Genomic DNA, 71018 nt, shown 5'->3' with positions numbered 1-71018 from the left:
GTCTCATAATTCTTCTATCTCATCTCGGAAGTAACTTTCTAGAATGGCTTCTTGTTCTGGACGTGGGAAGCCTGCGAATTCTAGATTTCTGTGAATTCAGATCCGAGACTGACTTGGTGAATTCGTTTCCATCTTGAGAGGTACAAATTAAAACAAAGTTTAAATATCGAGGCCCGAGTTTATAGTGTAGCAATAGGAATGTTGTCTCAGACGGGGAATGAGAATAGGAGAATGTTCCATTACTTTGGCCCACATAACTAACTGTTCCTCTTTCTATTTGGCTATCAGCACGGGTTGGGCAGGTCTCCATAATCATAAGACAAGCATGGCTTAAGAGGCCTGGCATTCCCAGCCCAGGCCTGCTTGCTCATGTAGAGTATGAAGAGGAGCCCAAAGACCTCAAATACTATTGAAATTGGCAAGGGATAAAGAAAGTAGAGCTGGGGGACAGTGTGGCCTAAGGGGACATCTCCATTCAGCAGTAATTTTCCCTGCCATTCAGAAGCCTGGATACTATGACATATCTTCTGATTTTGCCTGAGAAAGTCAATATCTAAGTTTTCAGGTAGTTTCCCAATGATCACATGTATCCAGCAAATTGATTTAAAACCAGTGGCACTCAGCTGCACCTGCTGTCACCTGCACGGGCCACGTCTGCCCTGGAAACCAGAGTATCACAGACAAGTACCTTAGAAACCAAACACTCAGGATTTCAAGTCACTCTACCCTTTCAAAGGTGTCCTCTGTTGTGGGGTTTAAAAATTATAGTTAAGCCCAGACTCCACCCCAGGTAGAACCTCTTTGGGAGTATAAATTAGACATGTGTCTTATTTGTTTAAATTATTTTTATTTTAATTAAATAGCAACAAAAACTTATCATCTTTTTTAAAAATTGCTTTGCTTTATTAATTCTATTTCTCAATGAGATTTTGGGTTGCTGTTTTTAAAATATAAGATGGCAAAGAGTTTGCAAAATAAGGTCTTGTATAGAAAACTACAGAAAATATTTTTTCTTTTAGGTATTTTCTTTAGCATGGTTGATTAATACTATTATCAATTTGGAGAAATTCAGCAGCTAAACTATTAGTAATGCTCTATACATTTTTAGAGCTCTCTAATAGGGGAAATTTCTTGATGCACCTTTTTCTTACGTGCAAAAAGATTTCTTAGTAATCTTTGTACAGTGATTACTCTTAAATTTTAATTATTTTTATAGTCATTTTTTATTTTTTCAAAAACCATACTTGGTGTGAATAGAATTTAAATATGAAATAGCACTGTAATCAAATGCTTTGGTATAGTCTGCAAAAGGGAAAATTTCAAGGTTACAAAACCCCTCCCCAGAATAAAGTTTTTCTAAAATCCCTCCTTTTTCAAATGAGTCACTGTGACAAACATGGTCAGTGACTGGTCACGGCTGACTCCTATTGCACTGGTAGCCAATGGATTTACAAAGGAGTCCCAACTTTCATAATCACTGCCTCAAAGGAACCACATCTTAGGTTCATTTGGAATGAAGAAACAATTCTTACTGCTTTGGTTCAAACTGGTTTATTGTGAATTTTGCAGAAATTTAGTATTGTCACTGTTATCTGATGGACGGCTGATGGCACTGAGGAGACACACACCTCGGAGTACCTGTCACCACTGTCGGCCTTAGTATTTTCTCATCTCACAGCACTGGAGGTATGCTCAGGAAGCAGCGCCTTGCTTCCTCACCCCCAGCTCCCAGCAAGCACTGTTCTCACTGTCTCTAGATCTGTCTGCGGAGGCTCTCTCAGACAAACAGAAAGACACAATGTTTGTCTGTTAGTGTCTTTCCCTGTCTCATTCAGGGTCCATAAGGCACTTCTCTATTGTAGCATGGAGCAAAATTCTCTTCAGTTTTAAGGCTGAACGACACTCCATTATAATCACATACAGCATTGTGTTTACCCACTCTTGCATGGAAGGACACTCGGGTTGTCCTAGCTCTGACCTGTTGGGAGCAGAGCTACCACGGATTCTGATCTCCACATATGTGAGTCCCTGTTTGTGATTTCGGCAGTCCCTGTTTTTAAGGATCTGCAGTTGGTCTCTTCTTTGACAGCTATTCTCAGCTGCAGGGGCTCGGTGGGGTGGCCCTGTACATGCTTGTGTTTCAGCTACATCACCTGATGGTTACAGGTAAACATTTAGTGTGGTCCTTCACTCTCATTCAGCTAGCAGAAAAGAAATTGATGGAGGGAGGTTGACCAGCTCATCAGATCTGAAACCGTAGAATTGGCTTCAGAGGGAACAGAGACAAATAAGCTCCTGCCTCTGGGAAAGCCTGCTTTGGACACCGCCAGGATGCCATCACCACTGGACACCCGCTGCTGCCCCAGCTGGAGTCTGTCACTGGGCTGCGGTTCAGACAATGGCCACCTCCACCTCAGTGAACACTTGAGTCTGCTGTGGCCACAGCGAAGACCGATAACCAGCTCTACCTATTAAAGTCCCTGAGACAGAAACTCGGGCTTTAGATGTCAGGAGGGACATATGTGACCCTCAAAGTGAGAATGAGAGCCATGATTCTCGTGTGGCCAGGAATCAGCACAAAGAGGAAAAGCATTTACATTCCCTGCTGTGCAGGCCAGCGTGCCAGCTTTGGGGACAGGACACTGGCTTCCATAACTGGCCATAGTAGGAATGTTTACATTACAAACTGGAGCTTTGTTTTTCCCTTAGAAAGCATTTTCCTGGTATACCGCTGGTTGATGTACTGAAGAGCCCAAGGGGCAGGTATCTAATATAGCAAGGAAATAACAGATCGCCAAAGCAGATTGACTGAATGGAGCTGAAGGAAGGAAAGAAGGAGAGAAGACAGAGAGAGAGAGAGAGAGAGAGAGAGAGAGAGAGAGAGAGAGAGAGAGAGAACACACATACAAAGAAAATACATTTCTACACAGGCATAGCCAGCTTAGAGCAGAGCTGGCCTGTGGGGATACTCCAAGCCAATTGTGTAATTCTAAATTTTTATTGTGGACATACTAAAAGTCAAAAGAAATGGGTAAAATTAATTTTAGTAATACATTGTATCTAGTTACTATGTCTTAAGAATTATTAATATGAAATTATTAATGAATTTGCTTGTATTTTTTTCTTTGCTCAATGTCTTCAAAGTCCAGTGTGTATTTCATACCTACAACACACTCTGGGTGGATGGGCTGTATTCCAAGTGCTCAGTAGCTCCATGTGTTTGTGGTACCACACTGGACAATAGATGATTATAATATTTGAAGAATGCTTAGGACAAGCTTTAGACCATGTCCCTGTTGTGGGCTGTGAAGAGCATTTTGCTTTCCTCTCCTGTTGGCATGGGAAATCAGAAATCCAAATTTCAAATAAAATTGAGCCAAGTCAGCTAAGATCCTATCTTTTAGGATGAACAGTGGTAAAGATGTCAACTATGCCTCTGAGAATGTGAACAGGAGTTTCCAGGGGAAGAAGGGGAGAGGAGGGCTGGAGAGATGGCTCCGTGGGTAAGAGCACTCACTGGCTGCTCTTATAGAGGACCTGGGTTCCATTCCTATGGTCCATATGGTAGCTCATAACTGTCTGTAACTCCAGCTCTAGGAGATTTGATGCCCTCTTCTGACCTCTGTGAGCACAGGCACACAGGTGGTACACACATATATACATTCCACCGTCACATAAAGTAGAAACGAATATATCTAAAAGGATACTCAAATTCTGCTGAGAGATAGAGAGAAAAGCCATCTAAAGGACCCGCAGACCATCAGCCTGGTCCTCCGGTCTATATAGAAAGTGCAACTGCAACTTATAACTGCCAAGTGAACATCATGGTCCTGCTAGGTACCTTGCTGAAATGGGTGTCCTCAGGGCTTGGGATGCAACTCAGCTGGTAGAGTGCTGGTCTAGCATATATCAGTCCTAGGTTTGACTTCCAGCTCCACATAAACCTGATGTCATGGAACAGATCTACAATCCCAGAACTTGGGGCAACTGAAGCGGCATGAGAAGTTCAACATCATCCTCAACTACATAGTACATTGGAGGCCAGCCTGAGACACACAAGAGCCTGTGTCTGCGTGCACTGATGCTGAGCTTGCTAGGAGCTAGCTAGGATTTTTAAATCTGGGAATCATTGTTTTGAAAGGACCAAACTTAATGTGACTCTTAATACAAAAATGGCTTTACCCGTGTCTTAAGCCTTTCCTTGAGTCTTAGCTGTGTAGAAAGTACAGTGTCTGCCTTGTAATAAGAAATGAAAGAGGGAAGCCACCCTCCTACAGAGGACTGTTTGGAACCAGCCCTGCAAGCACCCTGCACAGGACCTTGGGTGTCCAGACACTTGTTTCACTCAAACTTATATAAATTTGAACCCCTGGTGAATTGGGGAGGAGAGGGTAGTGTCTTATTGCCCACTGTCTATGGACATTTGTAGTTGGTATTCATGGGGCATCGACACCCTCCCTAGTGGATATCAAAGATGCTTGAGTTCCTCTCTAAAATGGTTTGTTCTCGCACAACCCTACACAATTTTTGTGTAGTATGAATCACCTCTAGACTACTTACAATACCTGACATGTACATGTAAAGCTTTGTTATTCCAATCATTTTTTATCCCACATTTTCATGGAATAATGACAGGAAGAAAAATTCCTGCAAATGTTCCCTGTAGATATAGTTCTTTTCCTCTAATTATTTTCTGCTCTAGCTGGTGGGAACATGAAGATACTCTCTTCACAAGGAGAGTTCACTCTCAAGGACAGTTTGGCTGTGGCTGTTGATTTCTGAGTTAGGCCATCTGTGGAATGTGCTAGACACAACCATGGGAAAGTTCAACGCATGTAAAGATGTATAGAAATAAGGATGTTCACTGTTCACACAAATATTGAAAAAAAAAAAAAAAACCCTAAGGATTGACGCAGTGAGTTACAGTGTATCTACCTGTAGGATGCAACAGACATTTAAAAACTATGACTTATTTATAATTGGCATGGGTTGAAGATCACAGTCTGTGCAGAACCAGAAAGCAAAACAAAGCAAAATCAAATTTAGCATTCTTGGGACTGCTGTACCATTTCTGTAGGAAAGCCAAAAAAAAAAAAAAAAAGTTTTGGTATAGACATTGAAAGAACACTTAAGAAAATATAATGGGGGACTGGAGAGATGACTCAGGAGCTGAAGCGCTTCCACACAACCATAAAACCTGAGTTTGGATCCCCAAAACCTACACAAAACTGGACTCCAGGGTGTGCATCTGAAGGCCAGTGCTTTCATAGCCAGACGGAGACAGGGACTAAAGAATTCCTGAATGCCCGCAGGCCAGCTACCCTGGCAGATGCAGCAGAGAACAGTGAAAGATCCTGTCTCAAACAAGGTGTGCAACAAGGACTAACATGAACACACACACACACACACACACACACACACACACACACACACACACACAGGAAGACAAAAACAACCACAGTCAGGTTGTATATTTCTGAGAATGGAAAAAGCAGCTTTCTTGAGGAAATTTTGATTTGTTTAAAATGTTGATAAAGCTTTTACCAATGATCTTGGAGAGTTTATACGGTGATAAAAAGTTCAGGTAACAAGTGCACATCATGTTTTAACAGCATCTCTTGTATTCTTGAGGCTACATGGGGACATGTCCTCAGGCCCTACTGGTGTGGCAGAATCAAAGCCTTATCAACGGATAACCTTCAAGGGAACGATTCTACCTCTAGGGATTTGCCTTAGCATAAGTGTATGGGGGGAGGCATGTAGATATATGCACAGGGATGTTTTTAAATGTATGATATAAAGGGAATTAATAAATCACAGGATAACAACAGTGGCATCCTAGGTTAAAGAGGTAATGCCAGAGCATCATTGTTGGTAGAGGAAGCTGGTCACAGTGTATCGATGAGCAAATGAGATGGGTGATGCTAGCCTTCATAGTTTGATTCTGACCTGCCACGCAGCTGTCATGTAGTGTCCTGGGCATGGTTCTAGGACTCACTGATACCCAGACCCCAAGGTGCTCTAGTTCCTCATACTTGATGCTCAGTGTTTACATGTAACCTAGAAACATTCTTTGCATAGTTTGAATCATCTCAGGGTGAGTAGAAGACCCAACACAATGTAAACACCATGGGTCTAGAAGTGATGCTGTGCTGTGTCCGTAATCATGATCTGAAAAGAGTGTATGTTTAACACAGATTCAATCCAGGGTCTTTCCTATCAGGTTTTGAAGAGCCTGTGAGTGTGGAACCAATAGGGATGGAGGGCTGATTGTTCTTAACTACATATACGCAAAGACAAGGAAGAAACTGTACAATGATGCACATCAGCATAGTGTTTGCCGAGGCCTTCTCAGTACCAAAGTTATACACCATTTTTGGGCCCCACCCCCGTGTTTGTTTTAAAATGGTCTAATTTGGGCTGGAGAAATGGCTCAGCGGTTAAGATCACTAGCTGCTCTTCCAGAGGACCCCGGTTCAGTTCCCAGCACCCACATGGCGGCTCACAACGGTCTGTAATTGAAATTCCAGGGAATCCAGCTCCCTCACAGATTCATGCAGGTCAAACGCCAGTGCATATAAGAATAAAAAAGTAAACTAAAAAAGATCTAATGTGGTGATATTGTGTTCCCCAATATCTTGTGAACACTAATAAACTTATCTGGGGTCAGAGAACAGAACAGCCACTAGATATAGAGGCCAGAAAATGGTGGCACACATACCTTTAATCCTCTCACTTAGGAGGCCGAGATCCATTTGGATCTCTGTGAGTTCAAAACCACGCTGGAAACAGCCAGGCATGGTAACAAGAGACTTTAATCCCAGGAAGTGATGGTAGAAAGCAGGAAGATATATAAGGTGTGAAAACCAGGAACTAGAGCCTGGTTAAGCTTTTAGGCTTCTAGCAGCAGTTCAGCTGAGAACCACCGTTCAGATGAGGACACAGAGGCTTCTAGTCTGAGGAAACAGGATCAGCTGAGGAATTGGCAAGGTGAGGTGGCTGTGGCTTGTTCTGCTTCTCTGATCTTCCAGCATTCACCCCAATAACTGGCTTCAGGTTTGATTTTATTAATAAGACCTTTCAAGATTCGTGCTACAATCTAATTTATGTATAGTGAGTAAAAAATAATCCTTTTAAATTTTCAAAAAAATAAATGAAGATGTTTCTTTCTTTGTTATTTTAATACCCACTACAAGTGCCTGGGGCTGTAGCTCAATTGGTACAGTGCTTGCTTAACATGGGTTCAACCTGCAACTCTGCACCAACCAGGCATGCTACTGTGTGCTAGGAGGTAGAGGCAGGAGATTTAGTTCCAAAACATCCTCTGCTACCTAAAGAGTTAAAGGCCAGCCTGGGCTACATGAGACCCTGTCTCAAAAAGAGAAAAAGGCCAGCTTCAGAACTTCCCACTGTTTCCTTCAGAGACAGAACCAGGTTAGAAAGAGCAGCCAGTCTTAAACTGTAGAGAAACTGCCTGGGAAGCCGATGGAGGCTGGGCCAGGACCCAGAGTGTGAAAAACACTTTCCAATTGCTGAGACTCCTACAATGTCGAGGTACAATTTATGTTTTCTTTTTTTTTCCTTTTTTTTTTTCTGTTTTTCGAGGCATGGTTTCTCTGTGTAGCCCTGGCTGTCCTGGATCTCGCTCTATAAACCAGGCTGGCCTCGAACTCAGAGATCCTCCTGTCTCTGCCTCCCAAGTGCTGAGAAAACAAAACTCTTTATTTCACCCAGTGCAGGTGATGCAGGGCCAGGTTCCAACATTCATGACATTTAATCTTCAAGTGTTCTGTACAACCACCCAGACTCACACTGGCTTCCCATCACGGCTTTCAGGCCCAGGAACCACTGTCTAGGAATGGAGGAAAGGGGGTGAGTTTAAATGGCAGGACAACCCTGGTGTGGTAGGAGGAGGCGTGCCCACCGCCACGGGGGTGGGGGGTGGGGGTGGGGTTCAGATATCTGCTCCGTGGGACTGACACAGGATGGCAGCCTATCCTAACCTTGATACCTACTTGTTGGGCTCAACTGTGTCCTCTGTGATTTTTGGTTGACCCACAAGCCTTTGCTTGGGACTGGAGCTAAATGACACCTCCAACAAATAATACCTGGTGTTAAACCGCGGTTCCAATGAAATGCTCGATGGCAGAGGGAGCCTCAGTTGCTACTAGATTCTCGGTTATGTAAAGAAAACAATGGACCCCATATTCCTCAAGAGGACTTTCCAGATGGATCTCCAAAAGAGATAGCTGAATGTAAGGGGCATGGCTGTCTTGACAGAGAACTCTGGAGCCTGTGCTGTGTGTATGAGGGGAAGGGTTTCCTCACAGCTTACTCTGCAGTAATGTGGTTCTGGACTCCCTAATCCTGCTAGCTAAATGCCATTACCACCCCTCTCTACAGATGAGAAAGCTAAGGCTTAAGCATGGAGCTATGTCTTGGTAGCAAGGGTTGGGCAGGGCTTTGAAATGAGACTTCCACGTGCCACACTGTTTGGCCACCACACAGCAAAGACTGTATTTGCTGGCATCTGAACTTGACCACTGCCTCATTTTTATATCATTGAGCTACTTTCAGCCTCCAGAAATCCAGCCCCACATGGCCAAGTTGGATGGCACCTGTGGGAAGGCTGTGGCCTCGTCGGTGACTTGGCAATGGCCCAGGCAAACTGGGAAGGCAGGCTGGAGGCTTGCATTCAGTTTAGTCATGGAGGAGCCTTGAAAAAAATCATCCTGTCTGTATGTGAACTTCTGATGTTTTGCTTATTACATCTTTTTGTATCAATTTTGATTTAAAACACCTTAAGACATTATCACAAGTGATTTTTGGGAGAGGTCCCTTCAACTTTGTATCCAAAGGTGTGCTACACTTACTTGACCCATGTCCTGGTTTCTGGCTAAGACCCAAGGAATACAAGCAGGTCCTGTCTAGATGTCGGGGGACATTTACTTCTCGAAATGTTTTTCTGACTCTGTTCTGTTTGCCAGAATGAAATGGTCACTTTATTCATGAGTTTGAACCAAAATGTAACAACCATTTAAAACTCAAGAGAAACAGGGATTTGGGAGTTAGCTCAGAGACAGAGCGATTCCAGCAAGAACAGACCTTGGGTTGGCCCTCAGCTCCCAGGAGGGCCAGAGGGCCAGCAAACCAGAGACTGGCCACCTTGTTCCTTCCAGCAATTTCTCTGATTATAAGTTTTGTGGCATAATTCTTTGCTTCCCTTATTACATTTCCTCCACTAGATTTTGGTGTTTTGAATAAATTATAAAATAAAATATATAATAAAACCGCTTTATTTGTGGCATGTATGTGGTATGCCTATGTACATGTGGTACATGTATGTGTATTGCAGGCTACATGGACACATATCCACAAGCTGGAGGATTAAATGTCTCTTTCTGTTACACTCTATCTTATTTCCTTGTGCTAGGGGTTCACTTAATGTGAAGCTTGCTGTTGGGCTCAGCTTGGTGGGCAGTGACATCTCAGGGTCTGCCTATCCCCCCCACCCCAACCAATGCTGGAGTTACAAAGACACCTGGGCCGGCCTTGCTCTCTGGTGGGTGCTGGGGATCCAAATTCAGATGCCGTGTTTGCATAACTCTTACCCATTGAGCCATCTTCCCAACCCCCGTTACTCAATATTTCTGTGTTGAGGTTCTCTCTTCTTCCCTGTCCCTTCAGCCTTCCACCCCTCTCTCCACCTCATTGTCCTTCCCTCCTTTGTTCTGTGGTGGCAACTCCGGCTCTTGAGTGGGGTTGCCCATGCTCCCGGGCAGGGGTGAGCCCCTGCTCCCTTGGCCAGCGCTCTCCTGGGCTCACTGCACCCCATTCATCCCCCATGTGCAGATGACTCAGCCAATGATTTCAGCCACCCGCCTGGTGTTTGTACCACTTGCCACAAACCGGTGGAGACTGTTTGGTGCTGTCCTGAGCTGACGCTCTGCTGGTGGAGAATGACATTGAGTCAGCTTGTAGCCAAACAGATGAAATGCTGTGGCTTCTGAAGAACCTATTGTTTGAGGGCCCACCAGGAGGAGGAGGAGAGGGGACTGCCATCATGGGGAGGGGTATCCTACAGTCTTTCTACAGCTACCTCAGAGCAACATTTGGCTTCGGGTAGAGTCGGCAGCATAACAGGAATCCAGGAGAAGGAGGGCAGAACCTCACATGGGCTTTCCTAAGAGAACCCTCAAGCAACCCAGCTGGACTCGATACCCTGTTTGCTTGTTCTGAATGGAATTTTGCTTGGCGCCATTGCGTTCTGCCATGGGCCCTGATCATGCGCAAGGAAGGCTGCAAATGCTGAGTACACACTGTCCCTTAGTGATCGTCACAGCACACAGAGCCACGCAGTTAGTCCAGTTCTAACGGGAAAAGCTCCGGGTGGGCGACCAGTCAAATATCCACAGCTGTGACAAGCACGGGGCTGGGTCCTGCTGTGATTCCCACCCGAGAGACCAGATGAGTCCCCAGAGTTCAAGTAACCTGTCTGAGGTCACCCAGCAGAGGGAAGTAACAGCTCCCAGGTCAGCCACAAAGGGCAAAGCCTAGCAAGGCTGCAGAGGGAGAGGAGTGGGGAGAGAGCAGGAAGCCATGTGGCGGTGGATATGGCATCCCATGGTGCTGGGAAATGACAGAGGGTCTCGGGACAGAGAAAGTGAGGGGCCTGGAAGCCCAGGGAGCTCCCTACCTCTGTTTCTCGAGTACCGCTTGGCCCTCCCGTCGGGCAAAACTTTCCTCCAATCCTCCATGGGGGTGAGTTGTGATTAACCCCTGGCATGTCTGTTTCACTGTAGGTCATCATGAGGATCAAGCACAGAAGGCATGCCCAAACAATCCCTCGGACCCAGGTACCATCCCTGTCACTGGCAAGTTCATGCTGCTTATGAAGAGGGCACTGAGAGGCATGGCTTTATGTTCCTTCCTGTGATGACATGTGCAGCCAGAGGGTTGCTAACTGGTCCTTCTGCCCAGGCTGTGCTCAATAATGCAACTCCCAGGACTGCAGAGGGATCACGCCACTAACACCACCAGAAGCCAGCAGACAAAACAATGAAATAGCCCTTTGATCGGTAACCCAGGTAAAGAAAGTATCACCCAATCGACACTTTCTTTACTGATGCTTTATCTGCTTGGTGTGATTTTTAAGGACTTGAATTGTCCACATGTAACCACTCCTGCCTGAGAATTCTTTATTTTTATGTTTGGCTCTTCACTTGAGAGGTCTTTGTAGGGGCAGGAATACATATGAATCGAAAGGAGCAGGGAAATGTATGTCCACCTTCCATTCCATTTGCATCCCTGATATCTTGGAACTGCATAGTCTGATGGCACCCATTCTCCTCCTCCCACACTGGGACATGTGAGGACTAAAACTCAAAATGTGGAGCAACTTTCTACCACTCAAAAATGCTGAAAATGAAACGTCTTGAAATACCCACCATGTGACCTCTGGACAGAGAAGGGTGAATCTGCTGTCACTGCTGGGCCATGTGGGAATCTTAGGGTCCCACTGATCAGTCAGGCCTGGCACCTATGAGGGATGCTACCACCTTGTCCCAAAAGCTGAGGAAAAGGAAGGAAAAGGACATCTCTCTCCACTCCTGCAACAGCAGGGAAGACAACCCTCAGGGCTCCCCCTCCCAGGCTTCTAGAAATCCCTTGATGAGCCTTGGCTCCCTTTCTCTCTGTCCTGCTCACCTCTCACCTGTAAGGTGAGGATAATATAAGCATCTACAAGTGAGATGAAGCATGTCAACAATTAGAAGGCTCTTGGCACCCAATAAACACAGTGTTGGCTCACATGGGTACTGCTATCTTTGTTGGTAGCAGGTGCCAACCAGCCATTCCAACTGAGAGCACGTCCTCTTCATGTCTGCTCATCTCCAGGTGAGCTGGGTCTCCCCTCCCTCCCTCCCTCCCTCCCTCCCTCTCTTCTTTATCCTTTCTTCCATCTCTCTCTTTCTGAACTCACGGATGAGTCTTTTCCATCTTGTCATTTTGAAGTCTCTTGGTTGTAGCATTTAAAGTTACCCACATTACCTAGCAACTATGGGAATACACTAACCTAGGTCCCTTTCTTGGACCCACCGTTTACCGGTAACTCACGTGCCAGGTCCAGGGTCCAGGTGTAGCATCAGGCATATCCAGCTTCTGCTCCTGGCTGGCTGGCTGCAGTCATGGCTTCCTGTTATGGAGGAGCCTCTTGGAGAATTCCTCTTGTCTATGAGAAACGCATGGCATGCCCGTCTTGTTGAGAAAATGGTCCCCATCAGGGTCAGCACAATGAAGACATGGAAAGGAAGCCACTAAAGAGAAGTCCCCACATTGTGTCCCAAGCTGCTCCCCTCCCTTGCTGCTGCTGTGGCTGCCAGCTGCCTCCTTCTTTGCTTCCTAAAGTTGCTTTCTGAAACCTCGATGACAAACGTGTCACTATCAGAGCATCTCTCCCAGGGCTTGCCTCTGCCTCTGCCTCTCCCTGTCACTAATCTGGGCCTCCCTGGGGACCAAGAGCAGGGCTGCCACAGAAAGTCTGGGTGACTCAATTGCAGCCAGGTTGGCAGGCAAGGGATTGGCCCCAAGTCTGTCTCATGGATACCACTTCCAAAGTCAGACTGAGGGCTGTGTGGAGAGGCTGGGAAAGGTCAGAGGTCAGAGACATTCCAGGGGATCAAGAACAATGTGCTTGGGGTGGGAGCCTCACTTGGATCCCCGTTTTATCTCTCACTGGGAGGAAGCAAGAGGGTAACTTTTGTCCCACCAGCACTACCTGTGACTTCAGCTGAGAAGAGGGAATGGGTGGCTTGGGGGCCCTTATGCCCTGAGGTGTTCTGTAGGATCCAGAGAAAAGAGTGCTTGCTGATTGTACCCTTTAGCCTGGGACACAGCCCATCTTCCTGCTCTGTCCTCTGTGGTCATTGTGGAATGCTGAGTGTGAAGGAGAAGGGCCCCCCTTCTGCTTTTAAGCTAAGCACACCCCAAAGACTTCCACTGCCAGGAGTGTTTAAGGACTTGGAATACGTGAGCTGGTGATCCTGAGATGGCCTGACACAGCAGCGGAAGGCGAAGGAGAAGTTTCCAGATGGAGCAGTTCATCTCACAGGAACAGAAAGCCTGGCTTAACTTCCACTCGGGCATTTCCATTGTCTTGGGTTTGGTTAAGGTGCCGGACAGGGGCGGCTTTAAAAATGAACTCCGGGCTGGAGAGATGGCTCAGAGGTTAAGAGCACCGACTGCTCTTCCAGAGGTCCTGAGTTCAATTCCCAGCACCCACATGGTGGCTCACAACCATCTACAATACATAATAAATAAATAACTTTTTTAAAAAATGAACGTGTCTGTCCTTGTTAGCGTCTCTGACTGTGATGAAATGCTGGCTAAGAACAAAGAGGGAGGAAATGGGTTATTTGGCTTCCAGGTCAAGTCCCTCATGGAGGGAAGCCAGGGCAGGAGCCAAAGGCAGGAACCTGGATGCAGACACTGAAACAGTAACCATGGAGGAACACCGCTGGCTGGCTTGGTTCCCTGACTTGCTCAGCTGCCTTTCTTACACAGCCCAGGCTCACCTGCTCATGATGGAATGGCTCTTCCTAAGTCAGTCAGCAATCAACACCCCCACAAGCCAGTCTGAGGGAGACATGGAAACAGTCCCTTACTTGAGATTCCCTCTTTCCTGATATGTCTAGCTGTGTGTGTCACGTTGACAAAAGCCAACCAGCAATCTCCATACATGTAATAATAGTAATGTCTATAACGTTAAGGAATACTTTCCTATTCTATTTTTAAGCCTTGTATCTTGTAAAATAAACCCTATTTTCCTCCTTTCGTGCTGTGCTGGGAATTGAACTCATGGCATTGCCCATGCTAGGCAAGCATTCTACTACTGAGCTACACTCCCAGCCCTGGAATCTTTTTGAAAACAATAATTTCAAATGGACTCCCTATTACTAAATCTGCTTATTGAAAATCAATTCCTGTTTAAGGAAAAAATGACATTTTCCAAGCTGTTGTACTGGTGAAAGTATTAAGGCCACTCCACATAGTTAAAAGGGAGGTTTATTTTGTGGGGTAACTTCCAAGTGAAGGGAAAGGTAACAGGGTCTGGGGAAGCTATGGCACAGTCCAGCAGTGTTCTCTGGAGAGCTCTGCTTGGTCTACCTCCAGCGTCCAGGGTCCAGGAACCAAGAGAGCCAGCGCATCTGGTCCCGGGTCTTCAGGGTCCTCCCTTTGCCCCCCCCCTCCCTTGTAAGCGTGACAGTTATCGAAGCCTCAATGGGGGTTGGGACCTCCAGATCAAAGCTGGAATGGCTACCCACTACACTGTTGCTTCATGGGCTACTTCAATTAATGTGGGTAAATCAGTGGACAAGCAAGAAAATGCCCTTTGAAGGGTATGTCCTATCCCAGACAGTGCTCTGTATGCCATAGCAGGTCAGAGCACCCACTTAGCAACTCATCCCAACTGTCACCTTGTTCTGTTCATGAAATAACTGAGTGTGCATGAAGGAAAGCCCTCCTATCAGCTGGCTTCTGTTACCAACCCCACAGCGTTCTAGAACCGTCAGCTAGCAGACTGCACAGTGTTCTAGGACCGTCAGCTAGCAGACTGCACAGCGTTCTAGGACCGTCAGCTAGCAGACTGCACAGTGTTCTAGAACCGTCAGCTAGCAGACTGCACAGTGTTCTAGAACCGTCAGCTAGCAGACTGCACAGTGTTCTAGGACCGTCAGCTAGCAGACTGCACAGTGTTCTAGGACAGTCAGCTAGCAGACTGCACAGTGTTCTAGAACCGTCAGCTAGCAGACTGCACAGTGTTCTAGAACCGTCAGCGAGCAGACTGCACAGTGTTCTAGGACAGTCAGCTAGCAGACTGCACAGTGTTCTAGGACCGTCAGCTAGCAGACTGCACAGTGTTCTAGGACAGTCAGCTAGCAGACTGCACAGTGTTCTAGAACCGTCAGCTAGCAGACTGCACAGTGTTCTAGGACCGTCAGCGAGCAGACTGCACAGTGTTCTAGGACCGTCAGCTAGCAGACTGCACAGTGTTCTAGAACCGTCAGCTAGCAGACTGCACAGTGTTCTAGGACCGTCAGCTAGCAGACTGCACAGTGTTCTAGGACCGTCAGCTAGCAGACTGCACAGTGTTCTAGAACCGTCAGCTAGCAGACTGCACAGTGTTCTAGAACCGTCAGCGAGCAGACTGCACAGTGTTCTAGGACAGTCAGCTAGCAGACTGCACAGTGTTCTAGAACCGTCAGCTAGCAGACTGCACAGTGTTCTAGAACCGTCAGCTAGCAGACTGCACAGTGTTCTAGGACCGTCGGCTAGCAGACTGCACAGTGTTCTAGAACCGTCAGCTAGCAGACTGCACAGTGTTCTAGGACCGTCAGCTAGCAGACTAAAGTTCTAAGCACTAGTTTCCAGCCTCACCTGCACACGTGAGCAACCAGTGAAGATTGAAAGGGAAAAAAGAGTCAACCTACCAGGGCCGGAGAGATGGCTCAGAGGTTAAGAATGTGTACTGTGCTATTACAGAGCACCCACTTTGGGTGGCTGATAGCCACCTGTTACTCCAGCTTCAGGAAAATCCAGCACCTCTCACCTTCGTGGGCATCTAAATGCAGGTGCACATAACCCTAAATAGCCACACACATATATACACTATTTTTAAAAATCTAGGGCTGGAGAGATGTCTTAGAGGATAAGAGCACTGGCTACTCTTCCAAAGGACTCAGGTTCAATTCCCAGCACCCACATGGAGGCTCACAGCTATTTGTAACTCCAGTTTCAGGGAATCTGACACCCTTTTCTGATTCTCAAGGGCACCGTGTACATGTGATATATAGACATACATGCAAACAAACACACATACACATAAAATAAAAATAAAGGTTAAACAAATTTTTTAAAAATCCAAACAAAAAAGACCCCATTAAACTTGGGGCTGGTAAAATGACTCAGTGGATGAAGTACTTAGTGCAAATGTGTGAGGGCCCTAGTCTGTAGATTCAGCATAAAAGCTACCTAAAAGCCAGGCATGGTAACTCGCCTGTAACCCCAGCACTCATTCAGGAGGCAAAGACAGGGGGTCCCCAGGGAAAGATTGCCAGCTAAACTAGCTGGATTGGTGAGCTGTGAGAGACTCTACTTCAATATTTAAGATGGAGAATGATTGATGAAGACACCTGATACCAGCCTCTGTCTGCCCTTCATACACAGCCCTCCTCCCCAACTCGAAAAACCCTAAATAAAACCCTAAATCACGTGGGCAACATGGAAGAGCTGTTGCTGATATTCTGAACCCGAGGGAAGTGCAGTATTTTGCATGTTTGAGGTAGAGTCTCTTTGCTGGTGGAACTACTAGGTTAAATATTTTGTACAGCAGTATTTCCATACCTGGTACAGTTGCTTTTCCTTGGGAGAGATCACCTGTCAGTAGATGTCACTATGCTAGGGAAATCCCATGATGCTTTTCTGCTTCATCTGCTCAGTTACTGACTGCTACTGACCTTCAACACATAAGCCAACTTTCTCAGCCTGTGTGCTGTCCACTTTGATTCTGCTCTCTAGGACTGCTGGGCTTGCACTCTGATGGGTGACTGAACACAGAGGCTTTTTTCTAGGCACCACGCCACATGTTCCTTTTTTGTCCAAAAGACCCCATCTAAACCCACTCTCTTTTGTTACTCACTTCAGAGATTAAGCTGTTGCTTAGCCTACTCCGTCTGAAATCAAGAGAGGTGGGGCTTCGGCACCTTTCCTTGCAAACACAGTGGAGCACCTCAGAGTTCAGAAGCCACTCTGCTCTACAATGTATGCATCTAAGCCAACCTTGTGCCTGAAGAATCTACTGTCACAGGGATGCTAGGAGAGTCGCCTTTGCTCTTGACACTGTATGGCGATCTCTAACTTATCTAACAGGGCTCCTGGATGCTTGCTGTGGCAATTTACTTAGAACATGAACTCCTTATGGAGGAGTCCTACCAACCTTGCTCAGCATATGGCTGAGAAGATGCTACACACAGGCAGATGGTATAAAGATTTTTATAGTACCCTGTCCTGGTTGTTATTGTTATTGTTATTGTTGTTGTTGTTGTTATTATTATTATTATTATTATTATTTTGTCAGTTTGATACAAGTTAGCATCATTTGGGAAAAGGGAACCTCAATGAAGAAAATGCCCCCATAAGACTGGCCTGTGAGCAAACCCACATACATTTTCTTGATTAAAGACTGAGGAAGGAGGAATCAGCCTCACTGTGGGTGGGGCTACCACTGGGCAGGTGGTCCTGGATAGTATAAGAAAGTAGACTGAGCAAGTCATGGGGAGCAAGCTAGTAAGTGGCGTTCCTCCATGGTCTTTGCTTCGGTTCCTACCTGGAGTTCCTGCCCTAACTTCCCTCAGTGATGCAGTATGACCTGAGTTGTAATTTGTAAGCTGCTTTTGGTCATGGTGTTCACAGAAATAGAAACTCTAAGACATAACCCAAACCAACCCTGTACACCCTTACAGAATTCACTCATGATCTTCAGCAGTTCAAGGGTATTATTTTCTCAGTTTAGAAATCACACACACTGAGTTTTCCAGTAAGGGATGGGTGCTTGCCCCATTTACAGCTGCAGGGTGAGATAGTATTCATTGACTTTCTACTCTGTAAGCATCTGCTCTTACAGACAGCTTCTGGGATGACAGGAGCGAGTCCATGCTGGCAGTGGGACTGGAAGGAACTGTTTCTAATCTAGCAATGTGGTTCTGTGGGGTTTTTTTGTTTGTTTGTTTTGTTTTGTTTTTGTTTTTGTTTTTGTTTTTGTTTTTTTCACAGAGAGCCTGGTTTGTCTTTAGCAGTGGATTGTTTCCTTTTCTGACTCCTCATCAGGGTGTGAGGTAAGCAAGGATAGGCAGAGAAAGAGAGAGTTGAGAGAGGAGGCTGAAATATAAATAAATACCCAGTGGCAGAATCTGGGAGGGATAAGCCTCCTTGCACCGGCTGGCCTGGCGGCTGGCTTGCAGAACCCTCTCTCTTGAGAGTCTGGGTTCCCTCAGGACAAGGGCAGCATTGGGATCTCTCCACCCCCTTCTTGGTGTGTTCTTAAAGAGAAAGTTCCTCCTCTGTCTGCACGCCCCAGGCAAGCCCATGTGCATAAAATTAAATCACTCAGCTAAAGGGCACTAACAGACATTTAGACAGAGTTTGCATGTGAAAAAGTCAGCATTCCAAATATCTTATTTTCTTTCTTCTCTTGAGGCAGGTTCTTATGTATCCCAGGCTAGCCTTGAACTTGATCAAGGGTAACCTCTTGCCTCCATCTCTCGAGTGCTACACCACCAATCTTGATTTGTAGCACCCCAAATTCCTACAACCAGTTCAGTGGACCCCAAAGTGGACTCACTTGTAATCAAATTATGTCCAATGTCCCATTTTTAAAAACTCCTGTACATAGGGAACATTCATACATCTGCTTATGATTCTGTTTACTATAAGACAAAAAGACTGCAGAGAAAGATGTTGAGATAAAAAGTATAATAATGTATGGCTTAATTCATTTCTCCCCACCAGGAGGAAGCTGTTTTAAAGTAGTCCTAACTCCTAAGTTTGGCCGGGCAGCTCTGGGATTTCCCCTCCCCCTCTAATCACCCCAGCTCTTCCATTCCCAGCTGATGTCTGATTTTGAATTACAGTTGCTTGTTCCTTGGGTTATTTTACGATCCAGGAACTCAAGTTCTGAAATGTGGAAACCCAGTCACGAAACTACTAACCTTCACCCCTACTTTGAGACTCAACTATGGTACAAGGGCATTTGTATTTAGCAAACAGGCAAGAAATGTAAAAATTCGACTGTTGACATTTTATTTTGTGTTTTCGGTACAGTTCGTTGCTGCGGGGGAAGGGGTGAGGACAAGGTTAGAGGTCAAATAAAACGCCAGTTAAATTGGGCTATTGTCAACAACCCAAAACTTCCAACATAAAAATCAAAGCAAGCTGGTGAAGATTATGAGATAATTTGGGCAATTTCCTAACACTAAACACAAACCAGGACGTGGCGTCCACGCGTGCACGCATCCACGGAGTTCTTCAGCAGCAAAGCCTTGGTTAAAGACCAGCGCGCTGTGGCTAAAGGGCCAGCGCCTTCCCGGCTGCGGCGCAGCTGGGTTTGTCCAGCCGGCGGTTTGGGATCCTCGCCCACCTCCACATACTTTAATGAGAACGTTAATTACCGAGTTTCACAAGACTGCGCTACGAAATGCCTTGTTACCTATTTTAGTAAGTCCGGAACACAGATGGCGTGAAAGGTGATTGGTGTTTTGTTTTCAAGCAAGCTCAAATGCTGGTTAAACTACCGTGGGGGAGCAGGGGGTGGGACGGGCGGGGGAGGCTAAGTAGATTTCCAGGATTTAAAGAGTGGACACTCCGCAGCAAACCAGCTGGGTCTTCCAGCCTGAAAACCTAAACTGTGAGACCAGACGAACTTCCCCACTCCGCACGCACATGGCGCCCCCACCACCCGCACCTGCACGACACCCTACTCGAATACTCTGGGCCTTCCAGGGCAGTCCTTCTGCCAACACCCTTGATATTTGTACCCATGGCCTGGGCTTCCTAGACTTCCTAGGTCCACATGGGTTTAGCTGGTGGAAGCAAGAGAGCCTGTGAGCTCAGGCCGGGAATAAGGAAAGAAGGCCCCTCTGGGTAGACGCTGTTGGGGAGCAATCCCTAGGCCTGGGAGCTGGCGGATCCCAGGGCACCGAGGTCGCGGGCAGCCTTTCGCTGCACCCAGGGCAACCGACTGTACCGCACCGCTACCATCCTCCTGGCCTCGAGATGCCACAGCTACAAGGAGAGACCGCCACTGGGTGAGCTTAAGGTAAGGATGCGATGGCGTCTGACTCTAAAGAGGTGGGATCCATCTAGAACCCCAAGCAAACTGCGTCGCTCCTTGGAACACCCGCTTGGGTCACTTTAATTGCCAGGGAGTGGGGGCAGGGATGAAGGCGCCCTATAGTCTGTCGTCTGGGCGAGAAGTCTGGAAATGTCCTCCTTATTGGGGCCAGCTCTCCTTAGATTCAAGACGCGAGGGCGCGGGAAGATTGGCTGAGGTCGCGCCCCGCCCCGGGCCCAGCCAACCCTTACTTGGAGAACTGAGCTTGCACCGCTGCCAGGCCCAGGCCAGCGGGGACCAGATGCGGGAACTTGCACACGGCACAGGAGCAGAGGCCGGGACCACCTGCGCCACCAGTGGGGAGAGCGAACTGGCCGCACGGTGGCTCGTCGAGCGCTAGTGACAGGTACTTGGTGGGGCGCAGCGTTTCGGGGGGCCCCACGGCGCCGGGTGCCAGCAGCACAGAGCCGGGCGCGGCGGCCAGCAGAGGCAGGCCGGCCAGGAGCAGGCGCGGAGCTGCGGGCCCCGCACCCTCGCCGAGCGCGCGGCGCAGCTCCTGCAGCGAGCTCCCCAGCAGCAGGATGTAGTTGCGGGCGAGCAGCAGCGTGGCGATCTTGGAGAGCTTGCGGCCGGGCGCGCCCTGGCAGTGCGCCGCCGAGTAGGGCAGGATGACTTCGCGCAGTGCGTCCATGGCCAAGTTCAGATCCTGCATGCGCTTCCGCTCGCGGCTGTTGATCTTGCGCCGCAGCTGCTGCTGCTGCTGCTCCTCTTTGGCGTCGGCCCGGGAGCCCCGGGACTCCGGCGCGGTTCCCAGCGGTTCAGAGTGGGGCGCTTCTGGCTTCTCGCGCACAGCCTTGGGGAGGAGGGACGCGGTGGAAGAGGAGGAGGATGTGGAGGAAGAGGAGGACGACGAAATGGGCGGCTGTCTGTAAGCCACCAGCTCGTAGAGCGAGGTCCCAAGCTGCAGGTCTCCGGGCCGCTGTGGCCGCAGCATGGTCGCGGGAGCCGCGTTCACACGCGCCTGAGAAACCGCATAGTACATCTGGAGTGGGGGGAGGTGGGGGCGACCGAGGGCGCCCTTCACTAACGCCCGGGGGTGGGCCGGTCGGCAGATCGCCCTCCCCGCGGACCTGCGCGCGGGCGAACGAGTAAAGAAGCGCAGTGCGCGCCTGACACCTTTAAACCCGGCTTGGGAACCTGCAAGGACCTTGGTTGGTGGGGTGCAGCCAATGGAGGAGCGAGGCTGGCCACAGGCGAGTGTTCATTGGCCGCCTGCACGGCGGTGCAGCCAGAGGCGCTCGAGATGGTTATCTGGGCGCCTGCGCGGGTGTCACAGCACTCGCCCAGGGAGGAGAAGGGGGGTGCTTTAGAGCAAAAAGAACCCACCGTTCTTTTAGGGTTCTGGTTCCCCTGGTCTGGCTACAGTTGCTATTGACTCTCTCCATCTTCTCTCTAGCTCTACTCCACCCTCTTTTACGCTTGTCTTTATAAAATGTGGTCAACCAGTTATCCCAGCACTTGGGACTGCTATGTTGGGCAGGCAGGAGAACAGCACGGGGTTGCCTGACAAGTTCCATGCCAGTCTGGCTATAAAATGAGAGCCTATCTTAAAAAAAAGTAGTCAAATATTCATAACAGAACATACACCATCCCTAAGCGCACAGTTCAATTGTGTTAAGGCCTGTTTGTTCACAGGGTTTTGCAAACCGATCTGCAGGACCTATTTGTTTTTGTCAATTTAAAACCCATTAAACACACACACACACACACACACACACACACACACACACACACACTCTTGATAACCTCTTTTTCTTGTGTCAGTATGCTTCCTGACGCTGTGGTAAACAGCATGACCAAAAGCAACTTGGGGTGCATTGGGCTTCCACTTGCCAATCACAGCTCCTCATTGAGGGAAGTCAGGACAGGAACTCAAGTGGACACAGAGGCTAGAACCAAGAAGAGCCCTCCGAGGAGAGCTGCTTTCCTGGCTTGCTTCCCCAGGTCCTCTCTTACCTTTCTTACACAGCTCAGGACCACCTGCCTAGGAATGGTGCCGCTCGCAGTGGGCAATATCAATTAGCAATAAAGAAAATCCCTCACAGAGGTGCCCACCAGGACAATCTGATGGAGGCAATTTCCTCATTTGGGGTTCCCTCTTCCTATGTATGTTAAGTTGACAACCAAGATTAGCCACCACTTCTCCACCTTAGTAACTACCACCCCAATTGTGTTTGCATGATTGTTTTGCTCAAAGTATAGCATATAAACAGCATCATGTAGTATTTGTCCTCTAGTGATTGGTTCCTTTTGGTGACTTAGCATGTGTTCAAGCTTCATCCATGCTAAATATAGCATGAATCTAAATTCTTCTCCTCCCTCTTTTTTTTTTTTTTTTTGAGACAGAGTCTCTTGTACCCCAGGTTGGCCTATTAACTCAGTATTTATGAGAAGGCAACCTTAAACTTCTAACCCTCCTGTCTCCACTTCTCAGATGCTGGAATTAAAAGCATTCACTATCATACCCAGTCTATACATTGGTGGGGATCTGAAACCAGGGTTTTGTGCATAGTAGGCAAGCACTCTACCAACAGAGTGCAGCCCCAGCCTGAACTCTTCCTTGTGAAAGCCACATAATATACTGCACTTCCCAGTAATATTCTACATTTTCTGTAAACCATTGTGCCTTTCATTTATCTAGGAGTTCATGGAGGATGATTTCAATCGTATGGCAACTAATGCTCCCATGAATATGGGTATATTCTGGTCGTGTTTTTTAGGTACAAAATTTCCTATCAGGTTCTGAGAACGAAATGTCTGGCTACCTGACAGTGGGTTAGGATGGGTTACTTTCTCACTCTCACCCCATCTCTCTGATCCAAAGGCCTCTCGGGATGAAAGTCTTTGGGGTTAGAGTTGTCTCTTCCCCAAAGGATGTGAGATCATTTTATCAGTGACTTGACTCTTGCTTAAGCAAAACCCTGCTCTGGCCTCTTATCAGAAAGAAAACAACACCCCTACATTCCTAACTGTTGAGGTGGGGCCAAATCTTTATCTTCCCCAAGTACAATAGGATTACTTAGTGAAAGCTTTCATCTCTCAGCACAGCAGGGTATATATCTGCATCTTGTCAAGGGTCAAGAAATGCCCCCAGGAAGAGCCATTTGGTATCTAACCTTGCACTGTCTAGTCTAGTAGCCACAGGTGGTTATTTTTTTAAGTGTGAAGTAATTAATAAAATGAGGCTCAGAATTGCATCTCTGGTTGTACACGTGTTGCTTCAGGTGCACAATAGTGATAATTGTTACCTACTCAACAGCAGATATGGCACACTCCTCCCATGGCTGAAAGTTCAGGTCTAGGGTGTAACAAAAGATGTTACTTTTGGTGTAAGACAGTGGTTCTCAACCTCCCTAATGCTGTGACTGTTTAATACAGTTCCTCATATTGCAGTGACCCCCAACCATAAAATTATTTTTGTTATGAATTCATAACTGTAATCTTGATACTGTTATGAATTTTAACATAAATATATGTGTTTTCTGATGGTCTTAGGTGACCCCTGTAGAAGGGTCATTTGACTCCCAAAGGGGTCATGACCCACAGACTGAGAACTGCTGATATAAGACAAGGGGTCCACCGTGAAAACTGATGTTTGCTCTGGGTGCCCACTGGCTGTGCTTGCTGATTCCAAGACTGTTTTGGATCATGTTCTCCCATCAACATTCATCCCGTAGGCCCACTTGAGTCCCTGCTTCCAACCTCCAGCTGAACCTGTAACCTCAAGCAGCTTTCTTCTTTGCCTGGGATACTTTCCATTAGCCCTCTTCCATTGTGCTCGAAGAACCACTGACATCAGCTCTCTAGCCTGGACCGTCTTGTGTGGGTATCGTCTTGTCCAGCTGGGATGGTTTTCAGAGCAGAGGGTCACCCTGATCCTTTCTCTATCCTTCTGATGGGTTCCAAATCTCCACTAGCTCCCAGTAAGAAGCTCTGCCTTGAAATGTGTGAATGCCCAATGGCGCTCATTCAAGAGTGTGAGCAGGTTTGTGTGGTGGTATTGCTCTGCCTTTTCTCTCTGGACCACTTAGTCCAAAGTACTAGATTGATCAAGCCTTGGTGGCCCCTCTCTCTGGCTTTCTTCTCTGCCCACTTCCTAGGCAGGGGTCCTGGGCAATGAAACAGAGAGGCAGAACCCAGTCTTGAGTCACAGTGGCCTAGAGTGCCTCCTCTATGTTTCCCACAGGCAGGGGCACCAAGAATCTTCCCTCGCTTCATCAGCCTCTTCTTGGAGAAGAAACAAGTGCCCCCCCCCAATCAAGGATATATGATAGTCAGCATGCATTGAAGTGTTCCAGTGGAGGGCCCCAGAAGAAAGTTCCGGGTGGCCGTACGGTCCCAACATGGGCACAGGATTTGGCACTGTTTGGAGCTGGTGACTTGGATGGCCCCTTGTCCCGGGCCCAGAGCTCCAACAGCATGCAAAGCGTGACAGCTGGCAAAGGCCGGTGAGGCATTGTGGCCACTGGCAGGGACCCATGCAGTCTGTCTCAAGGGGAGGCAGCTGCTGTGGCCTCCCACATTCAGGACATGCTTGGGGAACAAGTTGCACTAGCCCTAACAACGCTCTTGTCTTTGCCCAAAGGGTGTGTGTGTGTGTGTGTGTGTGTGTGTGTGTGTGTGTGTGTGTGGTGTGATAGATCCTAGCTATAGAGATGTGTATCTTGGGCTTCCTTTTTGTTACATGGAAATCTATGCTCTCCTGCCCATCCTGACTTTGGGCTCAGAGGCAGGAACCTGTGAGATGGCAGGTAGTGGGTGATGTGGATACCGTAGTTCTAAGCACTAAGGGTGTGTCTCTAAAGCCTGCTGTGGCTTGAAGACTTTTGTTTTCCCTTAAGACATTTTTTTCCTTTCACAAGCAGCCAGCTAAGTGTTCAGAGGTTGTGCTGAAATGTGCTGTTTAAACTGCCTGGAGCTGAGACCTTTGATGGAATGATGGAGTTACCTTTCTAAAATATTAAGAAGGGAGAGCTTCTTTGAAAAGTTTAAATTATTCTATAGGTGTTGCGGTTCACACTCTCAGTAGCCATGTACAGTATCAAGGTCCCTCTCTTGCCTCCAGATGTAGCCTGGCTGGAATACAAGAGGCAGGAAGAGCCACTGAAAACAGCTTCATGCTAGATTTCTCCCTTTGGGAGAGAGGAGAATAAAAACAAAGAGAAAAAAATATTCTTTGCTAATTCTTCTTGGATGAGGAGAAACTCTCTGTGGACCATCTCATCAGAATTTAAATCCCTCTTAGAAACAGCTCTCTTTAAATAAAGATTCCAACTGGAACAGTGTCAAAGGCCATGAGTGGTGTCCGTTTTCAAAAGTCAGTGCAGTTAATTAAGTGCAATGTCTGCTAACTGAACCACGTTGTTTGGAAATCTATACAGTCACCTCCATTGTCTTGATTTCTGCTATGGCAGGGCACAGGCAGAAACCCGGTCTTCTTGTCTGTGCTAATAACACTGAAGATTATCAAATGAAATGCCTGGATGCATTTTGTGGATATATAGAATTTATTCTTAGTGTTGAATGTATGTGTTATGTGCATGTGCATACCTGCTTGTGCACATGTGGGGGCCAGCGGTTAATGTCAGGTGTCTTTCTCTGTCACTCTGAGTTCTTGAGACAGAGTCTCTTGCTGAACCTGGTTCTCATTGGTTGACTAGACTGGTTGGTTAGTGAGCTCTGGGGATCCACCTGTCTTTCCCCCACTCCCCACTTGTCTTCCCTATCCCAGAACTGGGGTTACAGATGGTGCTGTCATGCCTGGGTTTTACCTGGGTACTGGGGAGCAAAACTCACAGCACAAGATGCCCGCCCTTATTTTATTTTACGTAAAGCTGTTTGCACCTGGTTTTAATAAGTTTACTACTTTAAATGATTTCTGAGTCCAAAAATATCATATGACATATTTTTGGATAGTAGAAAAATAAATTAAGGGTCATCTGTGTGTTGGGGGGGGCATTCCTTAGTCTAACAAAAGCCTGATTCAGCTATTGGTGATATAATTCAAGCAGATGGGCACATTCCCTCCCCCATTTTTTTCTAGATTCAAAATGACCTACCGGAAGTGGAGTTTCTTTGCTCCTGTGAACACCAAACCCTGAAAGTCCCCATGTTAAAAGGGCTGTATAAAATGCCGTTGCTTAACTCTGCATTTCTGAGAAGAACTATTCAGAATGATTCAGAAAAAGTGAAACATTGTTTTTGCTTTAATGATGACAGGAGATGGTCTCTGTCACTTCCTAAGCAGAGCAGTGGGATGTTGTTGGATAGAGAACCTGGGTGTAACTAAGAAATACCCCCTGAATAAATGTGATAAGTATCGTGGTGAATGAGGAGCTGTTTGTGTTAGTACAATGCAATTTGGTGTCTGAAGCACTGGTTTAGGGCAGAGCAAAGCTATTTTTCTGAGCTTCTCTGAAAATTAGTAACCAAAGCCAAATGTTCCAAAGGCTTACACCAAGACAACGAAAAGACACAATTTGCTTGGAAGGCTGTGGCTAATTTATAACACAATGTCCAATGTCATGGTAAGTTTTGTTGCAAAAATTTGGCAGTTTAACCCAGAGACTCAGGCAGCCTGAAAAGATGCGGGAGCGATTCTGGCGGAGGCACCTCTCACTGCTGGGTGTTCCAAGTGGTTCAAACAAGCTCTTTCACAGAGACGCAGGGCCAAGTGTGCTCAAAGGAATGAGGGGAAACAAAGGTGGTTGTGAAGTCACTTCCCTGCACTGGGTCCAGCCATCCGGTTTCACTCTTTCCCCATTGAACAGGCAGAATGCGACAGGAAGAGCAGGGATGAAAGGGAACAAACCGGCCGATGTGTTTGGGGAGAGAATGGAGCGAGGCCTGGGCATTGGGCTGCTAAACTTTCATTCTAGGTTTTCAGACAGGAGTGAATGATGAATTATAGAAACCTGAAAGGTAATCAAATATGGGTCACTGAAGCGCCGAGGCCAAGTTGCTAAAACACCTGCAGAGGCAGAAGGTTTTGGAAGTCAGTGTGGGCCCCCACAGTTGCTGGGGCAAGACACCCTGCCGGAGGCACAGAAGGGGACTGTTCACATGCTCACCTGTTGTTTGCTGTTGGCTGCTCGCTCCCCCCTCTCCCCCTCCCCCCCCTCAGTCAGAGCCGGAGGCCGGATGGCTGGATCTGACTCCAGATGAGACCACCAGCAGGAAGAGGAAGGTAGTGAGTGAGAAGACTTCCCAGAGTGCAGCTGAGGGGACCAAAGCCGCTGCCTGCCTCTCCACAAGGCGCTGAACTGGAAATATTAACCTAGATGGTGAAGACATCTGAGAGACATGCAGACCTGCTCAACTGTAATATTCTGGGAACTTTTGCTTAAAGCTCAGCCTATTTGTGTCTTACAGAGTGGGGTCCTCAGCTCTGGGCAGGAGATAAAAGATGGCTATCCATCAATTCTTCTCCGTGAGCTAGGACTGATAGTATTTATAGCCGAGGGATATGATAAGGCCTAAAAAAATGTAACTAGCATTTCCTGCCTAGAGCCTGGCACACAGGAACTGTTTGGCAACATGACACTTAAGTACTAGGCAGAAGCCATAGCAAGACATTTCATCTGTTGCTTTGTTTTGTTTTTCCAGACAACTCTAGTGTCCTAGATTTACTTGCTTTACGAACATGCTTGCTCTGTGCCAAGCATTTGGAGTTTTCTGGCCCTTTGCTTGCTTGCTTCACACCCTGGGTGTCCCGTCCATGAGGATGTGTTTCAGGAATGCTGTCCTATTCTCACTGAACCAAATCAACAACAGTGTGCAAGGGAGGGTGTGACAGAGAGCACAGCTGTGGTGAGAACTCAGACAGATGCTGGCTTTGACTTCTGACTAGCTGTGTGACTTGGACTGAGAGGCTTACCATGTCAGTATCTGTGGTAAGGAGCATTGCCTTGAGCTCATTGATCCATAGGACCTTGGCAAAGATGGAGGGAGCACGGTGTGGAGAACTGAGCATGGGTAGCATTGCCTGTCGTTATCATGTTATTAACCTCTGTGATGGGTCGATGGTGCCCCTGAAGTGTATGTTGAAACCCTATCCTCGAATCTCAGAACGTACCAGAAAGTGGCCCCTAGAGATTCACTGCAGATGTGATTAGCTGGGATGAGTTCACTGAAGCAGGTCCCTAATCTATGCGACTGGATTCCTTATGAAAAGGGGAAATCTGAGTGTCTTTCTCTCTCTCCTTCTGTCTGTCTCTCTCTTTCTTTCTCTCTCTCTCTCTCTCTCTCACACACACACACACACACACACACGTGTACACACACACACACACACACACACACACACACGTGTGCACACACACATGCACATGCATCCTTAGAGAATGCCTTGTACATGTGAAGATGAAAACAAAGTTTCAGGCAGTTGTTCTATAAGACAAGAGGCATCGAAGACAACCAACAGATCACCACAAGTTAGGGGAGAGGTAGGGAACAGATTGTCCTCACAGCACTCAGAAGAAGCGAGTCCTGCCTCCTCCTTGTTCTTGGGCTTCTGCCCCCTTCCCCAAACAGCGAGATGATAGATTTCTACTAGGCATGCCCAGCCTGCTGCCTCAGGGCTGCATGTGCCCCAGGGTGAGTGTGAGCAGGCTACAACACAGAACTGTAAACTGACTTAAAACATTGAGATATTGTCTGACTTTTTTTTTTCTCAATTGTGTGGTTCTTGAATGCAAACTTTGTACATGGAGTCATATTACAATGTCCAAAGGCTGAACACTTCTGGAAGGCACCCAGGGGCATAGTCTTTTGGTAACCAGAGCTGACTGGACAAACTCTGATTCTGGCTCCTACATCAGGCAGTGACTGGGTGGGCAGACTCTGTGGTCAGAGTCTCAATGCTCAAATCCATCCCTGCCTAGTGTATGCAGATCTGCCATCAGAGGTTGGTGAACTTGGACAGGCTGCTTAGCCTCTGTGTCCAAGTTAATCCACGTGTACAGCGAAGCTCATAATTATACTTAAATCTGCTTATTAAGTGCCTTTGAAAGCAAAGGTTGGCTTTGAAGAGACTGACATCAGTGATTGGGTGGCTGCTGCTGAAGGTGGTGATTTGGAGGCCAGTTCTGAGGACAGAGAGATTTTAGCATAGCAGTTAAAGCAGCTGGAGTCTCTTGGTCTGTGACCAGGTCAGGGGTCAGGAGTGGAGGGGATAGCCCATGATGATTGGAAACAGGATAGGAGGACAGACAAGGAGGTTGCCAGAAAGGATAGGTAAGATAGGGGTAATTTCCCCACCATAGCCAACGGGACCTAGATTATTTTGTTAATCTTTTGTTTTTAACGGCAGTTCCTAGAAAGATTGAGACACAGGGACATAGCCTTCCTCTGGTCTGTCAGTCAGGCAAAACATGTTTTCAGAAGTGTTGTAAGCGTAGGTTGCCCAACAGCGCCTTAAGATGCAAGTCAAGTTCCTTGTAAGATGTGGCTCTAAGGCCTAGGGTTTGCAGTAGACAGTGGATGCTCTGCCTGGGCTGTGCTCACATCTGACCAGCTGTGATGGGGATGGGTTGTTCTTGTGGATGAATGGCCCATTTATTGTTTTACAAACCACTTTCACGTCTTCTTATCTCCCTGGAACCTTCTACAACCCCTGTGTGGTTGGGAGGCTAATGCCCAGAGAGCCTTAGGGAGCCAGCCCAGCAGCTCCCTGGTACAGAGCCTGGGTAAAACAGTAATGGGTTGTTCTTTATGCCGTCCGTATTCTGCCTTGCCCGATGCCCACCCATGTGCGTATGTGGTCAGGACTGGAAGGCTACAGTTCTCTTATCTGAACCCCCTCCTTCCTTCAGCATTTGTGCAGTGATGAGCTCCAGCATCAGCTTTTCCACTAGGATGGAACCTGGGATAGCCTAATGGCACTGGAATGCCAGAATAGTCTAGACTTTCTCAAGGGTGGCTATAGCTTCCCATTATTCCCCCCCATGGGAGGGGGGATGGGTGGGGGGGAGAGGGCAGCTGTAGCAACTGACACTGCTTCCCACATTGCCCAGAGAGGAGGGTCAGGCCAATTTCACGCTCTTTTGTCCCTTATGACGACCTCCGGGTACATGGCAGCTGCGTCTCTCCAGAGGGGGAGACAGGAAGTATTTATTATACTGTTGTTAGTAACACCCAAGCAGGGAATGACTCCATGATTAGCTCAATCTCTCCCTCCTGATTTTAATGGCGGACCCTTTGGAATGAATGCCGAGTGTGAAGGACGCGTTTTTTTATTTGCTTCTATCGAGACTTGCTTGTATGATGAGACCCTTGCCAAGGAAGCGGGGATCATGTCCTTCAACCAAACGGAAGAACTACAAAGCTGTCACTCTGCAAGTCTGTCCCTTGGGTGCACTGAGAGTAGTACTGGGAACTTGGATTCACGTGGATGGAAACCTCACCTCTGATGAGGACAGAACATGTCCCACCCCTCCACCCCGTGCCTGGGCTGATTCCAGCTAGCTGGGCCATTATCACTGATGTCTCCTTGGACTCCTCTGTTGCAGGCCCTGGCAGCTCTGAGCTGGGGTAGCCCAGTAAGGCCAGAGGTGGCTATTGCAGAGAGGCCTCTGGGAGGCTCTCTGGGGAATAGCTTGTCCTTGCCACCTTCCTTCTTCTGGCTGCTCAGAGGTAGGGAGTAGTCATGTGACCTCAGGGTGTGTTCCTAGGCACTGAAGGTCTGCATTATGCCTCCTGTGCCAAGTCAGGTGATCTCCAGTCTCCAGCTCTACCCTCCAGGGTTCTACAACCACTCAGTACAACCCAGTCAGCTCCAAACAAGTCTACTTGGCCTGTCTCTAAAAGTTCATGCATTAGAAAGAGTCCCCAAGGGCCTATGCTGATGGTGTTTGGAGGAGAGACCTTTGGAAAACACTGGGATTGAATGAGGACCCAGGGGTGGTTCCCTGTGGTGAGATTCATGGCTCAGGAAGAAGAGGAAGAGAGCCCTGAGCGTCTGTGCCTGCTCTGTCTGGTGATGTTGGTGGTGTGGTGCCTTTTTCCGTGTTAGATGCACCAAGAAAGCTCCTGCCGGTTGTTAGCTTCATGTGCTTTTGAACTTCCCAGTCTCCATGAGCCCCAAACTTCTATTCCTCCTAATTGTCCTGGTCTTGGGTATTCTGGCACAGATAGAAAATGGAATGACGCCCTCTAGTTAACAGAGCTCACTCACCACAGAAGACTTATTTGTTCATTGAGCATGCCTAGGAAATGTGATCTATCTTCTAGTTGAGTCCAGAGCTTTCCTCCCCAAAGCCCTTCGGGGGAATGGACCAGTCTGCATCTTATCATGCTAATCATAGATGCCAGCCAGTCCAAAGCAGAGACATCCTTCTCTGGGCTCTTCTTCTGACCATGCCAGCACCTTTCAGTGTTCACTTTTCCCTGTCCCCACACCTATCTACCCACCCCCTGTGAGGCAACATGCTCTCTTTGCCCATCTTCTACCTGTCAGTAGACAGCATGGCCTTGGAGACGTGGGAGGAGCCACATGAATAGCCAGTTAATCTCAGGCTGGGAGCCTCTTCTTAAAGCACCACAGGAAGATTGAAGATTGCAGTGTGAACAGGTGGAGTAAGCTGCTCCTGGGTGGACTTCTGAGCACCCCTGTCTCATGTACTGCTCTTTGTTTTACTCTTTCTGACCCAGTATCAGGGTGCTGTAGATGTTCCTATTATCATCCGGGTTCAGGCCACGGCATGGCTGCACATCTATGGATACTCTACCCTAAATGGGAGAGTCGGTGTGTGTGTGTGTGTGTGTGTGTGTGTGTGTGTGTGTGTGTGTGTGTGTTGGGAAGTTAATTGATCATTCTGATGGTAGCCTGATAGTCGAAGCTTGATGGTCCCAGTTCTCTGGCCATTGCCCTGCCGCTGACCCTGTAGAGAGCCCACTGGAGTGTTGGCTGGCTTATGTCTGTCTCTAGGAGTAAGGGGTGTGTCTACCAAGCTCTTCCTTCTGTGTGTGCCACTCAAGCTGGGAGGGGAGGGCAAGGGGTCAGACACGGCCATATTCCAACTCTTCTTTCCACACCCCAGGATGATGCATAGCTCAGTTCTTAAGTTCTACTTTCTCCTGGGTAAATGGCCAATATCCAAGCTTCCTCCAATATACATTGGAGACTGCTCCAGCTGCAATTTTTGGGGTGTGTGTGAAAATTATTTTTTATTGTGTGAAATGTTATTATTCATGGTGAAGAAGAATGAAAATGTATAATATAACAAAATAGCATTGAAGTGTTAAAATTGGACAGGATTTACAAACATCTGTTAAAGGATTTTTGCAGTGCTTTAAGAAAACATACTAATTTTTGAAAGTGGTGTAGAAAACATCAATTCCAGTTTATGTTAAATTCAGTCTCAAAATCACTTTTATGAAATAGAGTTGGTAATTACTATATTCTACAGTGTTTGCTGGTAGGAAGCAGATTTTTTTTTTATTCCCAAACTAGATGAATGTTAAAAGATATCAATTTTTTTTTAAAATTCTCAAACCAGTTGAATGTTAAAAGATAGCAAAAGTGTGAGTTTAGTTTTAAAGGGGAATTTAAATATTACAAAATGAACCAATAAGATGAGCACATTTTCTCTAAAATCCAGTTCAGATTTTGCATCCTATGTTCTTGTGACTCTCTTCATATCTGAGCCACCTCCCAATTCTGCATATGGGTTTTTATAGAAATTAAAATGCTTTTTCCTCAGTGTGTGTGAGGTAGGTAGGTACCATGCACAGACTCACAGAAACTCCACCAATGCTGACTAGAATAACGTGACCTGACTGAGCCAGGCCCAGTGAGCTAAAATGTGAACACAATGTACTGTAAATATTTAAAAGGTGAATAATCATATCAACCTAGATGGTTTTACATTCAGAAACCAGGATATGTCTATTGCCATATAGGTGCCAATCTTAACAAGGTGATAGGGGAATTCTTTGTTATCTTCACCGTGACTTAAAGGCATCACACAGCCAGGGGAGGCAGTGGCTTCCCACAGAAATCAGGAGTGCAAGGTGTGCGGGGCGATGGGACTCTTAGGAGCAGATTTATCTGTATTGACGGGTTATACCTGATGACTCTTTTTCATTCTCAGTTTTTTTTCCCTGTTACCTGATTCTGACACTTGCTGGTCTAGCTCATCTCCTTGCTGTGACAGGGCCTCCTTGTGACTCTCTGCCCTCCATTGTTTCTGTGGCGGCTTCTAGCCTGGCTCTGTGACTCTACTTGCCCTTGTTCCAGTTACTTTCTGGGAGGCAAATATACTCTGCTTCTTTTTCTCTTTTTCTTGATTTCCCCCCCCATCCCGTTCTCAGTGATTGCAGCTGCCTCGGGCTGGAAAGGATTAGCCCCTTCCTCCCCTTCCGCCCGCCCCTGGTCCTCGGTCCATCTCAGCCGGACCGTTGTCCGCCTGCCTCTCGTCATTCTTTCTTCCTGTATTTTTCACGCTCGCTCAGCCCTCTCTCGCTTCTCCTGTTCCTCAAGAGCTCCCTGCTCAGTTGTGTCTTTTCGGATGCCTTCACTTAAGGCGTCCGTCCATCTTTCACGATGATGTGCAGCAGCCAATCAAGGCCCTTTTTTAATGAGCTTGTCAGCTTTCTGTCCGTATCCCAAGACGGCTGAACAAGGTTCTGTCAACACAGGCACTCGTGCCCACTGACCAGCTTTCCCAGAGAGGGATACTCAATCACATCAGCTTCTCCTAAAGCCCCCTCCTTGTCTTGTTTATTTGTCAACCTCCTTGAATTCCCTTTCTGAGGCGGTTTCTACCAGCGTCATCAAGTCCCACCGCCACAGTAACCTTTTGGACAGGCTCCGCTACCGCTGCTTGAACAAGTGGCTGCAGATGCCACCAGACTGAGTACCCCAGGTCTCCTGTGACCTCCAGTGGGGTGTAGAAGGGCCCTGAGCCACCCCCACCTTCCAACCAGTCACGGGGTGTGGAAGGGCCATAGGCTCCACCCCCTACCCCAGGTTCAGGGGCTGGACATCCCCAGGATCCCTAGGATGAACTGGCCAGGACAGGCTGGGAAGGTGGGGGGGTGTGTGTGACGCGACAGGGTCTGGCTCCTAACCTGGGCTGCCTGTCACCCAGGGACAGCCTGAATTCGGATTCAGGAATGGCGTTAGTGGGATTCCCCACAATTCTTAGTAAGTCATAATCCAAACATGTGGTCCTCTATACTCAAAAGCTTCGGCAGCCTTCCCCAAACATTTATAATTCAATTCTGAGACCCCGAAGCCTCTGCACAACAGGGCTCTAAAGCTTTGGAGCTTTAAAAGACATGTGCTATTGGTGAAATTATTAAGGCCACTCCATGTAGTTAAAAGGGAGGTTTATTTTGTGGGGTAATTTACAAATGAAGGGATAGGTTGTAGGGTCTGGCAAAGGTATGGCGCAGTCTGGCAGTGTTCTCTGGAGAACTCTGCTCAGTCTACCTCCTGTGTCCAGAATCCCAGAACCAAGACAGACCTCCTCTCCATCCTGGGTCTTCAGCTTCCTCCCTCAGCCCCGCCTTGTGGGCGTGACCATTACTGAAGCCTCAATGGGGGTTGGAACTTCCAGGCCAAGGCTGGGATGGCTATCCACTACATCTCCCCCTTTTGTCTAAATAAGAAGGTTCTAACCTAATACAAGACTATATACAAAGAAATGGTTATCAAATATTGTCCAGGAGTAATGAGGGATAATGACCTAGATAAATTGGAATTACAATAAATGCAAACAATAGCAAGCAAAAAACACATACTAAAATCCAGGGAAGTCTAGAGCGTGGGTAGGTGGCATGTTACAATGTGCCTTTTTAGAAGTTCAGGGACACTGCTCAAAGGACCACAGAGAAAGAGAGGCCTTGAGACAGATGGGTGGGATGCGGTGTGTTTCTGCCTAGCTCTTAGGCTGCTCATTCTGCCACACCTCCACGCTAGCCTCTGCTCTGAGGTCCTCATCTCAAGGCTGTGTGGGTCTTTCTGCAGCACACACCCTCATCACTGGCTCACACGGCTGCTCTCATCACCCTTGCACACCTGCTGGTGTGCCCTCACATGGTCCCAATGCTGCAGGTTTCTTTACCAGCCATCCATCAGCTGCCTCCCCTGATCCCAAATCCGCAAAGTCACTATCTTCAGCTCCTTCCTCACAAGCTTCCCTTGCCTTCCTACCTTTAATTATAAATAAGTGTGTTTGTCATTAGGGCCAAGAGCTCTTTCTGGACTCCCAAAGTCCAGTATAAGCACCTTTAAATGAACCTTCATTGCGTCCACACTACCTCCATGAGGAGAGAACTTGGCCATCCAACTTTTATAAATGCCCCTGGGGCTACTGGGGAACAAACCATACCCAACACCTGCAGGAACTGATCCATTTTCCCTGCCTGGGTTTTCATGTGAGGTGTTGATGGCTGCCCTTCTCTTCTGGGCTACTGCACAGCCGTAGGTGAGTTGTGCTTACGTGCAGCCGGCTCTGTTTATCACTGGACGGCAAATCTCAGGAGAGGACAACCGTAGCCTGCTGCACACAGCAGATCAGAGCCTCCCTTCTACACCGCAGCAGGATTCCAAGTCCCCTCTTAGAGTCCCTTGAGGCCAGACAGCTTCCTGTTTCTTATCTTACACTTCCGCTCAAGGCTGCTCTCAGCCTTGAGCAATTGCCTGCATACTGCAAACTGCTTTCCTGCACTTCTGCACTGGGGATGCTTTTTCCTCCTTGGTTGGAGGGTGCAGGGCCCATTACCCATGCTTCTCGTGGCTAAGAAGTACCGAGGGCAACAGAAGACCCAGTCCTTTTCATGCCGCCCTGAGGCAGTGCTACTCAGAAATAGAGGCTGAATATCTAGAGCTGGGAGGGGCTGGGAGAAGAATGAGCTGCCGAGTAGCTGGTCTCCTAAGACAGTTGCTATGCCTGCTGCCCATGTTCAGAAACTCTCCCATGTGCAAACCGTGGGGGCATGATTTCATTGGAACACAGTCAAGGGAGGCCATGATGCTCTGGCTTGCCCAATGAGGCCTTGTTCACAGCCTTGTGACGCTGTGTTGATGCTCCCCTGCTCCCTTTTCTCAGGTGAAAAAAAATCGAGGCTCAGAGAAGTGATTTGCTCCCTGCCAGTCTTACCCACAAGTCAACGAATTCTTCCAATCTTGGGGACACAAGGTCGAACTCCTGAACACTGATAGGATAGGAGCCTGGGATAAACACTTGCTTCTAGAGAAGTCACCAGAGAATGGATTTATCTTCTAGAAACTGAACCAAGCTGAAAGGAAAGAGATCGTCTCTGCTTCTTGCTTCTCTGGGCCTCAGTTTCCCCAGATATAAGTGGGGTTTGCTCCAGGGTCTCTTTAGGCCGCTTCTGACCTATAAATTCTTTGGTCTACTCCTTCACACAGTGCTGAAAGGTTAAGGAGAGTTCTCAACTTTTTATTGTGCCAATGCTTGCATTTAGACTCTATGGCTGTTTGAGACATCCAAGAAAACAAAGTGTTTGAAAAATTACTTGGGAAACAGGAGATAGCAGAGCTCCAGGTAAACTCAATGTTACCTCATCCGGGGACCCTACCCACTTTCCTTTCTTGCATCTCAGAGATTTTGAAGGATTGTTTTGCTTTTCTATTGATGAGGTTGAAAGTGGGCAGCAAATCATTTTCATTAGTAGTTAGGGGACATGGCTTCTTGGGTCTTTAGACCTGTAGTTCTCAACCTGTGGTGTAGAGACACCTTTGGGGGTTGTGTATCAGATAGCCTGTGTATTAGATAGTTACATTCACAACAGTAGCAAATTTTCAGTTATGAAGTAGCAACAAAGACTCATTTTATACTTGGGGTCACCACAACATTAGGAACTGTACTAAAGGGTGGAGAATTAGGAAGGTTGAGAAGCACTGTTTTAGACCTTTACATAAACCTGAAGGCAGTAAGGAGCAGTGTTTACAGCTTCCCTGCTTTGGGCTTCGGAGTGCAGATCAGGTAGTGTGGGAGCATCTGGAGAGGAGGTGCCACCCTGGGAACCTCCAATCCTGGGAGTCTTGGAGTTTTCTCTCTTGCTGTCAGAGAACCACCTGACATGGACCGTGACCTCATAGCCGCAAACGATCATAGGGAACTTCAAAAGAAGCAGGAACCTGCCTCCTTGCCTCACAAATGGCATCAGCCTTTAAGACAGTGTTTCGGTAGTATCCTAGGCTAGCACTGAACTCACTATGTAACCCAGGCTGGTCTCCAGTTCTCAGAATTCTTTCTACCCCAGCTTCACAAACTCTTAGCTCCCAGGTGTATGCCACCACGCCAGCTGGGCTAACCCTTTGATTTGGGGAATCTTTCGATTCGGAGATAGATACTTATATTGACAAGCATTCATTTTTCCAGTGCTCCAAGAAAGCAGCTGTCCAAGATGTACTGGGACAAGAAGCCCCTTGGAGTCCCCAAGGGCAGCGTTCTTAAATTGTTCTCATCCATCAATTCTGACAGTGATGGCCTAGAGGGCCAAGAGCAAGCAATGACTGGGCAAAGAGAAACACCCTTTCTGACAGGTACTCCCCCTTCTTGTTTCCTCTCTGGAATCATTTAGGAGAAAAGGAAGGCAAAGCTGTAGGCTAAGGTGGCTGCTTGGGAAGTGGGAGCTTTCAGCCAGCCTGGGAGACACGAGACCCTGTCAGAGAGAAAGCCAGCATGGCACAATTTTGTTTCCTTTATTTCTTGAGACAGGGTCATGCCATGTAGCCAAAGTTGGCCTTGAAGTTATGATCCTGACCTCAGCCTCCTCCTCAGTGCAGGATTACAGCTGTGTGTTACCACATCTGTCTTGTTTTGTTTTATTTAATATGTATAAAAATAACAGTCCTACCATATAACCAGTGCATTTCTGCCTAAGGATAGCAAAGTAGTTGTTAATGAAACTAGCTAGCAAAAGTAAGAACCACTAAACAGGACCTTCTGAAAGGTCTCCTGTGTATTGGCTTGTTCCCAGGGAACGTGCTGTTGGTGCCCATCCGTATGAGCACTCGGGCAGGTGGGAATTCCCAGAATTATATAATAGGTGCCAGCTTGAAAGTCGGTAGATGGGCTGGCATTCAAATTCAGCTCTGCCTAAGCCCAAGAATTCAGCTGTTACTCTGGACCTTGAACTTGGTGTTACAACACCAGAGCTCAGATTGACCCATTTCTTTGACATCTTTATCCCAAAGCTGGCCTTCTCAGTGCACCCTGCTGACCAAAGCTATTCAGCTGGGGAACCCGAGGTCCCCAGTTCAGGATGATGGGGAGTAGTCTAGTTTCTGTGTAGACCGCCTCCCCCACACCCCTGCAAGCTGGCATCAGGACCCCTAGCTGCTTCCTGTAAGCATGGGAGGGGTGGAATGCCACAGGGATTCCAGCTGGCTGGGTGACCCCAACTCGTTCACCCCCAGGACCAATGCACACGTGACTTCAACTCTTCTCCTCAAGGTTTTAAAATTGCGGTTCTTTTTGATACAGGATTGATATGTTCTCAGATTTTCAGATTCCACCAAAGTAGCCCATGGGTCCCAGCAGGAGGTGAAAGCAGGGGGTGCTCTCTTGCTTGAAACTGGTTCGTTCTAAATCACCTTAGAGGGCAGAATTTCTATTTGGCCAAGGCCGTACAAAAGCAGTTCTCTACAGTGTCTCTTTTGCATAGTGTGAGCACCATGTCCCGGAACTCTTGACAATGCACCAGCCTGTAGGGGAGCGAAAGTAAATTCTGCTTCTGTTTTAGGTCCGTTACATAGTGTTAGGCTCGAATTACGTCACCTCCAAAGGGTATGTTAGAGTCCTGTTCCCCAGTCTCCAGAGTAGACCTCTTATGGAGAGAGGGTCCTTATAGAGGAAATCAAGTTACAATGAGGTCATCCGGTTGGTCCTAATCTGACCCGGGAAATCTGGACACACAGTCAGCACATGTAAGGGAGGATGGTACAGATAGAGGGGAAGGGCTGTGTAAACTGAGGAAGGGGCTTCAGTTAGATCCTACCTCCCAGCCCTCAGATGGATCAGACCGCCTCAATCTCAAGTTTACTTCTGGCTTCCAAACTGTATATGAGACAACCCCCATCTGCTGTGGAGGCCGCTCAGCTGATGGCAGCCTGTTAGCAGCCTTCATTCACAACATACATACAAGCTTCTCGAGGGGGAGAGTTCCAAGTCAAAGTGCTTTACAGCTGAGGGAAGTTATTCCCAGCCCCAAGGGAGAGTGGAGGCCACACTCTGCCATTGGATTCTGAAGACCACAGCATCGGAAGGCAGGACAGCTGTCTCCCTCCCACTGTTATATATATATATATATATATATATATATATATATATATATTTTTTTTTTTTTTTTTTCCAGAGATTCGTCCCTAGTCCACGGTGCCAACCATTGCCAACAACTGGAATTTATATCTAAAATGGCATGGCTTTAAGTAGCCAACTCTTAGAAGCTGAGGATGCAGCTCAGTGGTACAGCCTGTTGCTTAGTGTGGATAAGACCCTGGGTCTGTGTCTCCTGCATCAGAAAGTGAAACAAAAGCCTTAAATATAGGGGCCATTTCCCCATTTGGGAACTAGTGTGTAATTCAGTAGTAAATCATATGCTTAGGATATGTGAGGTCCTGGATTTCTCTCTGTCTCTCTGTCTCTCTCTGTCTCTCTGTCTCTCTGTCTCTCTCTCTCTCTCTCTCTCTCTCTCTCTCTCTCTCTCATTACCCAAGTCTGGTTCTGCTCCTTGTCCCTGGGTAGCAAAGCTGCTGGTCTAGAGCTCAGCACACACCGCTCTGTTTTTACTATTCCTGCCCCTTACAGCAGCTCTCCAAATACATGGCTCTTTGTGTTGGAGAATACAGTATGTCCAACCCAGCACAGCCAGATCCATCCTGATTCGGAGGACCAGAGGGGCCTACTGTGGGCTGGCAGTTGCAGGTGACAGTCCTAACCAGTTCTGGAACCGATGAGAAGTTCATTGGCTGTTAATAAACTGGAACCAATCAGTGACCGTGGACTGATTGTGCCTAGCGTCTGGGGACGCAGGTCCTTGGGAGCGCTCACACTTGTGTTCCGTTATCTGTATAGAGCTGAGGCTCCTGCTGCTGTTCACGTTTGTTACAGAGAACAGACATATGTCCCTCACACTAGCACAGAGAATTGCTAATGAAGCAACACAATGGTTGCTTATGCCCAGGGCTGCCACAAACAAGGCTCTGTCACCCCCCACAGAACCACGAAATGGTAGTGTGTTTTTAATGGACAATAATGAATATATTTGAAATATATTAGAATGGATTTAGCTCATACACTTGACAACAAAACAACCCCCACCCTGTCTTCCAAAAAGGACTTTGTCCATTTTTGCATTCCACTGTGGTGAGCTAGGAATGAGTGGCAGCTGTCAGTAAAAATTGGATGGGTGGTTGTGTTGTTCGTTATAACTTTCTTTCCATGTAATTTTTATAAATGGGTTATAATCTTTGGGATGGAAGCTGTATTGAGCGGAAATGGCGGCATAGTCCGTGGCAGTTTCCAGTATATCCCGGGGCAAAGCGCTGAAGAGTTTTAAGGAGGGGATGTTTTTCTTGTGCCAAGTTTTGGATTCCTTACTTTAATGTGAGTAGGACTCACAAGGAGAATTTTAATCAAAAAATTAAATCATGGAATCATTTTTATACACTGAGAGCAGGCAAATCTGAATGTGGATGCCAGCACCCCCATCTACCAGCTCTCAACGTGGCACCCAGTACATGGCCTGTTTTCCTGTAAATCCTCACTGTCTTTCCCAGCTGTCATGAGCACCAACAGCACACTTGTGGGAACAAGCCAACACAGAAGATAACGTTGAGAAGGCTGGTTTGAGTAGTTATTTTATTAGCAAAAAGCTGTATTAATTGTTATTAGTTATCCCTTAGGCAGACATGCCTTGGTTATATGATGGACTGGGATTTTTATCAGGAAAAAAACACGAAAGGATTTTCTTTTCCCAACGTTATACTCTTATGACGAGGAACATATCTTGACTCCAGCCATGTTGCTGAGACTGTCTACAAATACGGGATCCCTTGTTGGAAAACTATTCAGAATTTCAGGCAGAGCACTGGCTGAGCTTGTGGCTATTCCAGGCAGCGGGGTGCGTGGCTGCTGATGGTGGCATACCTCTCAAGGGTCATTTTATCCTCAGTGAGGACACAGGGTGACTAAGTCCTATGTGCTGTGTGGCTCAGGGCCTTGGATAGGGATTCAACTGAGGTGAAATGAGTTAAAAATGGGAACTTCAAACTTAATTTGTTCATTTGTACCAGGGGTGTGTGTGTGTGTGTGTGTGTGTGTGTGTGTGTGTGTGTGTGTGTGTTTTAGAGGTCAATGCCTGCCTGTGTGATGAAGAGGGAAGCAGGACCAGATTGTGCGGGGCTGGTAAGAACCTCAAAGACTAATGGGAGGAATCAGATGTGGACAGTGACCTGCTTCGTTATCCCAAGGCATCCAGAAACAGACCTGGAGTGGGATGGTGCACCTTTCCTTAGGGGTTGCTGATTCGATGGTTGCGTCCTGGTCTCCCTTGGACACGGGATCTATTCCCTTGCACCAACTGCCACAGGCTGTGTGTATAACCTACGCCAACTGCTCTCACATCCTTTTTATCATCTCCACATTGCTTATAGTATCTAATATCATGTTGATGCCGTGTAAGTAGTTGTCATATTGTACTATAATGACCCCCAAATCTGTGTTTAGCATAGATGAATTTTCCTCAAAATAGCTTTCTTTCCTTCTCTCTTCCTTTCTTCTTTCTCTCATGAAACAGAGTCTCATGTAGCCCAGGCTGGCCTTGATCTTGTTATGTAGCCAAGGATAACCTTGAAATTCTGATTCTCCTGCTTCTATCTCTTGAGTGCTGGAATTATTGGCCTATCCCTGCATGCTTGGCTTGTGGGGGTACTGGGGATGGAACCCAGGGCCTCTGCATGGCAGGTAAGTATTCTACTAGGGAGATACGTCTCCAGTCTTCCCCCACTTTATTTTAAATCAGAGGTAGATGGAATCTTTGAATGTTGAACTAAGGAGACAGAAGACTGACTATTAATAAATTAGGAAAGCAGCAGGAAGAGGCACCTGAGAGGTTGGGACTGTAAACACATCCTGTTTGTCCATTTTGGTTGATCATACGCATACTTTCATGAATCTTCACATATAGTTTTTTTTTCACAGGCAGGAAAAAAGACATCTGCAGCCTAATGTGTCTTCACCATCATTCACAATAGCTCAGGAGTGGAGACAATCTATGTGTTCCTCAACTGATTCTGAAAAATAATAAAACCCTATCAGTTGTGACAACATGGATGAAACTAAAGATTGCTATAGTACATGAGGTAAGCCAGGCACAGAAAACAAAACAAAAAACAAACAGCCCCCAAAACACCCTCATGCGCTCACTCACATATGCAATACTAAAAAGTTGATTCCATCTAAGTTGGGAGTAGAGTAGCAGTTACCATGGGCTGGAGGCAGCTGAGCAGAGGGAGAAGATGGAGAAAGGATGGGCTCAAGTTAAAATAGACAGGAGTGAGGAAGTCTGGTGCCTGAGGGGAGAGTGTTTAGCCTGACTTAAACATTATGCAATGTATATAGGAATCGAAGCATCACATGGTATTCAATAAATAATAGTTTTATGTGTTTATGTATCGGTTATTGAAAGGAAGAAAAGGAACCTTCAAAGAAAGAGAAAATGAAATTAGACCTGAGAAGCAACCATGAGGTATAACATGAATTGCTAAATCGTCTTATAAATGTAAAACAAACAAACAAACCCGGAGCCAGATATTGGGGTGAAAGTTGAAAGATCAGAGAGACAGAACAAGCCACAGCCAAGCTCACCTTGACAACTCCTCAACCGGTCCTGTTTCCCTGAGTCCTCAGACTGAAGACCTTCGAGTCCTCACCTCGAGGGTCTCAGTTGAACTGCTGCTTAGTTCCTGTCTCCTCACGCCTTATAGACCGTTCTCCACCCAGCCATGTCACTTCCTGGGATTATAGGTGTGTGTGCTTCCCAAGCAAAGGCATGAGATCTTAAGTGCTGGGATCAAAGGTGTGTGCCCCCACTGCCTGGCTCTGTTTCCAGTGTGGCACTGAACTCACAGAGATCTATATGGATCTTTGCCTCCTAAGTGATAGGATTAAGTGTGTGTGCCACCACTGTCAGGCCTCTGTGTCGAATCTAGTGGCTGGCTCTGTCCTCTGATCCCCAGATAAGTTTAGTAGGGTACACAATATATCACCACATTGAGTTGTGGGTGAGAAAGCATTTCTTACTCAGTGACAGGGCGTTTGTAGCTGGGGCAGGCCCTGATGTTGAGGCTGAAGGAAATGCAAGAAAAGGCAAACTATAAGCCAGCAATTTTATTTCTATCCCTTCACTTACTAAGAATGAATGGCTTCTGTCCAGGGGTGGAAGCAGCAGTGACTCCCTTTTCCTGTGGAATTGTGAGTTGTCAGGGTGGGTGAATAGGGCCGTCCTGAGAAACGTATGTGGGTTAGACCTGCAGGTGGGGGTACTGTTGGATTGGTTGGTGATGGATGCAGGTGGTGTTGGACTGGTTGGATTGGTTGGTGATAGATTTGGGTAAATGCTGGAAATCTACCTGTTAAGTGAAGTCACAGTTCATGCCCATTCATCTTAATTGTCAGCTTGAGGGGATTTAGAGTGACCATAAAGACGTAAACCCCTGGCCAAGTCTGTGAGCAAGTTTCTTGGTTAGGTTAACTAAGGTGGAAAGATTCTCCCTAGATGAGAGCAGCACCATCTCATGGGCTGAAGACAATACATAAAAAAGGAGCCAGTGAGCTCTCTGGCTTCCTGACTACACATGCAATGTGACCACGTGAGCAGCCACCCATATCCCGACACCCTGACTTCCCCATCATGATAGATTGTGCCCTCCAATTATGAGCCAACGTGACACCCTAAATGCATCTGCCAGTCATTTTGTTAAAACGATGAGAAAAGTCACTAATTCAGTCAATGTTGGCCAGTCACATCCTTCCTCCAAGCCTGTTTATCTCTGAGATGATAATATCAGGTTAGCTCATTGGATTAAATGCCCAGTGATTCCAAACTGGGCTCTGGAGATTCCCCATCGCTGAGTCAGCTGTTTGCACAGATGTTAAAGAGCAAGCCAAACCTATAACCCTCCAGGTAGTCTTCATGCACACTTGGGTTTGTGAACCAGGAGTTGAGACTTCGCTCTTGCCTTAGTCAGAAGGTTCTCTGAGCAGACAAAACCCGAGTGGTCTGATATTTAGCTTTTTCTCAATTCCCTTTGCCAACCTGATGCATCTTCTAGGGCCAGTTTAAATCCTCAGCCTTCCTCTAGCCTTCCTCCATTTTCAGGCACTACTGATCAGTCTTTTCTCATCTCTGGAATCACCCAGGACCCGGGAGGGTCTCCTCCATGTACAACAGCATTATTCAATGTAATTATCAACCCTGCCATCTCTTTTCGCTGGTCTTCCCAGAGAGAAGGGCATGAACCTCATTGGGAGAGTCTTGTCTGCTCCTGCCCTGACACCGCGGGTACTGACTTCCGTTGGACTTCTCGGAGCTGGTGTTGCACCAGGTCACTGAGACATCTCAGCATGATCATTGCTCCTCTGCTCACTGTCACCGCAGCCCGGTGAGCATCCGTGCCCCCTTTCCAGTGGGGCAGGACATAGTTTATTCATTGTGGTCACCTTCATGCAAATCTCCTGGGTATGTGTTTCTTGTGATTTTATTAGCCTGCAGGTGAGGGTTGTATTTGTCTCATGACGTGCTGTTAAATGCCTCAAATGGCAATGGTTTTTGGCAACTTTCGGTTTGGGTTTGGGGAAGACTGTGTAACAGCCTCTGTCCAGGGCAGTCATTCTTTCTAACCCCCACTACTGATTAGGCAATCTTGTCCCGGAAAACAAAATGAAAATGGTTGAATCAGCATGTATGGGAAAGGTGGAGCTAGAGTTGGGATTATTGGGCATGAGAGTCAGGGAGCAATACCATATGCCAGGTGGAGAAAGCCTGATTCCTCTGTATCAGGCTTCCTTGTTTTCCACAGTCCTGATCTCACCTCTGGGTAAAAATAGCACACACACACACACACACACACACACACACACACACACACACCTCATAGTAAATGCTCCTTGTGATGTTATGAGGAAATAAGCGAATGTCAGTGCAAAGAATTCTGGAGAGAGAGGCACGCTGTGCGTTCGAATGTGGTGCCTAACCTTGGCTTTCGGAAAGAACTTGGGTTTTGAAGTGAGTGCGTCAGCAGGCAGAGGAAAAGTCCTCAGCCCTGGGGCTGATGGGGTAAGTGCTAGATACACACAGTGCTTGTTTCTCAGCCAGCAGGCTCATGGTAACTGGATCCAGGTCTGGAAGGGGCTGTCTCTCTTCCTTATGTGCAGAGACAGCTCTGCTGAGACTCTGGTCTCTCTTTTCCCCTCCCCCCTTTCCTTCTAAAGCCTTCCTCTCCCAGGGGCACAGGCCATCAGCACAGGTCCGGTTGGTCAGACTCCTGCCCTCCTGCCCTCCTGCCCGGAAGCTCCTGGGACTCTCTTCTCTCTGGCCACCTAGTAGGACAGACCCTTCCCATTTCGGAACTGCACTTTGTGTAGCTTCCTTTTCTTACTCTGTCCTTTTCCAGAGAAATCATTGACTGCCACGCTGTAATTACAGTGTCCCTTAGGGTGCTGTTGTCCCTTTCCACTCACTGAGGTTTTAATACTTCCTCCCAGGTGCCACGCTCACCCGGTTTCTCTCTAATCCAACAAAATCCCTCTACCTAACCTTAATGCAAGGATGATTAGCTTTCTCCACACCTCCTTTACCCAGTGGTGGACTGCGTGTGGCATCTTCTCCAGGAGCAGCTTGCTAACTGTGAGCTAGAGAGGTTGTGAGGGAAGCAAATCTTTGGTGGAGACCATTAGTGATAGACGTGAGATAACAGGAGTGGCATCCTGAACTAAACACACCACGTTCTCTGGAACAGACAGAGGACCGTGGGGAGGAAATGGGTCCCTGCGGTTTAGTTAGATCATGATAACTGCAGTTGAGGGCGTGGCTCATTTGATGAAGGAAGCCCTGGATTTGATCTTCTGCTCACACAAACTACTTGGTAGCCTCTACTGTAGTTATAACAGGTGGAAGATAGAGGCAGGAGGATTAGAGATTGGGGGCATCCTTGGCTATACAGCAAGTTTAAGGTCAGCCTGGGCTACCTGAGACACTGTCTCAAAAAAAAAAAAAAATCCACGATAACCATGTTAATGTCTTAAGGGAGCATATACGCACATATCTAGATTATTGTTGCGGCATTTCTGTGAATCTAAACTTGTTCCTAAGTAAAAAGATAAATTAAAAATCAGTTTTGGCTGGCTAGGAACTCACTCTGTAGACCAGGCTGACTTCAGACTCACAGAGATCCACCCGCCTCTGCCCAAATGCTGATATTTAAAGACGTGGCCATTATACTTGGCAATATTTTTAAGTAAATGAAAATTTAAAGGGAGCGTGCGTGCTTTTTGGATATCTCAACACAGTGTCATCTTGACAAGCTTGGGTTTGTAAATCCTACTCTGCCACTTGCTGCCTTGTGGTTTCTGAGTTTATTCTCTCCTGGGTAAATAGAAATAAAGAGAGCTCTTGAGTCGGTACAACTGGAGCAGCCTAACATGAGGTAACAGCCTGAGTAATGTGAGTTTTTCTTACTGAAGTCTCACTAAATCCAGTCTATAGTAGATGAGGCAAATAGCTATGGACCATCTCTTGGTTTGAAATACGTCTAGTGTAGGACACCAAATGAATCAAGTGCCTTGCATTTTCAGGCATTGGTTTCTTTGTTTCAAAATAGATCCCAGAGCTGGCAAGATGGGTCAGTGGGGTAAAGACATCTGCCACCAGCCTGATGACCCGAGTTTGATTCCTAGAACCCACATGGTGGAGGCAGAAGAACAATCACAAGTGTCCTCTGGCCTCTGCACCACAGCAGCCATAGTTGCGCTCTCTCTCTCTCTCTCTCTCTCTCTCTCTCTCTCTCTCTCTCTCATAAATGCAAAACAACAACAACGAAAGTGAGACAACATGTCCCAGAGCTGTCTGAGAAAAAAAAGTTGGTTTAAATTTGAAATGTTCCCCCAGGCCTGTGTGTTGAAGCCTCCTGTCCAGGTGGTGCTGTTGTGGGAGTGGCTGGAAATCTCGGGACGTGGGGCTTAGAGGGAGAAAGCAGGTCCTTCCTGGGGGCGGTATCTTGCCCTCTGCCCTCCTGTGTTCCTCTCTGCTTCCTGTCCACACGATTTGAACAGCCTCTATTGCACGACCCTACTGTGCTATGTTCTGACCCACCACAGGTCCAGGAGCAAAGAAGCCAAAGACAATGGATCGAGACCCCTAGAATCATGAGACAAAATGAAGAACTTCTCCTTTTAAGTTGTTGACATCAGATATTTTTGTCATAGCAACATTCTACCTCCTCCTCCATCCTCTCATATCTCAGAGATCAGGAACGAAAGTCTGTTACTAAGAGGAACCTCGAATAAGAAAGAAATGTATGATAGGTAGGGACTCAGGTCGGACTCAGGGTCTGCTGTCACTGCCATCATCTCCTGTCCTCTCATGGTGTTGTTGCTGTAAGGGAAAAAGAGCTGAAGGACATCACCATTCTGTTTCTTCTACTGGAGCCAATGCTACCAGGCCAGAATGCAGAGGAATTCCTCAGGGCCAAAGTTTGTCGTGTATCATAAAATATATTGAGCACTGATTGTGTCGAAAGAACAATCATTCCTGAGCACTGGTCCAGTCCATGCAACTTCAGGATAATCAAGAGGAAGATTATTGGCCAACTCCATGTGGACATCTAAGTCTTGGGGACATCTAAGACAATAGTTTTGCGTCTAGGCCCCAACCACCTATAACTTACTCTCTCACTTCCCTCTTCCACAGCTTTCCAGCTGAGCTCCACGCACTAACTTTCTATGAACACTCAGAAAGGACCTACGGTTGGTTCCCTTGGCTGCCACCCTCACTGAATGCCTGATGACACACTCACTGTGGTCTGGCCACCAACCAACCTCATTCAGTCATTTACCACAAGCCGCATGTGGCTTTACAGAGTCAAAACTAATGAAGACGAAATGAAACCTACGTTTTCCAAATGCCCTTGCCATTGGATGTGACCATGAAACTCGGCGCTGCTCTGGAATCTGGGCATAAGTGGCATTGCTTTGGGTTTGTACTCCAGAGAGGGAGAGAGCCCAGCCTTCCTTGCTCTAGAATTTGGGCATGGTGGAAGGTTTGGAGTAGTCACCTCAGCCACGGAATGGGGACATACATTGAGGACAGCAAAATGACAGAAAGCATCCTGGTCCCCCACATACCAAGCCACTTCCTAGACTTCATCTTCCTCCAAGCACTGTCTTGGAGCTGGCTGTCTTTCTGTGTCCTGCCTAATACACATCGCAATGACCCTCTCCCAAGCCTACTTCTGCAGTGCGTGGTACCAGCCCTGTTGGTCTCCAGTTCTCTGTTTGCTTTTATTCCCTTCAAGGGAAAACTCACCTGTCTGAGGCCCTCGGCACTCTGCTTCATGTTACAACCAGTCTGTTGTGCTGTGATAATGACTTGCTCTGCATCCCTCCCCCAGAGATGGGTGTTTGAGGTCTCTGGAGATACTTGGCCACACTGCATTCATGGGAAAAGTGCTGAGCATCCCAATAGGCTGGCAATATTGGGGTTCATGCCAGCTTCCCAGGGACCCCACCTCCCCCATATAAACAATGAGACTTAGATCAGTTTTGAAGGTCACTGGTCAGTAACAGACCTGAGTGTCTACTGTTGAGCAGAGAGGTTGGTGGTCTTTTCTGGTCTCTGTGTGCCTCTGCTGTGTTTCTGCCTTGGCACTGATGGGAAGTGACATCTCTGTGTACCACCCTCTTCTCCATTGCCCAACTGTGACCCAATGCCCAGCCCTGGGGATGTGAGCTAGAGAAGAGAACATGACTTCTTGGGAAGCTCAGCACAGCTCTGTGGGTGGCTCATTACCAAAGATGGCCACTGAACCCCAGATTCATCCCAGGACAGGGATTTTCAGATGTAGGAAAACAGGGATGAACACTTCTTTGTAGCTTCTTTTTGTCGCTGCCAGAAGGCCTGGTATTTGCATGTGCATGTGTGTACGTGGTGTGTGTGTGTGTGTGTGTGTGTGTGTGTGTGTGTGTGTGTGTTCACATGTGTGTATGTGTATCCATGCATGTGCCCAGGTGTGTGTATGCATATGTGCATACACATATGTGTGGATGTTTGCATGTGTATGTATATGAATGTGGAGGTCAGCTTACAATAGAAGGTACCATTCCTCAGGTGCCAACCACTTTGTTGTTTTGCTTTGAGACCAGGTCTCTCACTGGCCCTGAACTGATCAAATGGGCTAAGCTGGCTCCCAGCACTGAGATTCAAGTGCATGCCACCACATCTGGACTTTTACCTGAAGACCACACTTAGCTTTTTCATGTAAGCTCTGGGGATTGAACTCACACAAGGCAAGCACTTCATTGACTAGGTTGTTTACCCCCCAGCCCACCTGTGCCCCATGGCCCGGTGCGCTTGTGTATAGTTTTGGTGTTGATTTGGGTCAATTTCCTTCCTCGCGAATTTATTTCAGTGTGCAGTAGAGTAGAAGAGACTCTTTGAAGTGTAAGAGAGAGAAAGTAGGACCATGTTCCCCACACGACATCTAAGTCAAAGAAGAATATTAAGTAGATGTTTAACACTCATGCATGAACACAGAGGGCCGATCCCACTCTCTCCTTTTCTGACTCTCTATTGCATGTAAATGTTTTTAAATTCTGCATCACAAGTCAGTCTAACAGAAGCAAACCTCTGGTCATCATTCCCTGGCATGTTTGAGCTGGATAGAATGGGCATGTCCCTTCCTCCAAGGACAACCGTCACCTCTCTAAAGACAAGCAGGGTTTTAGAACCAGGGAGCGTTGGAACCAGGCTTTGGGCTCTGAGTTCTGACCCAGGCAGGGCAGGCCTGGCTGTTGTCACAGCCATCTGGTGGGGCCTGTAATGCATGAGCACATTAGCACAGGGCCAGCCCTCAGCTCAACATTGTTCTCTTAGCTGTGTCCATTCTGCGGGGACATTTTTGGCAGCTCAGCAGAGTACACAAAAGGCGAGTTTTGCATTTGGGATAAATATAGCCACTGAGCTTCTCTCTGTTTTTCTTTCTTCTTTTTAAGAATACTCAATGAGCTGGGCAGTTCTGGCAAATGCCTTTAATCCCAGTACTCGGGAGGCAAAGGCAGATGAATCTCTGAGTTCGAGGCCAGCCTGGTCTACAGAGCGAGTTCCAGGTCAGCAAGGGCTACACAGAAAAACCCTGTCTCAAAATCAAACAAACAAACAAACAAACAAACAAAAGACGAGAAAGAGAGAGGGAGGGAGGGAGGGAAGGAGGGAGGGAGGGAGAGAGAGAGAGAGAGAGAGAGAGAGAGAGAGAGAGAGAGAGAGAAGCAAAACTTACTGAAAAGATTTACCCTGGCTGTCTGAATTGCTCAGTGATACACCCCCCCCCCCCCCACACACACACAGAATGTTGTCCTCATTCTGTCTGTGACATTGACATGGACAGTTGGTGGGAGCTGCTAATTTACCAGAAGATCTTTTCAGATTAGTGTGTGTGTGAGTGTGTGTGTGTGTGAGTGCTTGTGTGTGTGCACGTGTGTGAGTGTGTTTGGGAGAGGAGAGATGAGGGCACGTGTGGGGTCAGGGGGCAGTGTTTAGGGTCAGCACTGTCACCTAATTGAGTCAGAGATTCTCTCGTTTCAACTTCTGTGTAGTGGACTCCAGGCTAGCTGCTCCAGAGCTCCCAGCCAGGCTCCTGTCTCCACCTCCCACCTTGGAGAATAGCCTGGGATTATAAGTTCCTGCTGCTGTATCAGGCTTTTCACATAGGTTCTTGAGGATCAGATTCAGGTCACCAGCTTTGCACAGTTAGCACTTTTTCCCCACAAAGACATCTCCCAGTCCCCATCACACGCACACACATACACACACACACAGAGAGAGACAGAGAGACAGAGAGACAGAGACAGAGAGAGAGAGATGAAGAGACAGGCAGACAGACAGACAGACAGACAGACACGCACATGCATACGCACATGCACAATGACTCATCCAGGGGGCTGGAGAGGAGGCTCAGTGGTTATGAGCATTTGTTGCTCTTGCAGAGAACCTGGATTCAGTGTTCAGTTTTGACCACCACAGAGTGGTCCACAGCCATCTGTAGCTCCTGTTCCAGGGGACCTGACACCCTCTTCTGACCTCTGCAGACTCCAAGCACACATGTGGTTCACATACATGTAACACTCAAACACATAAAATAAAGACTTTTTAAAAAAATTGGACTCATCCAAATAAACATTTGTCTTTGTTTTTAATCCGAAGAGTTTACCTTCCAAAGAATTAGGAGGAGCTATCTACCCATACACCCATTCCTCATGAATGGTTTTACATCTCAAGGTCTACAGCCTCCTTGTGCTCAGAAACAGCTCTTGTTCACCGTGGAGAGTGTCCCATTTCAGCTTTAGGAAATGCTTTGATCCTAACCAATCATTCAGATGATCTTGTATTTACATCAGGCTGTAAGACACCAGGAGAACACAATCTGTTGATCTACTCTGTGGAGTTAGATTTTGCTCCTGTTGTCTTGTTTATGGTTTCCGGGGAAGCTCTGCACCTCATCTATTCTCCATAAAAAAGGGCTTGGGAGCCAAAAGTTGCCTGTATGTGTGGATTCTGTCCAGTGAACATTCACTGAGTGCTTCTCTGTCCATGACTGGACGGTTAGACGTGTGCTGCCTGGGGCTCGGGTTTAACAGGGGGGTCAGTTAATATGACCAAGCTGAATGTGAGATGAAGGAAAAAAAAAAGTAAAGGGTTGGAAATGCCAGGTGGGTGTGGAAGACTGAAAAGGAAAGGTAAAACTGTGACCTTAAGTTAGGGAGGGGAAAATATAGCCAGGATAAACTGCAGGAGAAAATAATCTATTTTCAATAAAAGGGGAGAAGCCGGGCGGTGGTAGTGCACCCCTTTAATCCCAGCACTCGGGAGGCAGAGCCAAGTGGATCTCTGTGAATCTGAGGCCAGCCTGGTCTACAGAGTGAGATCCAGGACAGGCACCAAAACTACACAGAGAAGCCCTGTCTCAAAAAACCAAAAATAATTAATTAATAAGTTAATTGATTAAAATAAAATAAAAGGGGAGAAAACTGTGACCTTAATGCGCAGAGCTTCTGCATCTCTGCATAACACATAATTCCTCGATTTGCAACTGTGAAGAATCATTTCATTTCCTGCTTCTAGTCAGGGCTCTGCCTCAAAGCTCTTATTTTAAAAAGCACATTTCTTAGCTGGGCAGGCATGGTGATGCACACCTTTAATCCCAGCACTTGGGAGGCAGAGGCAGGCAGATCTCTATGAGTTCCAGGCCAGCCTGGTCTACAGAGCCAGTTCCAGAACAGGTAAGGCTACACAGAGAAAGCCTGTCTTGGAGCGGGGAGGGAAGCATGCTTCCTAAGTCAGTTTCTCGGTAGGTTTCTAGTTGCCCAGAGTAGAAGATGGGGCCAACTATAGCTAGTGAGCGAGGATTTGCCATCCAGGGGTCTTCTGATGTGCTCGGTGTATGTCAGATAAAACAACGCAAACATGGTTTGGGAACCAGCTTCAAGTCTCATTCTTTAGGTGCCTGCCACTGCTTTTTGTTTGTTTATCTGGTTGGTTTGTTGCTTTTGAGACTGGGTCTTCCCCTGGCTTGGCACTCACCAGGTGGGCTAAGTCAGGCTTTCTAGAAGCCTCCCTCTCGATGGGGTCCAAGCCTTGCCACCGCACCCAGCTTTATTTTACTTGGTCCTGGGGATCGAACTCAGATGTATTTGTGAGGCAAATGCTTCGTCGACTGGGCGTCTCTCCATGCCTAACAGAATTTAATTTTTACCTTAATTAAAATAGGAAAGGGTAAGATAGGAGGAGCTGGTGGCAACGTTTTTACCTTAATTCAAACAGCTGATGCTGTGGGTGATGGTAAGAAGCAGATGGGTGGGTGGGTGTGGCTGGAGCCCTGATCCTGAGGATGGAGGGCTATCAGGAGAGAAAGGCAAGGACTGTGAGCCCGGTCCATTGATGCTGGAACTGAGCAGAAAAAGATGGACAGCCTTCTGGATGCCCTGAAGTGGAAGCTCCCTGCCAGTGCCCCTCTGGGCTGGCTGAAGTAATTTCCTTCCTGTGTTGGCTAAGCTATACTGGACTCCAGTGTCTTCCTTGGCATTGACTTAGCCTGAATAGTTTTCAGAGGCGAGAGCTGGGGGTGATGGGAGCCCCAGCCCAGTTCCCAGGTGTCTCATCTCTCTGAGGCTCCTGGCTGTACTTCAGAATGGTGCTGTGCTGGTCATCCGAGGGCCATAGACAGAGGGCCTAACTGTCCTCTTGCCAGCTGGGAATTCCCAAGGCTTCTGCAGTAGGGGACACAGGGGGTTCTGATAGTTGGAGCCTGACCTGCCCAGGGCACGTTAGAGAATGCCCATCTTGTCTCCATTCTACAGTGGAGGAAACAGACATCACACACAGCTTCTGAGAGTCCTAAAAACTCCAAGGCAGGCTTTTACTCCCAAATGAAAGAGGAGGAAATTGCTTGCGACCTGATTTTGTCCTGAGGGTGGAATTTCTCTGTGGGCCAGGCCACCAGGAAGAGAGCTCTGAGAGCCAGATTGGTTTGAGGGGAGAAAGCTCAGCTTCTAGAAACTAGAGAAGGCTAGCTCTCGAGGCAGCCAGGGAGACAGTTACAAATCTGGAGGTCCAGCCTGAGGACTTCAGCTAACAGCTCCTAGTGCTCTGAGCACTAGCTGGTCGATGTCTGTGCAAACGCAGGGGTGGATGGTCCTGTGAAGGAGGAACTCAGGTGTGTATAAACCTCTGTGCACAAGCCGTTCCCATTTGGGTACATGGAGTCTGATGTGTGTGCATCCTCAAGCAGCCGGTTTGGTCCCCCACACAAAAGTAGGCGCTTTTGATTGGTTTTGTGTTCCCGCTTCTCCGCTTCCCGGAGGAGGACCTCCAACCTTTTCTTCAATCAGTGGCCCAGAGGCTGTGCAGCCACCATCAAAGAAGTTTCTGCATGGCACAAGCCAGCTGCGGCATTCAGAATCTGTGCAGTGCACCCAGACGCGCGCACGCACGGGAAATCCTGCGAGAGAGGAGTAGTCCCTCTGCACCCACCTGTGAGACCTAGGAAGCCAGCGGGAGGAGAGGACCCTTGTGCACTTTCAAAGCCAGTTTTCAAAGCAATCTCTGTAAGCCGCTCTGCTACCCAGCGGGGGCTGGAGGAACCCCATTCCAAATGCCGCGTCCAAGGTAGTTAGCGTTCTGCCAAGCTGTCTGGCTTCCGAACCCACAAACGGAAATTTCAAGGGCCAGTTCGACCCACCGGCGCGTTTGAGGGTAGTGGCCCAAGGTGAAGTCCCACAGAGGTGAGTGTGTACAGTCCCAGCAAAACCTCTTGGGTCCCACCGCCTCGGTGTCTGCCTGGTCTCTGCGACCCCTTTCTGAATTGCTCCCCGGGCTCGGAAAGCGCAACCCTATTGGGGCTGAGGCTTGGGATTCCGGCTGATACCGGACCCGCAGCTGTCCTGGCAGTAACGACAGTCCCTAATGAGCAGCCTCCGCGGCTCACCTGCTCCGGCCCTTCCTCCACCCTTGCAGCGCGCCCATCGGAGCCCGCTAATTGCTAAAGTCTGTTGGCACAGCCTGTAACCCAGATGGAGGCGTCAGGGACAGATGGGGTCCAGGCACCTAGGGGGAGCACCTAGGAGCTTCCCTAATGCCGGTTGTGGGGAGGAGGCAGCATCAGACCCAAGAGTTCCCCAGTTGGAGCTAAGCCAGCCTGGGGACTGCTGGGTCTGGGGGTGGGGCAGGTATGGGTTTGGTCAGGCTGACTCCTGTAGGACAAGCGGGCAGCCTGGGTTTATGCACTGTTGGCATCTGCCCTCACACAGGTTCCTAGCCTGGAATGGGGGGTAATAGCAGCTCCTCAGAGTTACTGTGAGAAATCCATGAGCTGGCACACAATGGTGTCAGTCTGTGCCCACTACCCTTCAATAAATATGTCCACCTCCTTGTCCAGTCCTTTTATCCATCGCCTGAACTGCCAGCTCAGCTCTGGGTCCTCCTAACTGCATCCTCCTTCATTAACCTGCAGCCAGACAATGCAGCCATATGGCAATAACTCAGCTCCTGGGAGAGAGCTGAAGATTGGTGTGTGTGTGTGTGTGTGTGTGTGTGTGTGTGTGTGTGTGTGTTCCCTATCTAGTGAGCACTCCCGGGTCAAGCCTCCTCCCTCACCACTGCTTAGGTTGCCCCTGCACTCCGACAGGGAATGAAGTACTGGGCTGGGCTTTTGACCAGTGATCATGCTGACTCAGTGAGTTCCTGAGCTTCTCCCCAGCAGTGGGGGTAGACTTAGGAGCATCAGCTATTTTTCTTTGAACAGCTAGGCCTGATTCTGTAGGTCTGCAGAGGTACGAGATGGCTGCTCACCCATAAGATGTCTTGAGGCCCTTGATGTAGGGCTGTTGGTGAAGACCTCCTATGATCCCTTTGGGTGTTATGTGGGGAGTGGAAGACTTGGCACAAAATCTGTAGTGATAAACAGTCTACTGGAAGAGATGGGGGGGGGCTTTGTCTAAGATGAGCTTGCCCACAGTATCGAGGTACTTATATAACAGGGTTCAGACAGGCTTCTAAGCTGAATCTGTCCTAACTGGAAGCAGAAATTCCTCTATCATGGAGTACATGAGAACATCTTGGCGGGGGGGGGGGGGGGGGGGGGGGAGGGAGGGGGGGCGGCATTCAAACATAGCACCATAGCTGGACCCAGTGGTGCAGGCCTGTGATCCCAGGTACCGGAGAAGCTGAAGGAGGAAGATTGGATGTCCTAGACCTGCCTGGGTTATAGATGAGTTCGAGGCTAGCTTGGGCAACTTAGTAAGAACCTGTCTCAAAATAAATCAGTAAGTAAATAAATAAGACAGTAGTAGAGTGCATTGCTTGTTGTTCACAAGGTTCAATCCCAAGTGCCTAAAGCAGATTACAAACAAGCAAACCTTCATATCCTACGAAGGAAAACAAGAACAGGTCTTACTTGCGTAGCTGAAGGAGCACCAGGCCATCAAGGGTGTCCCCTGGTATTATCTTCCCACAGCCACACGAAAATCCTTGACACCTCCGGGCCTCGGCAATGTGTTCCTCTGCCGGTATACCCACTTGGTCTGCCAGTTTGCCTACCCTTCTGTTCCCTGTCTCTAGATGTAAATTCCTCTGTGGCGTCAGAGGTACCTTATAGCTCAAGCCAATCCCACCAAGAGTCCTCCAACACTGAGTTCAGGGGGTCAGCCCCTTTTCTAGGACTGGGACCTATGGAGAGCTTGGAGAATGTGGGGATGGTGTGCTTGTGGGGGAAGTGCGGAGGCTAGTGGAGGTGGCTCAGCTCCGCTCCCCATTGCTCACCAGGCTCTGTCCTCTCCATCTCCAGTGGAGTTCTGGGCTTAAGTCTGTCAGATCTTGTGTCTGATGAGTCCCTGGGCCCTGTGACGGAGAGCTAGGGAGTCATGAAGGCCACGAAGAGGACATGGCTGGGTAGAGGCTGAGGAGCTGCTCAGACTAGAAGGGAAAAGGTAACATCTATGACAAAGAAGTCACAAGTAAAATCTGGAAGGAAAAATAAAATCTCACGATGGAGGTCCAAGTGGTCACCCACAGTCTTCTGACAGCACCCCTCAGGGTAGGTCAATGCTGACCTGAGACCTCCTGACCCTGGAGCAGCCTAGGCCCACCCTAGGACAAGAGCTACCTGCTGTGGTTAGAGGTCTGCTGTGCCTCTCACTGAGCCCAGACCTCCCCACAGCTGAGGCTGATGGCCAAAGCCAGGATGGATACCACTCCTCCCTCTTTGGTGGGGTGAGGAGGCTCTGAGCCTGGGGATACTGGGGGCTGGGATGGCCAAGCAGACTTGGTTTCTTTCCTTGCAATTGTCCTGTGCACACGGCCTGGGCAGGGGCTTGCAGAACCTTGCTTGGTGCGCCAGCTTTAGATGCTGCCAAGGCGCGAATCTCTGCACCTCCAGGTTCTTAGCCAGGCTTTGGGGATTTCCACGTCCCGGCATCCTTAGGTGTGTGTCTGCACGTGGGGCTGGACCAAACACCAGGCAAGTTTTGGCTTCAAATGGGATTCCAACAGGAATAAACCCTGCTGAACATTGCCCTTTTTCGGGTTCCACAGGTCCCCTCTCTCTTCTCTATGCTCTCGGGAATTCCAAATGCCTCCTAGCCTTAAGAAGAGGAGAAGGAGGAAGAAAGAAGGATGAAAGACAGACAAGATGAAGAAGAAAGTGGTGGTGGTGGTGGTGGGCGGTGGCCTTCTGTGTTAAGCTAGGTGGGGCCTGCAATACCTCACCCCTGAGCGCCTGCATTTCTGGCTAGCAGACAGGCATTAAGAAGTACCTGTCCTGGAGCTATCCAATGGGTCCACAGAAGGGTCCACCCTCACTCAGGCCTGAGTGAAGGACTCCTGAATGGGCTGGGCTCCAACTAAAAAACAAAACAAAACAAAACAAAACAAAACAAAACAAAACAAACACAGAGAAATCTCCCTTTCCAAGTCTAGATACCTTCTGCTGGCAGCCACTAAAGATGTCATCCCGTAAAGGGTCTGCTGTCCAGCACCAGGCTGACATTTCAGAGATCCTGTTCCTGGGCCAGCACTCCAGAGGGTTGACTGAAGCCAGAAGCTTTAAAATTTTCTGCACAGAATCTCTCTTGAAAGTAAAGCCCTGAATTTGCGCTGCAGTTTAGAATTCTAAGAAACCAGGTGGCTAAGAGAAGACAGAGCTGCCCCTGAAAAGTTCTCAGGACCGTGGGGGCGTTAGTGAGTTTTCATCAAAACCCCTGCAGAACGTTGCACAAAACGCCCAGGCTTTGCGGGGCCTCGGGGCCCCCAAGAGTCTCTCAGCTGAAGCCAAGGGCTCAGTGGTGGCCAGAGAAAGCCCTTGAGCAGAGAGAAAATAAAATCGTGGCTGAGAAGGCCATTGTTAGAGCTCCCAGAACCTCAGGCCCAAAGGTTCGCGCTCCGGAAGGAAAATTCATTCTTGAACTAGCTCAGTTTTCAATTGAAGGGAGAAGGAGTTTCCGAGTAGGTGTGAGAAATTAAAAAGCCCAAGAAAGCTGTGGTACACATCAGGAGCCTGTCCCCTTTTAAAGAAAACATGTGTTAGGGAGGGAGTAGTAAAAATCCCCCATCTTTTTCTGAGGCTAAGCCTACAAAACGAGCTACAAATCCGCCCCCAGAGGAATCGCCGTCCCCAGTGTCCCCCTGCCCCTCCCCCAACTCCTCACACGGACCGAAAACACCCGACTGACTTTAAATTTTATTTAAAATCTCAACACTCCATCATTTGTTTCGTTTTATGCAACCAAACAAGTAATAAATATTATTTAGCATTTTTTTTTCTTTACAAAAATAAAACAGATGATAGATACACTCTGCGGGGCCGCGCGGGAGAGGTGGGATGTTAGGAGGCAGGCGTTGTGAAGCCCCATGTTGTAGCGCAGGCCGGGGAGCGAGTGAAAGGATTTGCCACTTGTGTTAACTGTGGCAAAAGTGTGTGTAGGGCTGGGGGTGGGACAACACAGAAAGAAAACAGGGGCTTAGACTCCGGAGGGGCTGGCAGTCACGTGAACAAAGAGCCTAGCACCGTGCACTTCATCGATATTATATTTACATACACAAGAAATGATTAAAATCCCAACAGAACCCCCCTCCCAAATAACTCACACTATATTCACAGCAACTTTTTTGATGCTGCTCGTTCAAGCCCTCAGGTACCTAAAACAAACAGCTGTCCCCAATCGGATAAGAAACCAAACTACCTTGTGCTTAGCATAGGGGGTGGTGGTGTAGTTTCTATTTAAAAATAAGATCTAAAAAGCATCCCGACCCCATGTCGGTAGTTTGGATTATTCCATTCCACAAGTGCTTCTATTTTGAGCGTCTGTAAAGCTTGCTCGCGTGGTCGGAAAAAGGAACATTCACAGATTTGTTAGGAAACCACAAGTCAACAGGAGAGACAGGACAGAAGGCCACACTTCTGAGACCACACAGGTTCCCCCAGTTACAGAAATGGGACACGATCTTAAGCGCTCCTGACACCCACGCCAGAGTCAACTAGCTTAGCGCCCCTGGCCCTGGGCCAGGGATGAACCTTGGGAGTGAGGCCCAGGGGTGGCTTCTGTAGTGCGGCTCCTGGGAGTCTCCTACCTGGCCCGAAACGGGGAAAGGTAGTCAAGTGCCCCGGTGATCTGCCTCTTGGCAACGAGCTGCCTAAGCCGAGACAGGGAGTCAATCTGCGCACAAGAGGAAAGTCAGTTTTTAGACTCTTCCTGGGGGTGCAGGGCGGGGGGAGTTCCAGTGATGGACGTATCCGCGCGCGCTTTGTGGCCGTTTTTGTTCAATGGCGTCTCCCAGACCCACCGAGTGTTCAGCCAAAGAGTTAATCAGGTTCTGGAGCGTAGGCGTCTCACTCCCTGTTGCTCCAAATGCTCCCACTACTTCGGTTCCCAGATATTGGACTCCCCGTATTTCCCTAGGCCTAGCCCATGGTCCAGCTCGCCTTCTTGCGGCAGAGCTCCGGAGCCCCCAGCGCTGGCCAGTCCTGGCTGCTCCACAGCCCTTGGCTCTCCAGAACGCACGCCGCTGGCCCGCTCACTTGGCGTCGGAGGTGAGGCGCGGCAGGCTGCCGGCGCCCATGGCCGACACGTGGTGGTGCGGCGGTGGCACCTGGCACATGCTGCAGGGGCAAGGCATGCCGCCCCAGTGCTGGAAGCCACCGCTGCCACCGCTGCCGCCGCCCCCGCCTCCGAGAGGGGCGGCTGCGGCCGCCGACGGAGACTTGAGCAGGCCGTGGGGAGGCCGGATGGATCCGACCGAGGACAGCCCGGAGCCCGGCAGGGAGGCGCTGGACACGGCTGCGGCGGCGGCTGCAGCGGCGGCGGCGGCGGCAGCGGGAGGAAGGATGGGGTGGTGCACCGCCGGGTGATGCGCGGCGTGCGCGGCGGCCGCGGGGTGCGCTGTGGCTGTGGGTAGTGGCGCCGTGTGTGCCAGGCCGCCACAGGCGGACGGGTGGAAGCCGGCGTGGTGACCGCCGTAGATCTCGCTCACCAGTCGCTTCATCTCCTCGAGGGAGTTGGTGAGCATCAGGATGTAGTTTCGCGCCAGCAGCAGCGTGGCGATCTTGGAGAGCTTGCGCACCGACGGGCCGTGCGCGTACGGCATGACCTCCCGCAGGCCGTCCATGGCGATGTTGAGGTCGTGCATGCGCTTGCGTTCGCGGCTGTTGATCTTCAGACGCAGCTGCTGCAGCTCGGGCTCGGTCATCTGCTTCTTGTCTTTCTTGGTGGACGACGCGGCTGCCGACGATGTGGACGAGGAAGTGCTGGAGGAAGAAGACTTGAAGCCGCCGCCTCCCAGTTTGTCCCCGGGATGCGCGCCCGCTGCGCCCATGGCCCCTCGCAGTTCTGCGCTCAGCTCCGGCGGGCAGTCGCTCGGCGTGGACGAGGACACGGTCCCCCCTGTGAAGCCGCTGCTGCTGCTGCCGCCCTTGCTCCGGGCCGGCAGGAAAAGATCATCGGGTTCTGGCGACGACGGGCGACTAGACACCAGGCTGGCGTCCGAGTCCATGGCCCCAGGGATAATCTTAGCTTTCGAAGGGTCCTTCCTTTTTCAACTTTCGGAACTTGAAAGGAGGGACAGACAGACAGATAGACAGAGAGAGAGAGAGAGAGAGAGAGAGAGAGAGAGAGAGAGAGAGAGAGAGAGAGAGAGAGAGAAACGAGACAAAATTGCTACTCCCGCCTGCACTGCAGCTCAGAGGACCCGCAGAGGCGGCTGATGTCCACCTCGCTGCTGTTTCTGGCCTTCTAGCAGCTCGGGACACGACGGTGCTCCTAACAAATCTCCCCGCCTCCCCTTCCCACTGTCGTGCACAGGTTACTTTATTTCAGGGAGCCCTGGGTGGCCCTCGGTAAGGGACATTCTAGAGGTTTTTGTTTCTTCATTCCGGCCTGCAATAAATAGGGAGTTTACTTTGGGCTGGACTTCTAAATAGAGAAGTATTTCTATGTCATACTCAAACGCATCCTCCTTATCTCCATCGACACGACACAGTAAACACGGGCACGCGTGCACACGCGCGCACCTAGAACCAGCACGGGGCTCACAAGCGCAGCTTCTGCGGCGGCGCCGGGGCCTGGGTTCCCGCAACAGGAGTTACTGGCGCTGGGGATGCTGCGGTGAGTGTCGGCACCAGAGCAGCTACTAGGAATAGCTGACCCGCACGGGCAGGGTCCCGGCCCGCAAGCCTGCGCGTAGGGGTGTACCCTGGGTCCTAGCGGAGTTGGGGAAGTCAGTCCTCAGGATCTAGGCTTGGGCAGTCGAGGGGCGGGGACACTCACTGTGAATTGGATTCGAGGTACTCTCAGCAGAGGAGAACCTGGCTGCCGGCGCTGGTGCTGGCTCGGTCTGTTAGAAGCACCCACACCTTTCGGGGTTCCGCTGGTTTTTATAGCCGGGTGGAGGCAGTGGCGACGGCGGTGGCGGTGGTCCGGGCGGGGGCGGGAACAATGTGCTTTTCCTGGAGGGGCAGCGGCTCCAATGAGCGGGGCCGGCCCGAGGGGCTGCAAAGCTGATGTCATCCGGCTAATTCCGCTCAATGAAACCCGCTCGGCCGGGCACACGCCTACTCTCAGCGCACAGCCAATGGGCGCCCGCGGTGGAGAGATTCGGGAGGAGGGACGGGAGGAGGGACCTGGGCAGGGAAAGGCAAGGGCGGAAGGGAGGAGAAGGAGAGCAAGCTAGGTGGGGTGGTAGAGAGGGCTGGGGACTCTGGGCCAGCGGGGGCATCTGCAACTTTCTATAAGAAAGATGGTCACTGCAGCATCAGGCCGGGGTGAGGAGTGGGGTGGGGACTCCGCAAACTCGTCAGATAGCCAGCCAATTCAGTGTCTCAGGCTGTACAGGGAGGCTGCGTGCCTCACCTGGAGTCCTCGATAGCCCCTACCCGCCCACCCTGTGCGCCTGTCTTCCGCTGCCCGACTCTGTCTGGTGGTTTTCATCCATCTGTGAACATTTGAGGTCGCGCGAGTAAAGGCTAACAGTGTACAGAACACCCCACTCACTCCCTTAGCCCGCTTCGAATCGGTGGGTGTTGCTGCAGTTCCGAGGACAGGCGGTAGCGCCCCCAGGTGGGAGCACGGCTTTGGGGAACACGAGCCCACAAGGAAGAAGAGAAATCGCAATTCATCCTAATGTTGAGGGTTGTGTAGAAGCACGGATGAGATGTTCATGCAGTCATCCACTAACACGCCTAGCTAGCTAAAGACTCCACTCCTACCTACTAGCAGGGGAGCGCAGTCACAGTAGTTACAACTCCACCTTGACGTCCACATCGTGGGGTAGGGGCAACTTTATTTGCAAAGAACTATCTGAGGCCTTAAAGGGGAGTTGATACTTGAACTTGACACTCCTGGCTGCCTTGGAACACTTTTTTTTTTTTTTTTTACGGGCAGCAGCCTTCATCGAAACCAACACACAAAAAAGCGGAGAAACCCGATCTGGAGAACTGTCTGGGGGTAATTTAGAGATAACTACACGTTTACCCATTTCACAGAAGAGAAAAATCTAGGAACTGATTTCAGCAAGCCTACAGGGAAAACAAACAAGCAAACAAACAAAAAACCATCGCCAGTCCTATACAGGTGGTCCTTGCCTACCACAGATGCAAGCATTTGGCGGTCCCTAAGCATAGAGGCAGCAGATTATCTCCTCAACTCCCAACTGTTTCTCACATCCAGACGTTTCCTGCTTAGATTTGTTTTGTTTGTTTGTTTGTATTTATCTCAGGTACAGATCTTTCTCAAGGGGTTTTAACCATCCTTTACCTGCTTGCTTCCATTGCTTGGTATTTTATTCGCATATAATTTTAACAACAAGCAAAGCGGAAATCAATCATTGATCTTGTAGCAAAGTCAGAACAGACATGAAAACTCATGCTATTGCCCCACACTCAGTGAGAAGTCTCCCTCTGGGGTCCACCCTAGAGAGTGGGCTGTCGCGTTTGTCCTAAGTCCCCTGCCTTCTGGAGCTTTGTTTTCAACCCGCGGGTTTCCCAGCTGGCTCTGCAGCCATCCGTTAAATATGTATTTAAAACATGAAGAATTGAAGCGTGGTGATAATGTCGCCCAACGGTTACGAGGATGACCCATAACCGTTCAATTAGCAGAATCTGTCACATGGGGGTTGGGGTGGAGATTAGGAACTTGGGCATGTGAGGACCACTCTTGGGCCTTTGGGGCGAACCGCAGTGAGGGTGTGTGCGGGGGTGCGCTCTGTGGGGCCACCAGCTGGGGCGTGGAGCTGTGCGCCTGCCAACCTAGCTAACAAACCTCAGGCGGCACAGCGTGCGGGTGATTAGGTTGCGGTCGCCCAGGCTAGTGTGGCCGCCTGAAGCATCTGGGAGCCCTGGTTCCTTCTTTTGTTGCGGTCCACTGGTTTGTCTGTCCCGCGTCCGGAAGTCTGTGAGAATCAGCAGGCCGGCATTCTCTGCACACTTGGTCCAGTAGCTGGGGATGGAAGTTGGGGGATCCCTTCTACCGCGGCGAGAATCTAGAGCCTGGAAAGGCAGAACCCGAAGGCAGGAGCGCACGCTTCTCCGCTCCCAGCCGCTCCACATCCCCTAGCTCTGTGGCCAGACTGCCCGGCAGTTCTAGGATGTGCAGCGGCATCTCGTGGTCCTCACTCCCGAAGTCGGAAGTTCTGAACCGCAGCTCCCAACTGTCTTCTCCTCCTATCCGCGGCCTTCCTTTCATCTGAGCTGCTTGCGGCCTGGGGGCCATCTGTGTTCCCGGGTCTCTGGCTCAGGGGCAAGTTGGAGGCTGGAGATATTTCCTTGTGTCTCCTTTACCATTACCCCCAACTCCCACCCCCATGGAAACTAGACGGGCTTGGTCCTCGCTTGCCCTTCTTGATCGAGAGACAACTTTCTCCCTTGTCTGGATCCAGCTCCTGCTTTGTGGCCAGGGCGGGTCCCGGAGCTGCGATCCTCACCCGCCTGCGCAGCTGGACCAACGTTCCTTCCCCAGGAATTGAGGGCTCTCTTGCTTAGGCTAATCCGCCAGCCAAGCTCAGGCACTTCCTGGCTGGCCTAGGCGTCCTGGAGCTGTTGGCCCCCTCCTTCAAAACGGAAGACGTGTTTTTCCCTCCCCTTTGTGTTTCCTTCGCACAAAAGGCCGGGTGCGTGTCAGGGCCGGCCTTTGCTCCACAGCCTGGCGGCCCAGGAGGAGCCAGTGCCAAACCGGCTGGGGTGGACTCTTTCGGGGCTCCAGGGCTCAGACCTCCCACCGCTTCCCGGCTTCGGCGTTTGGTTCTGGCTCTCCTCCTTCCCTTGGTCCCTCTAGCATTCAGGTTGCGATTCTGCCTGGCTGCCAAGAAGAGCGGTGTCCTTGTGCACAACTCTCCCGGGGTGCGGGGTGCGGGGTGAGGGGTGGCGGTGGCAGTCAAGGCTCCTGGCACTGGAGAGTGGGGATGATAGGTGGAGGTCCGGAAGCCAGAAGGAATGCAGAATGGCAGTCTTAGGGCTCCGACGTGTGCGGTAAGACGCACCGAGAGTCGAAACTCAGCTCAGGGGCCAGCGGGCCTTGCCAGTGTGTACTGCAGGCCGCCTGGCAGGTTGGTAGGCGCTTGGTGAATGTTTCTGAAGGCGCAGTCGTGCAATTGTGCATGGACTAGTGCGAGGCGTAAAGGTAAAATGCTGCATCTATAGGCAAAGGTATGTACTTAGTGAATACTGGAGTCTGTACTCTAGACTGTGGGCAAGTGAACTGGTGACTTCTTCAAAGTTACCTGAGCCATTGCCTGCACTTAGCTGGTTTTGACAGGCTTTCTTTCAGTGATTCTCACTGGCCCATTTTAGAAAAGAGGAAACTGAGTCTTAGGGAGGTGATCCATGCCACTAAAATGAGTCTCGGTCCTGGCCCGAGATCCTGGAGGAATGACATTTGAATAGGACTTGAAGAGGGATAGAAATGAATTTCTGTTGGGCTCAGCATGTCACCCAAATGTCCCAACAGCTTCCTTGATATTGGTGTTGGGTTGGAAGTATGATTATTCCTATTTTACAGATACCAGTGATTAGAGGTCCCAGCAGGGGCTGGATCCCTAGTGTTCCACAGCCTCCATTTCCCTTCCTGCCCTGCTAGGTAGCCAGGAGGCACTAGGCCTTCACTGTTTCCTTGACCCATGTTGGGGTTTCCAGACAGTCAGGAGTAGTCCACTGCTCCAGAACTAATCTCCTGCCTCATCAGAATTAATCCGGGGGGACGGTGTAGGTGAGAGAGTACAGGTCCCCAGACACCTACAGGTAGGCATCCCTGGTCCTGTGACAAGTTCTGTCCTGAGGTTAGCATGCCTGTTTAGTTGTAAGGTAGATTTAACTAGCACAGGCTGGATTCTAGGTAAGAAGCAACTGGTTTCTGGGGGCAGAAGAGATTCATCCAGGCTACTGGTAATTCCCGGTGGTGGGGTTCAGGAATAGGAGGTACCTAGATTATTCCTAGCACCTGCCAGGCAGGATAGATCCAGGAGGAACCCACGTGCTAGCCTGCCTCTCAGGAGAGCCACGGAAAAACGTTTTGTTTAGAAACCACAGCACAGTTCAGATTGCTGCAATATGTCTTTGAGCATTGCAGCCTGAGGGGTCCTGACTCGGTTGCTTCTCCTCGCCTTGGTCCATGCCCCTGTTCTCAGAAGCAGGACATTCAGAGCTCTTTCCCATCTTTTTGCATGAGCTCCTTCTATCCCTTTGTCCCGTCCTCCCCCCTCTTACTCCAGGGCCCAGCTTTCCTCCACCCTTGAGCTCCCCTGGGCTTCCTGTCGTCCAGAGCTCCCTCACCCTTGCCGCCTTCTCCCTTCCCTGTGGTCTGGTCCAGCTTCTTTCCCAGGCAGGAGCTCACTGAGTCCTGCATTCCCTGGACAGAGACCATTGGTGACGCCAAGTAAGGGCCAGTGGTAAAATGGTCACACTGAATTTTATACACGTGCCACAGAGACAATAGCGTCAACTGTACTATGACTCCCTCTAGTTAACCCAGTTTTCAAGAGATCTAATGTGGTCCAAAGTTACTCCTCAGACCACGGGGGGGGGGGGGGGGGGGGGGGGGGGGGGGGGGGGGGTGAGGTCACAGTATCTCGCCTCAACCCAAGTCAAATACATTCTGTCACTGCGTTAATCCAGGGCAGACACCTGAGCACATCTACCATGCTTCTCCAAGCCAAGTGGGAGGGAGCCCTGGTCCATAGAACCAGTGGCTCAGGCCACTGCCCATTGGCTGCAGGCTGTTCCTAACCACCCAACCACCTAGGAAGGGGACAATTGACTGGGATGAGATGCAGCTGCGATGATCCAGGGCAGGACTAGTGGGTGACTGGAGTTCTCAAACGCTGGGCTTGGTGGGAACCCATAGACGGGAGCGAATCCGCAGCTACGTGGAAGCCTGGCTGCCAGACCCTGCTGCAGATGTCCGGGAAGCTGCCAGCCACGGCTTCACTTCCTAGGGGTGGCAGCAGCTAGCAGCCACAGAGCAGCTCCCAGAAGCCCAGCACCGCCACGCGCTGTGTCTCGGGTTTGGAGGAGAGTGTAGGGAGAGATCCAAGGCCGGGCTTGTGTTGCTTCCTTCCTTCTAACACCTTTGGTCATTGTTCTCCAACACACAAAGAGGAATTTTACCTTGGCTTTACCTCATTTTAGCAGCGTCTCCTTTTCGGGAAGCTGAGAGCTTTAGGAGAACCGTCCTTGGCGGTCCACACCGCTCCAGATGCATGAGAACCTTGGACATGGGTGCTTGCTGTAAACGAAGTCACAGGCCCATGCAGAATGGAGGGAACAGTCTACAGTAGGCAAGGTTACCAGGTGATGGTTGGGTACAACGGAGTCTGAGAAACCCTGTTCTGATTTTTCATGTCTGTCCTTGGATCTTCCTAAGGTCCTTGTGTCTTCCAGTTCTGGGCCTGACAAGATTCTCACCATCTCGTCCCTGTGCTCACTCCTTTGAAGAGCTGTTAAGAAGACATTGTGGGGTTTTTTTTTTTTTGTTGTTGTTGTTTTTGTTTGTTTTGTTTTGTTTTTGTTTTTGAGCTGAGGATCAAACCTCAGCTAAAAAAAAAGAAAAGAAAAGAAAAGAAGACATTGTGTGTGATGGGAAACTGATCCCATGAATTTAAATGGCTTGGGTTGGCTATTGGAAGAATCAGTGCTCATGTACCAACAAACACCCTTCGGCTGAACTTGCATTATGTGGTTTTGGTTTTTGGAAGACTGGGAGTTTCCAACATTTTTCCCCCTTCTTCCACTTCCTACAACAGAAGCGATCATCTTTTGGGTTGAAGCTCTCTGTATAGGTGGCATCTGTGGGTTGCACTGTTAGGGGTACCAGATGAAGTGGGGAGGAAGGAAGACATATGGGAACCGGAAGTCCCTCTTTACATGGTGTGGATGGGCCCGGTGTCGCCCATGCTGGAACTCAAATCATGTAAGAGAACGTTTGGTTAAAAGGCAGTCTCCTTGGTCAAACGGACCTCTCCACCCCTCCCCATTTCAGGCTTCCTCAGACACCTGAGAGTTCCAGAAATGCTCTTTGTGTATTTGGAGCACATTTTAAAGCTTTTTCTTGCTTTCCAAGCATGAAGTAGCATCTTTGATACAATGTCCTGTAGCTTTCTCTTTTTACCTTCTTCAGTTCTGTACACACACAATGCACATGCATGTGTGAGCACACACACACACACACACACACACACACACACACACACCATCACATCTGGAAACATTATATATGCTCTTCAAATATCCTCATTGGAGTGAAATCCACTCAGTCAAAATGAGGACAGTTATGCTCCCAAAAGCTGTGATGACGTTTCTTCTCTTTCTCTCTGTCCCAGGGAATCGAGGACACTTGAGCCCCGGGTGATGGGAGCACTGTTACACTTTTCCGAGCTGTCGCCTGATGTTTACAGTTGTGTGCATCTTTCCTATTGTAACACAGAAACTCAAATCTTTCACTTCTCTCCTGAGTGTAATATACACATTAGATTACCAGGTGAAGTTAATCAGCGATTGCTCTTTTAGATTTGTTTGTTTTTGAATAGGTGATGTATTCACATAGTTCAAAATTCAGAAGCACTGGCCATGGGGAGATGGTTCACTCAGTGAAATGCTTGCCACACAAACATGAGGACCAGGTTCTGATCCCTAGTATCTATATAAATGATAAAGCCAGATGTGGCAGTGCACATCTGTAACCTCAGCACTGGGGTTACACACACACACACACACACACACACACACACACACACACACACACTTGTGCAGACATGCATGCACCACATACACACACTTTAAAAAGATTTGTTAATTTTTGTATTTGTATGAGTGTTTTGCCTGCTTGTCATGTGCACCATGTGCATGCAGTGCCTACTGAGAACAGAAGAGGGCGTCAGATCTCCTGGAACTGTAGTTCCAGATGGTTGGGAGCGTAAATGAGGGTGCTAGGAATAAAACCAGGCTTCTGGAAGAGTAGTCAGTGCTCTTAACCACCAAGCCATCTCTCCAGCCCCTACACGCAAATTTATTGAAATTTAAAAACAGAACCAGTGCTTCTTAATAGAGAGAACTTGTCTCAAAACAGCAACAACAACAATAAACATAAACAATGAAAAAGTGCTTCTTGGAGTTGGAGAGATGGCTCAGTGTTTAAACGCACTGGCTGCTCTTCCAGAGGACCTAGATTTAATTCCCAGCACCCACATGGCATTTCTCAATTGTCTGTAACTCTAGTCCCAGGGGCCCCAGTGCCCTCTTCTGGCCTCCATGGGCACTGCATGCATGTAGTACAGATACACATTCAGGCAAAACACCCATACACATATAAATAAGTAAACAAACAAACAACAAACAAATATTTTTGTGTGTTTGACAGGCTCTCTCTGTGTATCCCTGGCTGGCCTAGAACTCACTATGTAGATCAGATCAGGCTGACCTCAAACTGGTAGAGCTCTGCCCGCCTCTGCCTCCCGAGTGCTGGAATTCAAGGCAGGTGCCTCACAGTTCCTTTATAGATTATCATCTCTTGTCTATCTTTCTAATGGAACCTATGCAAAAAGAATAGACACACCACATTCTTCTTTTTATACCAATGCTATCATTTAGTACAGCTGATTCCATACAAATTTTTCATTTAAAAAAATGTGTGTAGGAGCTGTAGGGGGTGGAGGGATGGTTAAGTGGTTAACGGCACTAGCCACTGTTCCAGAGGACCTGAGATTGAGTCCTAGCACCCACCAAGCTAACTGGAGTCTTTAACTCCGGTCCAGGGGGTCTGGCGCCATCTTCTGGCTTCTACAGGCACTGCATACATGTGGTACACAGCCATTTCTTCTTCCAGTTAGTAATTTGGAGATTTCTTCTTACCAGTGTGTCAAAGCCTCCTTCTTAAAAAGAAATTTCTTTCTGTCATATGGCTATACCATTATTTACTTAGCTGTATGTCAAAAGACATGCAGATTTGGATTATTTTCAACTTTTTATTATTGCAAACAATACTGTACCAAATTTACCTTGTAAGCTGCTGTCTGCGCAGGCATTGTGTGTCATGATGATAAATCCCCAGAGTTATTTATTATTGGATCACAGACTGCGCATTTGCGACTTCGGTAGATGCTGACAAATTGTCACTTAACTGTTGTGGTGCCAGCTAGTGCTGAATGAGGCCGGCTGGCCGACAGCTAATTACAATGCTCAGTTTTTATTTTTGAGTCCAGGAAAAAAAATGTGACCTCCCATTCAAATGGTGATTGTTTTGGCTTCACAGAGTAAAAGAATAAAATATTAATTTATTCCTTCAGAGCCCTAAGCTATGAATCATAGTGGGCCTCCACATCTGGCACAATAGAATGCAGCATCTGGTACAACTTCCAATCCTTTCAAAGATTTACTAATGGCGTTCCCAAGCAGCTGGATGGCGGCACAAGTGTGTTGTGGCATTTTATTAGCCCAGGCACATTTGTCTTAGACAAACAATCCAGCAGATATTTATTCAATTTTTATGCCACCAGCCATTCTCCCACACAGCTCCCACAGGAAACATAACAGAGCATTTCTACTCTCAAATATTACTTTCAAAATGCTGTTATCATAATCTCCAGTATAAAACCAATGAGATGGTTCCCAGGTAGAGACACTGCCAGCAGGCCTGATGACCCGATGCCACAAGGTGGCAGGAGAGAGCCAGTTGTTGTCCCAGAGTTGTCCTGTGACCCATAGGTGAGATCTGTGGCGGGCGAGGGCCTGTGCCCTCCCTACTACACACACGAACAAACAAGAAGTTTAAAATTACTACGATTTTCACTCCCTTAATATTCATTTAGGATGATTAAGGTGTTGTAACAGTTAGTGGTAATTGCCAACTCTAGCATCACTTGGGACATGGGCAATGGAAGGTCTGTGGGGGGTTATCTTGACTGAGGTGAGAAGTCTGTCAGCATGAGTGGCACCACTTCCTGGGTGGAGTCCTGGACTGCACACATGGAGAAAGGGAGCCGAGCGTCATGTGTGCGCCCTTCTTTGTTTTCTGGTTGTGAGTGGGATGTGCCCATCTGCTTCTAGCTCTGGCCACCACGGTGCCGTCTCCACCGTGACAGACTGAGCTTTGAACTGGAGCCAGAATAAGGCCTTTATTCTTAAGTTGCTCTTGTCTGATTTTTTTTTTTTTCACAGAAACAGGAATAAGAAATCTTGGTACCAGAAGCAGGGTCCTTGCTGTAATAAACCCAACCATGTGGTCTTTAAGCCTTTAGAACTGGTTTGTGGGAGGGATAGGGAAGAGTTTTGAACTTCAGGCTAGAGAAGTCCTAAAAA

General features: G+C 48.6%; 2 protein-coding genes and 1 pseudogene across 2 annotated transcripts; all 3 read right to left on the bottom strand.

Moving 5' to 3' along the window:
• Window positions 1-18832: 18832 nt before the first annotated feature.
• Window positions 18833-21070, bottom strand: Olig1 (oligodendrocyte transcription factor 1). The gene has a single exon (XM_036203631.1). It carries the CDS (start codon window positions 20925-20927, stop codon window positions 20133-20135), a length of 795 nt encoding a protein of 264 aa, XP_036059524.1. The 5' UTR covers window positions 20928-21070; the 3' UTR covers window positions 18833-20132.
• Window positions 21071-32943: 11873 nt separating this feature from the next.
• LOC118593874 lies at window positions 32944-57164 on the bottom strand (annotated as a pseudogene).
• Window positions 57165-59694: 2530 nt separating this feature from the next.
• Olig2 (oligodendrocyte transcription factor 2) lies at window positions 59695-61762 on the bottom strand. Its single transcript, XM_036204059.1, has 2 exons — window positions 61507-61762; window positions 59695-60788 (listed from the first exon to the last, which is right to left on the bottom strand). Exon 2 carries the CDS (start codon window positions 60731-60733, stop codon window positions 59759-59761), a length of 975 nt encoding a protein of 324 aa, XP_036059952.1. The 5' UTR covers window positions 60734-60788; window positions 61507-61762; the 3' UTR covers window positions 59695-59758.
• Between the last annotated feature and the right edge of the window lie 9256 nt (window positions 61763-71018).

The sequence above is a fragment of the Onychomys torridus genome, chromosome 12 (genome assembly GCF_903995425.1).
Source record: "Onychomys torridus chromosome 12, mOncTor1.1, whole genome shotgun sequence".
NCBI lineage: Eukaryota > Metazoa > Chordata > Mammalia > Rodentia > Cricetidae > Onychomys > Onychomys torridus.
This window is presented reverse-complemented; position numbering and strand designations above follow the sequence as displayed.

Bases quoted from the DNA above. Each gene is read 5' to 3' on its own strand.
- Olig1 (XM_036203631.1), bottom strand. From the start codon at position 20,927: ATGTACTATGCGGTTTCTCAGGCGCGTGTGAACGCGGCTCCCGCGACC.
- Olig2 (XM_036204059.1), bottom strand. From the start codon at position 60,733: ATGGACTCGGACGCCAGCCTGGTGTCTAGTCGCCCGTCGTCGCCAGAA.